The following is a 71,343-nucleotide window of genomic DNA, read 5'->3' as shown; positions in this document are numbered from 1 at the left end:
CTTGGTGTCATCTTCGACTCCACTCTCTCTTTCTCGCCTCACATCTCAGAAGTTGCCAAGAAGTCCCACTACAAGCTGCACCTCTTCATCTCTTCCCTTTCTCGCTTTCCCCCAGAAGCTCACTGTCTCCAGAGCCCTGGTTCTCTCAAGTCTGGACTACTGCAACAGCCTTTCTCAATCTGCCTTCCTCTATTCTCTGACCTCTGCAACTGATCCAGAACAGAACTGCAAGACGTACCCTTTGTCTCAAGCCCAGGGACTTTATCTCTCCAGCCCTGAAATCTCTCCACTGGCTTCTGGTGGCTGCAAGGATCAAGTTAAAGACCCTTTGCATTGTCCACAAGGCTTTCTGGGGCTGAGGCCCGCACTACATCCAACGCTCTCTTCCAAAATACCTTCCTTCTCAAGCCCTTCGCTCAGCTACCTCCAACTCTCTACGGGTTAGATGCTTTTCCAGACAGAGGGGGGTTGGGTAGAACTCTCTCCTCTGTAGGTGCCTCCTTTGGATGGCCTTCCTGCCCCTCTCAAGTTTGAGCCGGACCACCTGACGTTCCCGGCAGCAGCTAAAAACTTTTCTCTTCTCCTCTACTTTCTTTCTCTGCCTCCCCTGCTGAACTACCTGACCTACCTGTCCGCTGTACTGATTGGTTTGGTTGCTTGGCTACCCTCAGAGCCTCACTGGGTACCAGGCTCTTTCTTGATCAGTCACCCTTGCACTGCCTCCGGGCCTGCCACGCACTTAGGGGTTGTAACTGTAACCCTACAGTCCCTTGTTCTCCTTGCACTACCCAGAACCGCGCTGCCCTGGCTGAACTTACTCAGAGCATTGCTGCCCTGTTTTCCCCTCCGCTCTCCCTTGCACTCTCCCCTCCCTTTCCCCTTGCACTTCTCGTTCTCGCACTTGCACGATCTGAATGACACAAGGCCTAGTAAAATCGTTTGTCTTGTCCTCCCTATGTCTTCCTTGTCTTGTCTTGTCACGCCTAGAAACACTTTTGTACAGGCGCGTTATAAGTGACTTATCATATCACATCATATCATAACATTTGACATGCATTCAGATACAGTCCCAGTACCGCAAGGCCACTACAGTGGTAATGGGACCAGTGTAAATGCCTATAACATTGAATTGGGCAGTGTTTTTGCATGATCCATGTTTGAAATAAATATTTTGTCATTGTTATGTGAACCTATGGTTGAAAGGTTCTCGAAATGAAAAAGTGTTTTACATGAGTCTGTGCTTACTCTGCACCTCCCATACCTATATGCATTAAGCAAAATACCATGACGCAACATGGCATAACATAGGCATGCATTGCAAAATAACATATCAAAACAAAAGAGGTGATGGCTGGAAGGTTTAGAATTAATCTTAACCTCTGGCATCACTCTGGGCAACCCTCCAGCCCATCGTTCTTCGTCTGCCAGGCTATTACAGAAAGGGGAAATACCATTGGCAAATCAGGCTTGGTCCCACCCCAAAAGGAGCAGTCCAGCCCGAACTGCTAGGTCACATCCCTTCTGCACGAGACCACAAGCATCCCCAGACATGTTTCAGCCTTGTTGGGCATCATCAGCGAGGAGTAGCTTTGGTCTCTAGGCCCAGCAGGCACGGGACCCACATCTGGGCATACCCGTCCCACTTGGGGTGACTAAGCAGTTCGAGCTGCACTGCCCCTTTTGGGGTGGGACCAAGCCTCATTTGCATATGAGCTTTCCCCTTCTGTAATGGCTTGGCAGGCTGAAACAGGATGGACTGGAGGGTTGCACAGAACTATGCCCGTGGTTATGATTTGTTCAAAACCTTCCAGCCATCATCTTTTGTTTTTGCTTCAGCAAAATAACATAGCAATACATAACAACATAGCATAACAAAGCAAACTAGCTCACCATAACAGTATGTCACGACACAGCCACAGAGCATCATGGCAAAGCATAGCGCTCACTATAACAGTATGTCACGACACAGCCGCAGAGCATTGTGGCATAGCATATCAGCGCACATAGCATAATGTTATGATTTGTGAGGTGCTCATCTCCTAAGGAGAAGGCCAGGTGGTGCTCTGGGCTTGCTGCACCAGTGTGCAGTATTGTACAATTCTGGGTTTAAGTGAAAGTGTTGGGTTGTTGGCCATTCTCAGGCGCTCAGCTGCCATTGTATGGCCTTGAAGCACTGCGGAGATGATCTGAGATCCTGGACTGCCGCGGTCCGACCTAGCATTACATAATCAGCATTATATTGGGTGACCGCAGAGAAGTCTTGGACAGTTTAACATTAGCAGTATGGATGATTACTGCGTCCCGGGACTGGATGGGCTGTCTGTACTCCTATATTCTAGTTATGGTGATAGAATGTTTGAGGAAGCACAAAGAAGCTGAACTTAGCCAGCAGTTGAGTAATGCATGCGAGGGCAGTTATCCATTTATCCAAGCGCAGTTGTGGGGTGGCTCTACATAGGTAGGAAACGAAAGGCAAAATTACCCTCTCTTGCGGGGATGCCGGATTGGGCAGGCTGGGGGGGGGCAGCATAGGGGCATGGGAGGGGCTGTCAGTCAACGGAGAGCAGGAAGTGCCAGGTGGAGCTATTTCCCCACCATGAGGCCAAGCAGGTTTCGCAGGCTTGGGTCTGGCGGGGGAGTGCAGTGGTGCAAAATGCCCCATAAAAGGGGTGCAAGAGTGCAAAGGAGCACAGTTCTCTGCTCTACCCTGGGGGATTTCATGCTGCTGAGTTCCTGCCGTCTGGGCCCACGCTGTCAACCTGCTCACTTAGCCACAAATTATACTAAGATTGAACTGGGGGCTATCAGTGCCTTCACGCCCTTTGAACATTGCAGAACAAAAAAATAATAGAGAGATGGCACGGCTTGCCAGATGCAACGGGCGACTACGGATCATAGAGAATGGACTATTACGAGGACCAGAGACTTGTCATCATGGCAGGGTGCACCTGTCTCAATGGGGCACCAAAATCTATTACAGAACGTTTTGGCAGTAATGAGAACATGTATGCATGTTGGGAGGGGTCCAGAGACCGGTGGGTCCGCAACCCTGTGGCAGGTGGGGGAGGACCACAGGGACGTTGGAATCCTCTTCCAGGGGACTCCAAAGCTGGAATTATGGGAAGGGCAGGGCACAATATGCCCCCCTGTGGAATTCATGGAAAAATGCTGGGGGGTCCCGGTGGGGGAGAGGGTGAGAGGCCAGGGTCAGAAGGCAAGTTGGGTAACGAAGGGTCAGCCTCCTAGGATCGCCCTCCCACACAGAGAAGGGCATAATGGGGACGGGATAGGCCCTCACCCTCATGCGCCGCCCTGAAGGGCGATGGGCGTGGTACGCCTCGACCACTTGTCTGTGTTAGGAGATTTGTTGTTATTTTTGATGCATGGATTTTAAGTCACATTTTTTGGTTATAATGTGTGTTGGAAGGAATACAAATGTGGCATCCGAAAAGAAAAGGTGTCAAGTGTGTTTCTCATTCCCCAGCATATCCCCCTGCAGAGCCCAACAATTAAAACCAGCACTTACATATATTGAGCATTTAATTTTCAATGCAGTTCACAATGTACTAAACATCACATGACTTTGGGAGCGTAGCATTAACACGCAGCATAGCAAAACTTAGGGTGATATTGCATAATATGATAGAGCATAACTAAACTTGCAATGGCAAAACAACATAGCATACAGCACTATGGCATAGCATATGCACATACCACAGCATAGGAAAACCTACCAACATAGCCTAATCCTACTTCAAAAAATAATATAAGCAGCAATAGTAATAATGTCTTTCTATATATGGCTTCATGTTAGATTCCTTCATCCTTTAAGTGCTGTAATAGCGGGTATTCTTACTGTACCATTTGTACAAAGGTAAGAACCCTCCGACTGGAGGTGCGGCGGAGGCGGCAGCGGTGGAGGATCAATGGTGCCTGAGCTTCGCCCCCCGTGCCTGGGCTCCCCCCATTCACCCTTGCTAGGATCGCGCTCATTAAATACCATAATAATAATCTGTCTCCGCTGCAAGACGCTGGAACCTCCCCCCGGCAGCATCAGACTCGCCCCATCACTTCTACAGTTCAGGAGAGAGTTCAAGACCCTCCCCTTCAGGGAACGGCTCCTCCCTAACACCTTGGTCCACACACCCTGCACTCCCCACCCTACCTGAGGCTCGGTGATCTGCTCCCCACTGTCTTCCCCCATGCTGCCAATAGCCCACCCTCCCCTGATAGCTCCCTGCTCCTATTTTTCCTCTGCTTCCCTCACTGTGTTCTTCCCCCTATGATTGTAAAGCGCTCCATTGCTTCCCGAAGCTAGGTCTGCACTCAATAAATATTCTAATAATAAAGGACTCTGGCATTGGGCCTCTTATGGCCCCAACCCGAACTCTTACGTGGAGCCAGCTAGGTGCCAGCATGAGGGCTTGGCTCCCCTCGGTTTCGGTGCACCTGTGGGTTGTGCATGAGATGGATGATGCGGGAAAGTGCTCTGAACATAGTGCTGCATGCCAGTGCTGTGCATTCAAAGCATGCTTGGTGGCTGCTGCAGGCAGCCCCGCTGTTAATGGAGATCACCTACTAGTGATGTAAAGCGTGGCCCCAACATATTTTCAAAACCAAATGCAGGTGGGCGCATGTGATTTAGAGGAGTACATGTACCCCAAGCTGCACACGGGCTGCGTTAAATCAGCCTAACAATACACATATGTGTGTGTTATCTGAGTGTAACTGCGCAGGTTAGTGTGTGTTATACAAGTATTGCATGCATAGGACTGTGTGTGTGCGGTTTAGGGGTCAAAGTACACGTGTGACGAATGTGCTGCAGGATGGTAACTGCACAACCCTTGTGTGTCATAGGAATGTTGCTGCAATGTGTGTGCGCGAGAGAGGGGGAGACGTGGGAATGTTACTGCAGAGGTGTGTGTATGTGTGTGTGTGTGTGAGAGAGAGAGAGAGAGAGAGAGAGAGAGAGAGAGAGAGAGAGAGAGAGAGAGAGAGAGAGAGAGAAGGGTGAATTTGGGAGGATCGCGTTAGATGATTATTGATTGCAAATTCCGATTTATGATTGCGTTTTGTGTAGCATTACATGTATCCTTACCACTTCAATTAATTTGTCCAATCAAGGACAGAGTCAAGATGGCAGCCTGACCAGGTAAGACTGGGCATACAATTGTCTCGGGCACCAATGAAAAAGTGGCCCACCGTTGCAAATGGCAATTATTTTCTTTTGTGCCAGTCTGTTTGAGTAGTTTCCGAGGGAGAGGTTTTTCATCAAATGTGATGCAAATTGTGCATATTAAATCATTCAAGTTCTAATTCAGATATGTATTTAGGAAAAGTGAGAATGAACTGGGACTTGATACTGAGATCTTGGTGACAAACGCAGAAAAAGTTAAGGAGGTCCTCTACAAGAAGTAATGGGTCAGGACCATACACTCATTCCACGGTTATGCCTCTGTGAACCATCCGCCTCAAAAGCGCAGGCCCAGGGACATGACAGCAGCATACATATTACTCCTCCCGTTCTCTTATCATGCACCTTCTGTGGAAAAGGAGGTATTTGTGGGTTAATAGATTCATCGGACTTATCCTGTAGGCTTTGTAAAATTCAAGAGTCTGTCGAGTCTATTGGGAATTTGTTTACGGAATGCTCGGCCCTGCACCTGGAAAGAAAGAGTCCGTAGAGTCTGTTGGGCATTTGTTTATGGAATGCTCTGTCCTGTACCTGGAAAGAAAGAGTCTGTAGAGTATATTAGGCATTTGTTTATGCAATGCTCTGCCCTGTGCCTGGAAAGAAAGAGTCCATAGAACTATTGGGCATTTGTTTATGGAAAGCTCGTCCCTGCATCTGGAAATAAAGAGTACGTAGAGTCTATTGGGCATTTGTTTATCGAATACTCGACCCTGCATCTGGAAAGAAAGAGTCCATAGAGTCTATTGGGCATTTGTTTATGGAATGCTCGTCCCTGCATCTGGAAAGAAAGACTCTGTAGAGTCTATTGGGCATTTGTTTACCGAATTCTCAGCCCTGCATCTGGAAAGAAAGTCTGCAGAGTCTAATGGGCATTTGTTTATGGAATTCTCAGCCCTGCATCTGGAAAGAAAGAGTACGTAGAGTCTATTGGGCATTTGTTTATCGAATGCTCGACCCTGCATCTGGAAAGAAAGAGTCCATAGAGTCTATTGGGCATTTGTTTATGGAATGCTCGTCCCTGCATCTGGAAAGAAAGACTCTGTAGAGTCTATTGGGCATTTGTTTACCGAATTCTCAGCCCTGCATCTGGAAAGAAAGTCTGCAGAGTCTAATGGGCATTTGTTTATGGAATTCTCAGCCCTGCATCTGGAAAGAAAGAGTCCGTAGAGTCTATTGGGCATTTGTTTATGGAATGCTCGGCCCTGCACCTGGAAAGAAAGGGTCCGTAGAGTCTATCGGCCATTTGTTTATGGAATGCTCGGCCATGCGTCTGGAAAGAAGGATATTTAAAAAAATGTAAAGGGATCTTGTATAAGGCTAGACCTAAAAGAACTTTGGAAAAGACTCCTGAATTCTGTTACAAGGTCACAAGGCCTAGCGGTAGCAGCCTTTATAAAATATTGGACATTTTTACAAGTTGAAAGTGGCAGTTTATAAGATTGTAATTGTATCTTTTTGCATTAGGTTACGTTAATCATTGATGCGTGTAATAATTATGTGAAAGAAATACTTTGAAAGATTTTTTCTTTTTTATTATGCTTTCGTTTTAAACTGTTCTGTTTTACTTCGAGTTGTAAAGGTTTGTAACAAACCAAATACTAATAAAAAATAAAAATTATATTTATTCAGTAAGCCTAGTCAAAACTACTATCCGCATGGTGAAGTAACTTATCAAACTGGCCCAAAGTGGCCTACTCTGACCAAAATAAACGGACCCATACGAGCATTTAGCGTTTTTGTTTCGGACATTGTCCCTATAAGCCAATCCAAGCCTGAGTCTGACCTCATTTTAGGTGACAAGCTAGTGGAGTGTTTTCTTTTTAGTGGGGCTGAGTCCTCACAGAGACGAAAGGCTTACTGCATCTCCAGAAGAACAAAGCCCCAAGTCTGGCCCTGATGGGATTCGAACCTGTGTCCTGCAGCATAAACAGAGACGTCTGGGGCGAGCATTGAACTCTCTGGCCTGTCTCGCAACCTTGTCACAAAAATGCCTTTGGAGTGGGGGCTGGCCTTAGCTTGTGTGCACGTGGCGCGTTTGGCTCCGGGTCCAGGGGACAGCCGCAGACAGACTCTAAGATGATATTATTTTAAGATGGAGCAACGCATCTTCTGAGACACCGAAAGCCCGGCTTCTCAGGCCAGGCAAGACAAACACATCTAACCTCCCAGGCTCAGATCTCCTCGCTGTCATTCTTCGGGGATGAAGACATTTCAGCGAAGAATAATATTTTTTCAGGTGCTGCGGAGGCTGTTCTGTAAAAGCTGCCAGTGCCTAGGGGGGTGGGGGGGGGATTGAAGGGGGGTGGAGGCAGCTTCAGGCCAGGAGTTCTGCCAGGGAATCCGGTCTGTGCACCGACACAGCCTGGCATGGAAAAAGACTCAAGGGCGCTGGCTGACAGTGCCTGCGTGCTGCTGGAACTGCGTGTACAGACCCACTAAGGGCACTCGAGTCATGCTCCCAAGGGTCACTACTGCGGCATTAAACGTATCTAAGGTGTGCCGCTAAATGCCGGTCCTGGCGCCTTCCAGGGTTGCATTCTGTCGGAGAGATTACAGTAGAGAAGTCCTAAGGGGATGCGCACTGTCCCATTGAGAGTATAGCAGCTGTCTTGAGTAGTGCCAGTGCTGTTGCTTTTTCAGTACTATTGTAAAGTACATGGGCCCGATTCATGGAATTTTTTGCCGGGTTCAAAGTGACTTTGCACTGCTGAAAAGTGACTTTGCACTGCCAGCACAAACCCTGATTTATGCAACTGTGCAAAGTGTATTTTTGCAGTACAAAATGTAGCTTGCACCGCCTTTGCACGGCACAAATACACGTTGTACTGTTCCATGAATCAGGGTTTGTGTCGGCAGTGCAACGTCACTTTTCCAGCAGTGCAAAGTCACTTTGAACCATGCAAATAATTCCATTAATTGGGCACGTAAGGTTTAACATAGAATTTCCCCAATGAATGTATAGGGGCTGCACTGGGGATTGCTGTTGATTGTTATGCGTTGCAGACCTGTTGTGAAGTATCAGTACTCTCATTTAAGAACAGCAAGTGTAGGTAATGAAAGTATAGCGGCCATACTTGGAAGTGCTGGGATAACCTATCTGAAGTATGGCCACCCTTGCTGGAAAATGCTGGTACTGCCCCATTGGGCTTAAGTAAATCACTGCCATCTGTCTGTTAGTAGTCGACAGTCGTTTTGAGAATCGAAGGCACTGCCTTGAGGTTGAGAACTACTGGTAATACCCGCATCAAAGACATAATCGTCCTAATGAAAATGATTGGCACTATTGGTTTACAAATACTTTAATCATAGACAGCAGTTGGCAGTACAGTTATAAATAAAGTACAGTAGCCCTGCTGAGCGGGGCTGGAACTATCCCCCAAAAAATGAAGCTTGGCCAAAAATTGCTGGTGATCAATGTTGCAAGTTGTTCAGAATATATGTTTTTGCATTTTATTTAGCTGACAAGAAGTAATTGGACCAGAAACTCTGTACATTAGCAAGTATGGGTGTCTGGGCAGGTCAAATGCAGGGTGCCACACTGTAACTGTTTATTGAGAGGTCATCCTCAACACAGGGAGCTCCTTCCCTCCCCAAGCTAAGTGTCACACAATAAATGGTCAATGTCAGTAGTTTTTATTCAGCACTATCTCCAAATGATCTAATATCAATTGGATCCCTCCCCCTGAGCTACCAGTGAGCCAAGAACAAGACCGGTGTACAGGAAGTATATTTATATTTATTTGAATTAGATGTTACGAAACTCGCACTGAAATGTCAAACACCACTTTATCCATGGCACAACACAATAAACCTCTCTCAACATGAATAAATCCCACAAAGTGAGTTGAAAAAAACACAAATCACAATTCTTTAAGTTCTACAAATTTCACTTCAAGGAATAATTAGCGCTGGCCAGTGAACATAATTTACAAATGTAGTGCTGTGCCATTTTGATTTTCCTGCGCGCTTAAAATGCAAGCAGTTTGGTTTTTCAGATTTGTACAAATGCATATGGCAACTATGATTTCACCCCCACTTTGTGTTTAAAATAAATACAGGGTGCTTTTAGCAGTTTGTTTTTAGACCTCGCCCTTACTTTGGTCTGTGTTGAGGAAAAATTGGAATGAGTTGAGAATTTTGGATTTCAGACCCCACACCACTTAAAGGGCTGTGTTAGCAGTTTCATTTTTTTTTTTAGTTTAGGTATAAAGATACCCTCTTCCTAAAGAAGTCGGGGCCAACAGGACAAATAGGATTACCCAATTAAATTACAGTCTATAGTTTTCAGCCACACCTGAAATGAGCTTTAATTTGAAATTTCCCGCAGGGGGAATTAATTAAATTAATATTTTTAGTTAAATAGGCTAAGGATCTGCACAGATTTTCCCCCTTCCCCCACCGCCCACTGAAAAGGGAAAGGATTTAAGGCCAGTTGATTTCCCCGACCTTTTGGTTATAAAAGGCTTAAGTTTATTTACAATGAAAACCTCTGTTTAAAGTTCCTGGCAGCCTATTGAATGTCAGGAACCTTTTTGAAAGATAGGGAAGGGGTCTGGTAACTCCATTCTCAAGGATGGCCTCCCGCTCTTCACCATAGGACCCAGTCAGCTTTAAAGCCTTCCTAGAAATAGACAGCTCCACCTCTGCAAAATCTCCTTTTGGTGTTTCCTGGCAGCTGTCAGATGATAATTATCAGCAGCTCTCCCCGATAGAAAATTTCAGCAGCTCTGTCCCTTCCTCATAGTGCATTCCACTTTATATAGCAGCAATGACACCATCAAGTTTACAGTCTTCAGGGCAGTACCCTGCAAGTGTCTCACAAATAGGATTGGAAAGTTACCCTTCTCTCTCCTCCCAACTCCAGCCCACCTCTAAGTATTGGCTTAGGTGTCTGAAGTTTGCCATATGGCAGCTTCTTTTTACAATCCTCATTTGTTCTCATGTCCAATTTTTGGCAAAAACTAATTATGTGGCAAAACTTCATAATTTTACTAATAACTGCCATTATGTGTATATTTTCTGATTCAGCTAATCCCAGGGAATTTAAAAAAAAGACAACCTCCAGGTCTGCACCATTTTGCATGGCTGTGTGGCAATGTTCTGCTGTTTTTTTACAAAAAGCATAATCATTAGGAACATGCAACTTATTTCCCATATTCCTAATTTCACCCTCCACAGGTTTACCGACTGCCAAATTTGGAACATTTTCAGATCAGCCAGGAACCCATTATAGATGGCCATTACAGTTCCCTGAGTCTTAGGTGGATGAATTTTGCATCACCAAAATCGCCTGGAAATTACCAAAAAATGGTGCATACATATAATCAGTATGACTTATAGTTGCTCAGAAAAAGGCTTTAGTTATAATAGTCCGTTTAAATTAATAATACATCTTCATGATGGACACATGGTAACTCTCCTGCCTCTAGGCCATTTGTTCTCACTTGGCCAGCCTGTAACCAGGGTTTGTATTAGTCTCTTTGTGTTTAAGCTTGCTCTTGGAAGTTGGGTTTTCAGTCTCCTTTAATTGTAGCCCCCATTTTCACACCTCCTTCTTACATTCTGGTCATGCATCAGCCAAAGGAAATTGTCCTGCAGAGACACCAAGTGTAAAGGACACTTGGTTTCCACACCTTTCAGGCAAGCCACATTGTAGTGTTGTAAACCACTGGGATGCAAGCCAGGCTTTCAGTTTGGAAGTTCTTTATGACAATTGTCCCACAGCAAGCAAAGGGTGTCTGCCTTGGGTCTAAGGATTTTTTTCATGGAAACAAAGTGGCCTTTTCTTTTCAAACGTTTGCTGGTATTCTGCATGCAAAACATAATATACATTACTTTTTTGTCAACACACACCATGTCTTTTCCTTGATATGTTTATATCTGCTGGGGAACATGTTCCTCATGTCCTGCTTTCACTTGCAAACACACATGCAAAGCTGTTTTTGTGTCAGTGTTTAAAAATCCTTTTTTTATGTGAAAGGGACCTTTGATTATCTTCTACCTTTGTGAATTAAAATGCTGCTTTTCCTTTTGTACGTACAGGTATGCCTTTTCACTTGGCCTTTCCTTGTGTTACTTGCAGAAACCCCACAGTCTGCCTTAATAGGCCCATTTCTGGTGTGAAGGTTTTATTATAAATGCTGGCAGGTCAGTTTCCCAGTGGGCCCTTCAGTTTGAGTGGTTCAGGGCCTTTGATTACACCACACAATACATCGGTAAGACCCTTCTACCTGGAGGGGCGGCTGGGTTGAGTGGGCAGTGTTGGCAATGTGTGGGGAAGCTTTGGTTGCTGTGTCGGCCCACACCATGCTCAGGGTCCCCTGTCCCTGCCCCGCTCCTTTCGGCAGACCTCTATGCACATGGCGCCAGGCAGGAAGCAGCTGGTTCCACTGGTTGTGGGCGTGGTGGGGGGCTGGGCTGGAAATCTTTTTGTGGGTTTAGCATGAGGAGGAGGGGAGCCAGCAGCAGTCAAATCACCATGTAAGGGTGGCACGAGAAGGGGGCGTGCATCAGCATCCCCCTCCTCCTCAGCGTACCCACTGCCAGTCCTGCTCCATGCCTGCCGGAACGCCAATGTTTTTTTGTTGTTTGGATTCCTACCTGCTCCTGCTGCTTGCCACTGCTGAGTGACACCCGCTACAACACCGAAGAAGTACGGGACCTCCATGCTTGTGGTTCTCCAGGTCAGGAGCTGTGCAGCGGACGTTTTGTAGAGTCCCTGGCCTGTGGTGGCACAATACAGGTAAGAGGGAGGTCTGGGCAGGTGGTGCTGTTGTCATCGTGGCAGAGGGGGCGGCGGGAGCAGTGATAGGAAGGGTTGGCCTGCGGACGGATGGAGTTCGGGAGCGGCAGGTCTGGGAATGGTAGAGTATGGCCGGCAGAGCTCAAGGGAGGGGAGTTGCAATTTTCTTTACTGTGCTGGGCAGGGCTGGGCCTTTTTGTCTCTGCATCTTGCGGGGCTCTTGAGAGGGACCTTGTAATTTAATTGCTGTACACAAGTGCAAGGCAGTCCTGCTCCCTGTGGCAGGTGGTGAAGGACCATGTGGCAGTGATTTGTTGCTTCCGGGGGTCCCAGTGCCCAGGATAGGCCAGTGGTGAGGTATGGCTGCCTCTCACTGGGGTGTTGGGGGTCAGGCCGGTAGGGGTCTTGAGGACCAGGGGGTGGGATCAGGAGGCAGTCAGTATATGTATGAGGTATGGGGCCTTCAGATACTGCCACCAAAGAGGGCATGGCAGGGAGGCCAGGGTGAAGCCTCACCACCATGCACCGCCCAGGGGGCAGAACGGACCACCTGTCATGATAAAGGTAAACAACGTTGAGATGCTTGTGTTATTTCGGGTTGTACTATTGACGGGTCACATTTGTGGGTTGTGTTTTGCTCTGTGTAAATGAATGTGGCCAGAAGTTTCCAATAATTGGTGCCCTATTTTCTTCCTCCTTTGCGGCTGCCACCTGCTGTAAGACGCCTTCGACTGGACGGACGGCTAGGTTGGGCGAGCGGTGAGGGCGGAGTGAAGCAGCGTGTCACTGTGGCGGACCTGCACTGTGGTCCGAGTCCCAGGCCCCTCCGCCACCCCTTTTGCCGTGCATCTGTGGCGCAGGGCGCCAGACAGGAAGTGGCTGATTGCGCCGGGTGTGAGCAGAATTTGGGGGCAGGCCGGACATCTTTTGCAGCTTGGCAGGGCAGGGAGAGGATCCAGTGGTGGGAAAGCTGCCATCGGGGGAGAGCATCGGCTTTCTCCTCCTCGATGTACCGACACTGCTCCTGGGACGCTGTTTTCCATCCCATGGAGGGAGTGGGGCCAGATGGTGGAGGACCATGTGGACAGTGATTTGCTCATTTGGAGGGCCTTGGTGCCCTTGATAGGCCAGTGGTGAGGGCTGCCTCTCCCTGGTGGATTTCGAGCCGGTAGGAGTCTAGAGGCATGGGGGGTTGGGATCCAGAAGCAGCCGGTATAGATACGATGTATGGCGCCTCCTAGTACCACCCACAAAGAGGGCATGTCGGGGAGGCCAGGACAAGGCCTCAACGCCATGCACTGCCCAGGGGGTGAAATGGACCACCTGCCATGAAAAATGTAAATAATGCGGAGATATTTACGTTATTTTTGGTTGTACTATTGACGGGACACATTTGTGTTTTGCTGTGTGTAAATAAATGCGGCCAGAAGTTTTCAAAAAATTGCGTCATATTTTCTTGCGCCTTTGGGTGCTGTCACCTGATCAGCCCACTTTGATGCAAAGTAGCTGGGGCACATGCAGATTCAGAAAGCTGGCATTGGGACATCAAGAGGGGACGGCGCTGACCAGACATGATCAACACGTACCAAGATTGGCAGCATGTGTTATTGGCAGCATGTGTTATTGGCAGCATGTGTTATTGGCAGCATGTGTTATTGGCGTATGGTACAAGAAGTGCTGAAACTGTCCATTTAAATATTACATGAGTGCTGTTGAGAAGTGCTCGTGGTGTTCCCTGAATAACATGCAGCGCCCCTGAGAATGGAGCTGAAATGCTGACCTGCCCATAAACACGGGGAGACGTTTTGTTCTGAGCTTCTTCCATGTAATGTGTCACGTGTGTGTGTCCTTTCCCCTGTTTTCCCATGCTATTATTTATAAGCATCCCAGTTTATCCCCTCTCTGCTTGCATTGAGCACACACTCACTCCCCATGCTCTCTTCCATAGACCCTTTCGCAATCTCAGACTTCTTGCTCCTTGGTCCTGGCCCCCAGCCCAGCACCGCGGCCCACCCCCCCCCCCCTTACCAGCGTGGAGCTCTGTGGCTTGGGGGCACTTGAAACAAGGACTGCCACTTATTCACCAACTAGTTCATTGGGTATTATGGGAGAAGAGACGACCAAAACACGCCCATGTGTAGCCAAGCCAGGCAGGTTGATGGGTGCACTAGCAATGGAATTCTGAGGGGACTCGGGCAATGCAAGTCTACGGGGACTCAGGCAATGCAAGTCTACGGGGACTCAGGCAATGCAAGTCTATGGGGACTTGGGCAATGCAAGTCTACGGGGACTCGGGCAATGCAAGTCTACGGGGACTCGGGCAATGCAAGTCTATGGGGACTCAGGCAATGCAAATCTACAGGGACTCAGGCAATGCAAGTCTACGGGGACTTGGGCAATGCAAGTCTATGGGCACTCAGGCAATGCAAATCTACGGGGAATCAGGCTATGCAAGTCTATGGGGACTAGGGAAATACAAGTCTACGGGGTAATTGAAGTCTACGGTGATTCAGGCCATGCAAGTCTACAGGGACAAGGGCCATGTAAGTCTATGGGTACTCGGGCACTGCAAGTCTACAGGGACTTAGGCAAGGAAAGCGTACAGGGACTCAGGCAATGCAAGTCTACAGGAACTCGGGCAATGCAAGTCTACGGGAAATCGGGCAATGCAAGTCTACGGGGACTCAGGCAATGCAAATCTACAGGGACTCAGGCAATGCAAGTCTATGGGGACTTGGGCAATGCAAGTCTATGGGCACTCAGGCAATGCAAATCTACGGGGAATCAGGCTATGCAAGTCTATGGGGACTAGGGAAATACAAGTCTACGGGGTAATTCAAGTCTACGGTGATTCAGGCCATGCAAGTCTACAGGGACAAGGGCCATGTAAGTCTATGGGTACTCGGGCACTGCAAGTCTACAGGGACTTAGGCAAGGAAAGCGTACAGGGACTCAGGCAATGCAAGTCTACAGGGACTCGGGCAATGCAAGTCTACGGGAACTCGGGCAATGCAAGTCTACAGGGACTCAGGCAATGCAAATCTACAGGGACTCAGGCAATGCAAGTCTGTGTGGTCTCAGGCAATGCAAGTTCATAGGGACTTGGGCAATGCAAGTCTATATGGACTCGGGCAATGCAAGTCTACGGAGACTCGGGCAATACAAGTCTACAGGGAATCGGGCAATGCAAGTCTACGGTGACTCAGGCCATGCAAGTCTACAGGGAATAGGGCCATGTAAGCCTACAGGGACTCAGGCAATGCAAGTCTACAGGGACTCAGGCAATGCAAATCTACAGGGACTCAGGCAATGCAAGTCTATGGGGACTTGGGCAATGCAAGTCTATGGGCACTCAGGCAATGCAAATCTACGGGGAATCAGGCTATGCAAGTCTATGGGGACTAGGGAAATACAAGTCTACGGGGTAATTCAAGTCTACGGTGATTCAGGCCATGCAAGTCTACAGGGACAAGGGCCATGTAAGTCTATGGGTACTCGGGCACTGCAAGTCTACAGGGAATTAGGCAAGGAAAGCGTACAGGGACTCAGGCAATGCAAGTCTACAGGGACTCGGGCAATGCAAGTCTACGGGAACTCGGGCAATGCAAGTCTACGGGGACTCAGGCAATGCAAATCTACAGGGACTCAGGCAATGCAAGTCTGTGTGGTCTCAGGCAATGCAAGTCTATAGGGACTTGGGCAATGCAAGTCTACAGGGACTCTGGCAATGCAAGTCTACGGAGACTCGGGCAATACAAGTCTACAGGGACTCGGGCAATGAAGTCTACGGTGACTCAGGCCATGCAAGTCTACAGGGAATAGGGCCATGTAAGCCTACAGGGACTCAGGCAATGCAAATCTACAGGGACTCAGGCAATGCAAGTCTATGGGAACTTAGGCAATGCAAGTCTATGGGCACTCAGGCATTGCAAATCTACGGGGACTCAGGCTATGCAAGTCTATGGGGACTAGGGAAATATAAGTCTACGGGGTAATTCAAGTCTATAGTGATTCAAGCCATGCAAGTCTACAGGGACTTAGGCAATGCAAGTCTACACGGACTCAGGCAATGCAAATCTACAGGGACTCAGGCAATGCAAGTCTATGGGGACTTGGGCAATGCAAGTCTATGGGCACTCAGGCAATGCAAATCTACGGGGAATCAGGCTATGCAAGTCTATGGGGACTAGGGAAATACAAGTCTACGGGGTAATTCAAGTCTACGGTGATTCAGGCCATGCAAGTCTACAGGGACAAGGGCCATGTAAGTCTATGGGTACTCGGGCACTGCAAGTCTACAGGGACTCGGGCAATGCAAGTCTACGGGAACTCGGGCAATGCAAGTCTACGGGGACTACAGGGTCTCAGGCAATGCAAGTCTGTGTGGTCTCAGGCAATGCAAGTCTATAGTGACTTGGGCAATGCAAGTCTACAGGGACTCGGGCAATGCAAGTCTACGGAGACTCGGGCAATACAAGTCTACAGGGACTCTGGCAATGCAAGTCTACAGGGACTCAGGCAATGCAAATCTACAGGGACTCAGGCAATGCAAGTCTATGGGGACTCAGGCAATGCAAATCTACAGGGACTCAGGCAATGCAAGTCTATGGGGACTTGGGCAATGCAAGTCTATGGGCACTCAGGCAATGCAAATCTACGGGGAATCAGGCTATGCAAGTCTATGTGGACTAGGGAAATACAAGTCTATGGGGTAATTCAAGCCTACGGTGATTCAGGCCATGCAAGTCTACAGGGACAAGGGCCATGTAAGTCTATGGGTACTCGGGCACTGCAAGAATACAGGGACTTAGGCAAGGAAAGCGTACAGGGACTCAGGCAATGTAAGTCTACAGGGACTCGGGCAATGCAAGTCTACGGGAACTCGGGCAATGCAAGTCTACGGGGACTCAGGCAATGCAAATCTACAGGGACTCAGGCAATGCAAGTCTGTGTGGTCTCAGGCAATGCAAGTCTATAGGGACTTGGGCAATGCAAGTCTACAGGGACTCGGGCAATGCAAGTCTACGGAGACTCGGGCAATACAAGTCTACAGGGACTCGGGCAATGCAAGTCTACGGAGACTCGGGCAATACAAATCTACAGGGACTCGGGCAATGCAAGTCTACAGGGACTCCGGCAATGCAAGTCTACAGGGACTCAGGCAATTCAAATCTACAGGGACTCAGGCAATGCAAGTCTATGGGGAATTGGGCAATGCAAGTCTATGGGCACTCAGGTAATGCAAATCTACGGGGACTCAGGCTATGCAAGTCTATAGGGACTAGGGAAATATAAGTCTACGGGGTAATTCAAGTCTATGGTGATTCAAGCCATGCAAGTCTACAGGGACTTAGGCAATGAAAGCGTAGAGGGACTTGGGCAATGCAAGTCTACGGGGCAATGCACGTCTACGGTGACTCGGGCCATGAAAGTCCACGGGCACTGGGCCAATGAAAGTCTACGGGGACTAGGGCCAAGTAAGAGTAGGGGACTCAGGCAATGCAAGTCTATGGCGACGCAGGTCATGCAAGTCTATGGGGACTCAGGCAATGCAAGTCTATGGGTACTAGGGCCATGCAAGTCTACGGGGACTCGGGCACTGCAAGTCTACGGGAACTCGGGCAAAGTAATGCTGACTGATGTATTTTGATGATATATGTATAGAATGAACTTGATTATTATTCATATTTCGCATGAAAAGCTGAGCATCTCAACTACAACACCGTTTTTATTTTACGCATGTAAATATCAATGGGGCTGTAGCCCTGTTTGACATGACATGTCTTGATATTAAAAAACGGTTCAGCCTGTCTCTCTGGCACAAGCAATGAATGCACAGGGCGGATACTTGGAAGGTGCGGGGTGTTCGAGTCCACCATCGGATGCCAAAGTCCAAAAAATCATCTATTTATAAATGTTCGTGATTGAAAATGCCGTGACTGTCACCCTCCCGTTTTCCAAAACCGGGAACGGGCTTTTTAAAACACTGAAACTCTCCTCGCGCGCCATGAACAGCCAGAGATCATGTATGGGTGCAAATGATGGGAGGGTCTTTTGAAAATATAGGCAGGGGGTGAAGAGCAAAGAAAGTTCCCAGCCCCTAATGTAGGTCAGGGGTTGCCCGAGCTCTGGAGTCAACACAAACAGTGCGGAGTGGGTTACTAGTGTCGGGGAGGAGCCAGCAGCCCCAGAGGCCTGAGGGGGGAGAGGCCGGTCGCTCAGCCCACGGAAGGAGGAGCGCACAGTCCACAAAAGCGAGGAGGCCCCTCCCAGGCGCACACAAACAAGCCTCGTCAGCCTGCGGATCAGTGCGTGCCGTGCCCGCTCTCTCTCTCTCTCTCGCAAGGATTAACTAACTCTCCCTGGACCCACACGCATCCTACGGACCGGCTCTTTCAGGGGTTCCCCCTCGGACTCTGCCTTCACCAAGGACCAGCTGTCCCCGAACCCAAACTTTCCCAAGGACCAGCTCTCCCTGGAGCAGCAGATACACGGACCCGCTGTCACTGCACCGAAGCTCCCCCTCACCCCCGGAACACTAGCCCCCACAGGGCATGGAGCTCCTGGGAATGGCTGTCCTCTTGGTCTGCGCCTGGGGAGTAAGGGCCGACAGGCACTTCGTCTTCTGGAACAGCTCCAACTCAAAGTAAGTTCTCGGGTTGTGATCCCAGTGGGCCTCGGGAGGGCGGGCTGGCTAATCACCCCGTGGACCAGGGAAACCCCTCTGCTAGTGTTATGCTCTCTCGTGGGCCACCACTTCGTGCTTACAAAAGTCTCTGCGCTTGGGGTGTTTAGGAAGTGTAAAGCGCCTGGAAGCTGCCTGCTGCGACTTTGGTGTTTTTGTCATTCTTTAAAGAAAGTCAGATCAAGCAGTAAACACGGGCACCAGTCCTTGTTCACGTCACACGCCCCGCTGCAAACTCCTGTCTGGTCGGAGCGAAAGCTCTCAACGGCAGGGCACAGCTGCCTGGCCGCAGGGGGGCAGTCAGTGCCGCTACCCACTGGGCGTGAAAGCACCGAGAGAGATCAAACGGGGAAGGGGGGACATGCCTGTCTTGGCTGCTCCCACGTGGAGGAAATCGTGCCTCCTTTTGTAGGGTGACCTTTTACCTGTTTCCAGATTTTCCCAGAGGAACAAAGTGAATTGTTTCGCATCACTACTTGATTAAGGGGGGGGTGGCTTTGGAATGTAAATCAGTATGTATAAGCCATCATTTGGTATGTTACTATGCTTTGGTCGCCGGCGCCAAGTCACCACTGTAGTAGTTTCAAAGCGCTTAGCTCGCTGTCGTTCTGTGCATACTCTCAGAGCTGGTGAACTTCCGTGTAAATCAGGGAGAGGGTTGTTTTGAAAGGAGCAGCAGTTGGTTGTAGTTTGTAGGTGCGTGGGAACGAGGACGCATTTGGGTGGAAGGCCCGGTAAGAGCCGCAGTGTGTAAGGAGAGGCTGCAGGCTCTGTGCGAGGCCCAGTGGTAGCTGCAGTGTACGATAGAAGGCTGCAGTGTCTGTGCAAGGCCCAGGGGAGGCCTGTAGTGTGCAAGAGAAGGTTGCAGAGTCTGTGCAAGTCCTATGAAGAGCAGCTGCAGCGTTTTAAAGAAAGGTGGCAGGGTCTGTGCAGGGCCTGGTAAGAGCTGCAGTGCATAAGGGAGAGTTGCAGGGTTTTTGCAAGGCCTGGTAAGAGCTGCAGTGCATAAGGCAGAGTTGCAGGGTTTTTGCAAGGCCTGGTAAGAGCTGCAGTTCATAAGGGAGAGTTGCAGGGTTTTTGCAAGGCCTGGTAAGAGCTGCAGTGCATAAGGGAGAGTTGCAGGGTTTTTTAAAGGCCTGGTAAGAGCTGCAGTGCATAAGGGGGAGTTGCAGGGTTTTTGAAAGGCCTGGTAAGAGCTGCAGTGCATAAGGGGGAGTTGCAGGGTTTTTGCAAGGCCCGGTAAGAGGTGCAGTGCATAAAGTTGCCGTGTGTTTGCAAGGCCCAGGGGGAACTGCAGTGTGCAATAAAAGGTTACAGTGTCTGTGCAAGACCCGGGGGAGCTGCAGTGTGCAAGAAAAGGTTGTTGGGTCTGTGCAATCCCTGGGGGAGCTGCAGTGTGCAAGAGAAGGTTGCAGTGTATGTGCAAGGCCCACTCGGAGCTGCACACTCTGCAGTGTGCAATAGAAGGTTGCAGAGTCTGTCCCAGGGGGAGTGGCTGCAGTGCGCATTGGGTCGCAGGTTCTGTGCAATCCCTAGGATGTAGGATGAGCTGCAGTGTGTAAGCAGGGTCGGACTGGCCTATAGGGCAATAGGCCCATGGCCGAACCAAAAGCACAAAATGCTGGTGTGGGCCAGATTTTTCGGTCAAAGTGGGCCACTTTTTTTGGGCTATTTGGGACAGTTTGATGAGTTAATTAACTCTTAGGCTAGTGATTTAGACCTGGGTTGCTAAATAAAGAGTCATTAACATGCTGAAATTGCATCACACTTTATAAAAATAATCCCGTTTGTTACTATTCAAACAGTGTTGCAAAAGGAATTAATAGCCATTTGCAACTGTGGGCCATTTTTTCATTGTTGCTCGAGCCAATTTATGGCCCAGTCCGACCCTGTGTGTAAGGGTGGGTTGCAGGTCTTTGCAAGGCCGAAAAAGAGCTGTGGTGCCTTTGAAAGCCCCGGTAAGCCCTGCAATGCACAAGGGACAGTCGCAGGGTCTTTGCAAGGCCTGGTAAGAGCTGCAGTGCATAAGGGAGAGTTGCAGGGTTTTTGCAAGGCCTGGCAAGAGCTGCAGTGCATAAGGGAGAGTTGCAGGGTCTTTGCAAGGCCTGGTAAGAGCTGCAGTGCATAAGGGAGAGTTGCAGGGTTTTTGCAAGGCCTGGCAAGAGCTGCAGTGCATAAGGGAGAGTTGCAGGGTTTTTGCAAGGCCTGGTAAGAGCTGCAGTGCATAAAGGACAGTTGTCGGGTCTTTGCAAGGCCCAGGGGGAACTGCAGTGTGCAATAGAAGGTTGCAGAGTCTGTGCAAGACCCAGGGGGAGCGGCTGCAGTGCACAGTGGGTAGCAGGTTCTGTGCCATCCCTAGGATGAGCTGCATTGTGTAAGGGTGGGTTGCAGGGTCTTTGCAAGGCCCGGTAAGAGCTGCAGTATGTGGTGGGGGGAGTGGGGGTCCATGCTCTGTGCAAGGCTCAGGAGGAGTTGCCGGGTTTGTGCAAGGCCTAGGAGCCTCGCGTGACGGATCGCTGACTCAGCCCCTGGGCCTCGGGTTGCGCAATTGCTGCTCGCTTAGGTGTGTGTGTTGGTGGTGAGTGGTGAGCCAGTGTGGGTGGGAGTGTCTCGCTCCGGGAAACTTCCTGGCATTGTAAGCGGGGAAGGGGCACATCACATCCGGGTGATCCGGCCAGATCAACATTCGGGTATGGAAGTGGGCGATAGGGTGACTTGCTGTTGGCCTATGACCCTACAGTCTAGATCACCTTTGGCCACAGATCGGAGTCTAAAATAGGCCAGGATGGCAGACCCGGGGTCACTCGCATGCGAGTGACCCCGCCCCCGCCCCACCTACAGTCACGCAGCAACAGCCTGCCATAAACCCTCCAGATTTCGCAATAACTCTCGCTGCGAGTTGCATTTGCTGGTTACAATGTTCACACTATCAATACTCGCTCTCCCGGGCCCAAAAACCACAGCGATTGCTCCGAAGCAACGGCCAAGCTGCTGCATCTGCGCCGGCGGGACATTGTTTTCTTGTGGCCTGCCAGGATTGTGTTGTTGTTTCGTACTTTATCCGTTTTCTGCCCACTCTTAGCACAACGAGGGTCAAACGTTCTGGGGTCCGCCCCCCACTGGCAGCGCAGCAGCTGGTCTCGCCCCCAAATCCGTAGTTGCCCACTCTGGTGAGATCTATTGGGGGTCAGAGGGGATTAGAGGTCGGAGCGCCCTGGACAAAGCGCTCGCAGTGCCGTGCAGCAGGGCATTCGTGGCGCAGAGCTGGCGGGGCTCATGAATTAAACGTGGGTTCAACTCCTTTGAAGCGTGTTATTAAGCTGCAAGTTAAACACTGCGGGGCGTGGGGGTGCTGAGAGATGGGGTGGCTAAGCTCTTTCTGACCCTTCTGGACACCCAGAACTGTGTGTGCAGAGGTGGCAGCTGTGTCCCGCTGCCCTGTGTGCAAGTTAAATTGGTTAAGCCTAGTGGAGTCCCTGGGGGGGAGGGGGTTAAAAGCAAGATGAAAAACTACAAGTGGCAAAATGCCCCAGCTCCCGCCACCCGCCACCGATAATTAAATCAGAAGCGATGGCAGACAAACACCTCTGTGTGCTCTCGTCGGCGGGTTAAAAAAGACATGTTGAACGAGTGCAGCTTTTCAAAGCGTTCTTAGATTCTTGGCTGGGGGGAGGGGGGGGCTCTGTGCTGCTTATCTGGGGTTTTGGGGGGGCGGAGATATGATGGCCGGCACGCAGCCCCGCGACGCTCCGACTCCCAACGTGTCGCCAAGCACCCAAAATTGGGGGCAGGAGCCCGAAAAGAGCACGTTATTTACCCGCATTCAGGCTCGAAAACGCAAAATGCTGGTGTGGGCCTGTTTTTGGGGTCAAAGTAGGGCACTTTTTTGGCTCATGAGCAGGGGTGTTGCTAGGCATGGAAAAGATCAGGGGCTAAGCTAATGTCGGGACTGGCGGGATTCGGGGCTAGCTATATCCTTTTGGTTGTAGCTTCCTTAGCTTCTATCCGGGGCTACAACCAAAAGACCCGGGGCTATAGCCCCTTTAGCCCCCCCCTAGCAACGCCTCTGCTCATGAGGGCCAGTTTGAGTTACATGACTTTGTGGCTAGTAGTTTTGACCAGTGTTGCTGAATAAATAATTGCACAATTTTCGTCACAATTTATCCAAACAGCCCCCCCACCTTACTAATCAGTCTGTTACAAAAGGAATTAATTTTCCTTTGCAACAGTGGGCCACTTTTTCATTCGTTCCCGAGCCAATGTTCTGTCCCAGTCCGACGCTGCCCGTGTTCCTAGTATTTAGACTGAGGAAGCGTTAATAAATATACGTTTTTCTTTTGATTAAAAAAAACATATGTGTATCAATACAATGGCTGTGGGGTACTTTAGTTTATTTGTACGCGCCCGTCACCACGGCTTTGCCATCTTTCCTAGAATCCCAAAGTAACCCTTAAAAACGTGAATGGAGACTATCCCAGAAAGTCCCCCTGGTGTTGGAAGCCCGGAGCTCCAAGTAGAAAGCGCCTGTCTGGGGGCCCGCTAGAGGGCGCTATGCACCGCGCATTGCAATTATTGGGGGACGCTGGCGTTACCGAGCACACAGAAGAAGGGACCCGTGCTTTAGCCTCAAATTATCTAGACTATGGCGTTTTCGCCGATTTGTCACCAACCCCCACCTCCCAGGGCCGCGGCCTCGCCCACTATCGGCGCGGCCGCCATCTCCCTTGTCAGTGTAATGACCCATGCAGCGATGGCTTTCTCCCGCAGGCCAGTCACGCTGCCCGGCTTCCTATGCTTAGAACGGGTGGTTGAGTGTGCAGAACACGGCCTCACTCCGTCGCCTGGGCCGGACCTGTTTCAAGGTCTCCTTTCTATCTGAACTTGGTTGCCTCGCTCTCTTTCCTGTGCCCTAACCCATATACCCTTCTTACACTAACCCTACCCATGACTCTTGTGTTTGTGGCTATCCGCTCTCCTCACTTTGCCATTTCCCCATTGCTGCCCACGCGGTTCGTATCCTGCTTCTCATACGGGAGCGATTGGAAGTTGACAAAAGTTGTAGCACTGCACAATACACCCCTACATTAAAAAAAAAATGCCCCGGAGCAGATGTTTCCTCTAGGCGCCCGTCTCCTGGCTGCTTGGTGGCCCGCCTCAGGAGCGGGCAGCTATGCGCCAGGAGGAGGGGGGCGTCGCATAGCAGAGAGCTGGCACGAGGGAAGGGCTGGGGCTGGCAACGCCGCCACTGCTCGCTCTCTCGCGCCTTTTACTCCCCTGTCCGCGGAGCACTTGGGATGGCAGGCAGCCTTGTAACTAGAGAGGGGGTGACAGGACGGCGAGGCAAGATGACCCCGGCGTGCAGTTCTCCTCTTCATGGAGTAAGCCGAGACTGGAGGCCCGGCCCGGGCGGGCCTTGTGTTCTCACTTTCTACTGATGGTAATTGCGCCACACAAGGGCGAGCCTCTTTCTCCCAGAGTAGCAGTCTAGAGTGCTCAGCTGTCACTCTACCGCGTGGAGGAAGGGCTTCTTACCCCACCCCCACACCCCGTCTGCAATTATCCGTTCACACCTAACCTTTAAAAACACTCAAGTATGGGTGCCGCTCTGGCGAGCACTCGTTATTTTTCTCTTTTTCCAGTAAGGGGGTGTCTTACTCGTATAGCTAATATTTTTAGAAACACAAAGATGACTCTATATTGTGGATAACACCCTTATTTATTTATTTGCATTTGTAACGCGCACAGCGGCCCTGGGGCGTCGCGGTTCCAGAATATTCACTTAGGCATAGTAAACATTATTGGGTACAGTAATACAAGGTTGCGGCTTAAGCCTTAGTCTGTTACATGGTGTCAACAACAAGCGCACAGTTTACTTGAACGGATTAGTTTTCAGTGCTTTTCTAAAGGCCTTGAGGGAGGGCTCTTTTCTTAGTTTGAGAGGTAGCGAGTTCCATGCTAGAGCTCCGAAACTGGACCCCCGCCCAACTTTGACTCTCTTGAATGCAGGGACTGTGAGTTGGTGTGAGTATATTTCACGAGCAGGTCTGAGGGATTGGACTGGTGTATACTTTCTGCTAGGTATTTGGGGGCCGATTGGGACAGGCATCGAACGTAGTTTTCCAGTAGTCAAGCGGGCTGGTCACACTACCGACTTCTCAGAGAAAGATGCCTAAAGAAACACGGACTTACTCCTGGAAAGTGAAAAGTAAGCCAGGAGTAAGTCTGAGTTACTAGCAGCCCTTTATTGTGACGGTGGCATTCCCCCTCCTAGGGATAATATAGAGTTGCCCCTGGTTACTTCTTTGTGAAATTGCCCCCGCCTTCTTCATACGCCTAACATTGGGGAAAGGCCAGCAAGAGGCGACCCAGCACACGGTCCCCTTGCCCACTGCAAGGGGTACGGAGTAGGAGCCACGTTTCGGTTGGAACAGGAATATAGAGTTTGGAGTCCCGGCATCGCAATTCACACACCCGTGATCCTGGGCATCCCGTGTTCCTCGGAGACACGTCTGCCAGATTTGGAGGTCGTTAAAACGGGCCGGCTACCCGTAGTCTCCTCCATAGGAATGCACTAGTGAACGCACTTAACCTCTTGTTTGCTGCAGCCCGCGTGTCATGAGCCCTGATAGATTGTGCAAGGCCACCTGCTCCCATCCCAGGCTTCCTTTTTGCATTGTTGTGACTCTGGGGTCAAGCTGTGGAGGAATTGGGGGCTGAGGTCTGTGCTGTTCGACAAGCCCAGGCCCAGAGTTCACGGCTGCACGGACGCTTGTTTTTTCCTGTGACGGTGGCGGCAGCGGGGCCTGCAAAGGAAGCCGCTTCCCCGGCCTTTCCTTTCTCAAGGCTGAACCCTGCAGGAGGGGGGGGGCAATTGCTGATGACAGGTCTTCTCTCCTCGCATTGTCTTCCCCCTTTTAGGTACGTTTTTATTACTGAGGGGAAGCGGGTGGGGGGCGGCGGTTACTGTCCGACCAAGACCGTGGCGCCCACGTTGTCCTAACACAGGAAATGTCAAGTGCTCTCAAAGGTCCTAATGCTCTGTTCACAACCGGCTGCGCTTTCTCGGTTGTGTGTTTTGTGTCAATGGATGTACTTGGCGCTCGAATGCCAGCTCGCGGGCTATTGCGTGGAACAAGGTGCGTGGTTTATGTTCTCGCTTCCAAACTCGCCGCAAAGCTGGAAACAAAAGGTTGGTTCTTGCAAAACCAGCAAACGTTAACGGAGACTCCGACATGTGCGCAGTTTATCGTCCTGCACACACAACACGTGGGGCTTTGTACGACCACTGTATAAGGAAGGCCTGCCTCACATAACTACGGCGGCTCCAAGACTGGCAGCGCCGCTTCCAATCAAATGCCAGATGTCCAGCCCTGAAAAGGCCGGCTTACCATCCTCAGCATGCCACTGTCTCATGAGCTATGTGTGTTTAGTATGTTTATATAGCGCTTTACTCCAAAACGCTCTACAGCACAGCTATGCTGTTTAGACCTATTTGTGTGACCCCTCAGACACCCCCCCCCCGACCCTGGAACTGCCATGGCACTGAGCACAGCCTGCTTCCCAGAATCTGCCCCCACCCTGGGGCTGCCATGGCACTGAGCACAGCCTGCTTCCCAGAATCTGCCCCCACCCTGGGGCTGCCATGGCACTGAGCACAGCCTGCTTCCCAGAATCTGCCCCCACCCTGGGGCTGCCATGGCACTTAGCACAGGATGCACCCCAGGATCTGCCTGAGGGGGGCACAGTGTAAATCCACGGATCCACCATTGAGGCCGAGAGCAAATCCCGTGTATCCATCATGGGGGTGAGCACAGTGTGAATCATCCATAAGCTTCCCATGGAGGTGTGCAGTGTGTGAATCCATAAGCTTCCCATGGACGTGAGAAACAGTGTGAATCCATAAGCTTCCAATGGAGGTGAGCGGTGTGTGAATCCATAAGCTTCCCATGGACGTGAGAACAGTGTGAATCCATAAGCTTCCCATGGACGTGAGAACAGTGTGAATCCATAAGTTTCCCACGGAGGTGAGAAACAGTGTGAATCCATAAGCTTCCGATGGAGGTGAGCGGTGTGTGAATCCTGCCTTGGATGTGAGCACAGTGTGAATTCCGCCATGAGGCTGAGCAGTGAGCTCCCCTTGGGTCTGCCATGGAAGTGACCAGTGATCTCTGGCCCATGGGGATTGGGGTTGGGGAGGGAGATCATCCGGGCCCACCCTTACGTTGTACACGGTGCAGATTCAGGGACCCGGCATGGAACGTGGGCAGGGCATTTACTACACAGAAACCTTTATGATCATGGACTTCGGTTCGTGCTTGGCACCCTGTGACACTAGCCCCTCGGCTAAACGTCCTATGCCTGTATGGGGCACCTTGTGCGCTGTGACAGTGGCTGCCACCCACGCTGCACCCTGAGAGAGAAGGCAGGGGGTGTCAGCTAGATTGAGCAGCACAAATAGCTGCTAGACCCGAGAACCCCAACTTCCAGAGCACCCTCGACCTCCGATCTAGCCCCCCCCCCTCTCGGTCCAGAATGTGTGCATTGTTATCTTAGTGTGTGTGTGTGTTATTGTTGGGGCGCAGAGCCGCACTTTCTCAGCGCAGGCGTCGGAGAACGCGTCCTGGGATCAGGGGCGCGCGGTGCCTGGGAGAGGCGTTTGAGCCCGTACGTTTCTGACAGTTGTTTTGGTTTCTCCAAGCACCGAATAGACGCGATGACTGATGCATACCCCCACTCGCCCCTCAGCACTGCTTATCTCTCATCACAATTAGGACTATCGGGTTGCTCTCGAGGCAGTGACTTTGGCAGGCCGGGCTGCTTCGGGCTTCTCGGGCATGTGTCACGCGCACACATAAGCTCCCGAGTATTACAGTTCAAAAGTGGAAATACCAGTTTCGAACTTAACGCGTTCTTCCTCGCGCCTGCGCAGCCCCGCTTTTCGCTCTGTAGACTTTGGCGAAGGGGGCGCGCACCCCTCTCTGGCCTTCACAGCCCCGACATGGCGCATTGAATGTTCGGGTGCATTTCACGGGACTGACCATATAACGGGGGAGGGGGGGGCTTCTATCGCCAGGAGTCATTTACTCTGGCGTAACTCTCTTTCTCTTAAATGGAACATGTCCCATATAGATGGCAATCTCCATCTGTGCTCTACGCATCTAAATCTTCTTCTAGCTTCTCCTTTTCTTCCTCCTCTTTCTGCCCCCCCCCCTCTGCTGTGCCGGGTTCTTCTTTAGATCTTATTCTCACCTCTTCTCTTCTACATGTCTGGTGTCTGCTCTTCCGCTCTATCTCTGATCACCGTATTGTTTCTTTTTCTATTTTTCTGCCACCTTTTGCTTCCTCTTTCTCCCCCGCGCCGCTACAACGCTGTATGGTAGCGTCACCATGGTTTCCGAATACTGCTATATGGCAGTTTTCTCTTATCACAAATGATGAAACTTCTCGTGTTATCTCGAGCTCTTCCTACTGCATCTCCGCTTGACGCTATCGCATCAGTGCTTTATCCTAAAGTATATCCTTCTCTTGTCTCTTCTATAACTTCTTTCTTTAATATGTGTCTCGACTTCTGTGTTTCCTGCCTCTGTCTGGAAAAAGCTTCCTCTGATCTTTCGCTTGCTTCTAATTTTCATCCTATTTCTCTTGTGCCTTTATCTTTCTAACCCCCTTGAACTTCTTGTTTATTCTCAGGTCTCTACTTTGTTTCAGGTAATTCTATTCTTCCTCTCGCTCAGTTGGGGTTCCGGCTTTTTCATTCTACTGAGACACCTCGTCTTTCTGTTACTAATTCTTTTCTTTCAGCACCTTATTCTAAACATGAATCTTTGCTTATTCTGTTGGACTTGTCTGCAGCTTTTGACACGGTTCATCGTTCCCTCTTATCCTCTTCTCTTTCTTCCTTCATTCCTTTGATTTTCAGGGTCTGTCCTTTTTTGGTTTCCGGTCCCATGGATCCCAAAGGACATTTTTTGGGTCCCATGGGCTGGATCTACTTCTGACACTATCCCTCTTGTTCATGGTGTTCCTCAATGCTCTGTCGTGGGACCATTTCTGTTTCCTCCCTATACTTCTCCCTTGGCACTAATCATTTCATCCTTTGGTCTTTCTCACCGTTTCTATGCAGAAGACACTGCACTTTTGCTATCGGTTTCTTTCCCTTCTGAAATTGACGCTAAACTTTCTGTATGTCTCCTAGCCATTCATCCCTGGATGAAGGAACACTTTTGGTATTACATTCTGCCAAAACAGAAGTACTCTTTTCCCTGCACACACTATTGCTTCTCCTCCTTGCTTTTATTTATTTTCCTCCATATTTTCTTCTTATTTCTTCCTGGGCTCGTAACTTAGGACTCTACTTTGATTCAGATCTGTCTTTTGCCCATCATATCTCTTTATCTTCTCATGCTTGTCGTTATCATTTATACAATATCCGCAAAGCCCATCCTTCTTAACTTTTGATGCAACAAAACTTCTGATTACATTCATTTTTTCTCGACTTTTCTCTTGCTCAGTCTCTCTGGTCTTCTGTTCTCTCGTCTTGCTCAGCTGAATGCTTCCAGAGTCTTCTCTATCTTCTCCCACATGAATCGATTGTTTCTTCTATTCCTACTCTTGGCTGGCTTTTCATTCTCGACTTAAATTTAATTTTCTATGTCTAGTCTTTAAATCTCTTCATAATCTTGCACCTATTTACCTTTCCTCGCTGGTCTCTTTCTATATCCTTACTCTTTCTCTTCGTGCTCAGTCACAATTTCTTCTTGTAGTCCCTTGTCCTCCTTGTGCTAGTTCTCATATTCATTCGTTTACTTTAGCTCCTTTTCATTGAAATTCTCTCCCACTGTCCGTTCAATCTCATCTTACTCTTTATTTCGTTCCTCACTGAAGACCTATTTATTGCAAACTGATGTACAAAGCTGTTCTATTCTTGCCTGTATCTTCATTTTATTGTACTTTTTTATGAACCTCTGTATAGCGCTTTGGCTAAAAGCGCTTTATAAATCCCAAATAAAACACATGCACAAAAATATTCTGAAGCATTATGTTCTTGTCTGCAACAGTGTCCCTGAATGACACTGCCCTCCATATTGATAACCAGTGCAAGTGTGTGGAAAATTCCATAATGGAAAGGGAAAAGTTACTCACTGGTGGCACTTGACGGGTGTACAGTTGGGAGTTTTAACCACCAGTTCAGAAATGGGAACGTGGAATTTAGTCCAAAGAAATATTATTGTTTTTTTCTCTATAAATATATATTCACCATCACTTGTAAAATGTGAAATGGTGTTTTTATTTTATTTTTACCTTGAACGATATAGGCAACTTACTTGCAGTTGAAAAATGTTATATTTAACGCGAAAACTATAAACCAAGCCCCTACGGTAGAGTTTGCCATCACACTGCTGCTTACGTTGCAAAGCATCAACCTCACTGCCAATGAGCCCACAGAGAACGCTTTCTTTAAGACAGTGGCGTCAGGGGTTACATCACCTGACTGCGGGTGGCACTACAAGGCCTTACAGCTGGTGTCATCAGATGTGTTGCTAGGAGTGGGCAGAGGGGGCTATAGCCCCAGTTCTTTTGGTTGTAGCCCCAGATAAATGCTCAGGTGCAACAATCACAAGGCTAGCTAGCCCTGAATCCCGACAGTCCCGACATTAGCGTAGCCCGGATCTTTTACAGGCGTAGCAACACTACTGGGTGGCAAAGACCAAAGCACAGGGCCTATTGGCTGATGACATCATAGTGAATGCTGTCAAGGACATGCCAGAGCACGCCTGTCTCACAGCCGATGACATCATAGCGCACACAGTCTCGCAGCTGACGTCATTACCGAGCACACTGTGACGCCGTCGTCTTTTTTCTCTTTCTACTGTAAAAGCCATTGAAGAAGACGCTGGAGCGTCCACAGTCGTGTCACAAGGCCGCACTCTTGCTGTGTGTGCTCAATTCAGGGTAAGGCGCACTCCTCCCTTACTGCTTGACTCTGATGGTGTGCTAAGGTCACCTGTAAACTCGCTCTCGGGCCCCACGGGCCCGCTGGGCACATTTAATTAAAGGGGTCAGTGTGGTGACCTGCCTGGGCTGCGGCGCAGGTAGCTCGCTGCCCAAGGGCCGGTGCAGCAGCCCTCCCGTTCGCCGCGCATGCGCCTCTGTGTGCGGCGCATGTTCCCTGTTGCTCTCTCTGTATAGAGTTTAAAACTAATAATGATTAACCCAGGCCTCTTGTGTTATCCCGGAGAGGGCGGTGAATGAGCGACAAGCAGTGGGCAGCCCCCACCCCTCCCCTCTCTCTTTGGAACAGCGCAGACCAGCGGCGTTCCCATGTGGCCAATAAATGGGATGTAATCAAAGGTGCCCTCGGCGGCGCCAGATGATGCTGAAATATGCCACGCAGTCTGGGAGCATTTTTAATGCCCCTTCAGGTCCAATTGAGTCAATAGGTAAAACACAAGTATGGGCCTCTATTATTCAAACTATTCATCCATAATAATAATCCAAGATGTGTATATAGCTCACCATGCCGGCTCCCCCTGTTTCTATGCGCCCACTATTTTTTAAAAAACGTGCCTCCATTCTTCCGCCCCTTGCAGTGTGTGCAAAGCGATTTGAGCTCTGTAGTGTACTGTTTACAAAGCGCTTTGGGGCCACGTCAACTCCTATGTACATTTTACGCAGCACTTTGAAGTCTCTCTGTGAGGTGGCTTCCTATCCATCGTGTCGGGCCTCTTCCCGAGAGCTGGATTGGCTCAGCCACGGCCTGTCCCTTTAAATGTGAGCGAAAAACACAATCTCACCTAATTAAAAACCTGTAGAGTGCATTTAAGCACCTCACTAACCCAGATCAAAGGCCAGCCCGCTCCTCCCACCAGCCGCCAAGAATCTAATTAAATAGACGAAGGCCCGAGCAGGCAGGCAGGCACAGGCCGCATCGCCTTCTGAGCCGCGTGGGCCCAAGCTGCAGGGTTTTCGGATCGAGCAAATTCTATGGGGCCCGGGAATGATGGCTGGACTGCTTTACACTCTGCACTAAGTCTGAGGGGGGGGGCGGGGCTGGGTTATTGCTGCTTTGAATGGTGTTTAGGAAGGCTGGTGGGTGGTTTCAGCCTCGGTCTTGTTTTGGAGTAGACAGGAATTGTGCAGCTGTTTTGTGTAGGGTTTGGGAGGCTTGGCAGGGTGGTTTTAGGCTGGGGGGGTTGCGCTGCTGTTATTGGTAAGGGTTTATGGGGGTGGTTTTAGGCTGGGTTTTTGGGGCTTTCAATTATGTTTTGGGTTGAGCGTCTGATGTTTGGCATGACTGTTTTAGTTTGGTTCTTGGGGTTTGCACTGCTTTTTTAGGGGAGGTTTTAGGCCAGGTCTTTGTGGATTGCACTGCTGTTTTGTGTTGGGTTTGGGAGGGTAGTATTAGGCCGTTTTTTTGGGGCTTGCACTGCTGTTATTGGTAAGGGTTTATGGGGGTTAGCGGGGAGGTTTTAGCCCTGGTCTTTGTGGTTTGTTCTGCTATTTTGTGAAGGGTTTGGGAGGGTTGGCAGGGTGGTTTTAGGCCGGGTCTTTGGGGGTTGCACTGCTGTTTTGTGAAGGGTTTGGGAGGGTTGGCAGGGTGGTTTTAGGCAGGGTCTTTGGGGGTTGCACTGCTGTTTTGTGAAGGGTTTGGGAGGGTTGGCAGGGTGTTTTTAGGTCGGGTCTTTGGGGGTTGCAGTGCTGTTTTGTGTTGAGTTTGGGAGGGTGGTTTTAGGCTGGTTCTTTGGGGCTTGCACCGCTGTTATTGATAAGGGTGTATGGGGGTTAGCAGGGTGGTTTTAGGCTGGGTCTTTGAGGGTTGCACTGCTGTTTTGTGTAGGGTTTAGGGGCATTGGCAGGGATGTTTTAGGCCGGGCCTTTGGGGGTTGCACTACTTTTTTGTGTGTAGTGTAGGACTGTGGTTTTAGGCCTAGTCTTTGGGGCTTCCACTGCTGTTATTGGTAGGGTGTATGAGGGTTAGCTGTGTGATTTTTATGCTGGGTCTTTTTGGTTTCCACAGCTGGTTTATGTAGGGTTTAGGGGGGTTGGCAAGGTGTTTTTAGGCCGGTTAGGCCGGTTATTTGGGGTTTGTACTGCTTTTTTGGGCAGGGGTAGGAGCATTGGCATGGAGGTGTTTGGCTGGGTCTTTTTGGATTGCACTGCTGTTTTGTGTAGGATATGGGAGAGTTGGCAGGGTCGTTTTAGGCTGGGTCTTTTTGGTTTGCACTGCTGTTTTGTGTAGGGTTTGGGAGGGTTGGCAGGGTGGTTTTAGGCCGGTCTTTGGGGTTTGTACTGCTTTTTTGGGTAGGGTTTGGGAGCGCTGGCGGGGGGGAGGAGAGTTTAGGCTGGGGCTTTTTGGCTTCCACTGCTGGTTTGTGTAGGGTTTAGGGGGTTGGCAAGGCGGTTTTAGGCCGGGTCTTTTTGGTTTGCACTGCTGGTTTGGGTGGGTTGGAAGGGTGGTTTTAGGCCGGTCTTTGAGCTTTGCAGTGCTCTTTTGGGCAAGGTTTAAGGGGGGTCAGCAGGGTGGTTTTAACTTGGGTCTAGGGGTTTTCCATTGTTGTTTTGTGTAGGGTTTGGGAGGGTTGGCAGGGTGGTTTTAGCCTGGGTCTTGGAGGGGCGGGGGGTTTGCACTGTTTTGTTTAGGGTTTGGGAGGGTTGATAGGGTGGTTTTAGGCTGGGTCTTGGGGGTTTGCACTCCTTTTTTGTGTGCATAGTGTTTGAAAGGGTTAGCAGGGTGGTTTTAGTGCAGGTGTTTGGGGTTTGTGCTGCTCTTTTGGGTAAGGTGTAGGTGGGTTAGCAGTGTGGTTTAAGACTGATCTTGGGTGTTTGCGCTGCTGTTTTGTGTAGGGTTGAGAAGTGTTGGCAGGGTGGTTTTAACCTCGCTATAGGGGTTTTGCACTGTTGTTTTTGTCTAGGGTTTGGGAGGGTTGGCAGGGTGGTTTTAGGTTGGGCCTTGGGGGTGTGTACTGCTTTTTTCTGGTATCTTTTTTCTGGTATCAGTAGTTGGGGCTTGCACTGCTGTTTTGTTATTGTGATTTGTACCAGGCACTGCTGCCATTTCCATGGTCGCCACGCGCTCCGCTCGGGTGGATCTGCAAAGGAAAAGGGGTTGGGAAGGGTTAGTTTGTGGGATTGAGAGGGAAAAGCACAAGTGAGCTTTGATGTGCTGGTGCCTGCAGTTCGGAAACATGTTTTTAGTTTGCCACTGTTATGCGGTTTTGGTGGGTGGTTGTATGTGGGTGTTCTATTTGCATCTTGGGTGTTGGTAGAGTGCTTGTTTGTAATTTGCATTTTTTTGTGGTGAAGGTATGTGTCTTGTTTCTTCAGTGTTGGGTGTTGAGTATTACATAGGTTTTTTTAGTGTACGGTTTGGCATTGTGGTTTTAGAGTGGTTCTTGGGGTTTGTGCTATGTTGTGTTGGGTTTAGGAGGGTTGGCTGTGGCTTTAGGGTGTGCACTGCTGTGATGTGTTGGGTTTAGGGGGGTTGGCTGGGGCTTTGGGGTTTGCCCTGCTGTGCTATGTTGTGTTGGGTTTAGGAGGGTTGGCTGGGGCTTTGAGGTTTGCATTGTTGTGTTGGGTTTAGGAGGGTTGGCTGTGGCTTTAGGGTGTGCACTGCTGTGATGTGTTGGGTTTAGGGGGGTTGGCTGGGGCTTTGGGGTTTGCCCTGCTGTGCTATGTTGTGTTGGGTTTAGGAGGGTTGGCTGGGGCTTTGAGGTTTGCATTGCTGTGTTGGGTTTAGGAGGGTTGGCTGTGGCTTTAGGGTGTGCACTGCTGTGATGTGTTGGGTTTAGGGGGGTTGGCTGGGGCTTTGGGGTTTGCATTGCTGTGTTGGGTTTAGGGGGGTTGGCTGGGGCTTTGGGGGTTGCACTGCTGTGTTGGGTTTAGGGGGGTTGGCTGGGGCTTTGGGGTGTGCACTGCTGTGATGTGTTGGGTTTAAGGGGGTTGGCTGGGGCTTTGCCCTGCTGTGCTATGTTGTGTTGGGTTTAGGAGGGTTGGCTGGGGCTTTGAGGTTTGCATTGCTGTGTTGGGTTTAGGGGGGTTGGCTGGGGCTTTGGGGTGTGCACTGCTGTGATGTGTTGGGTTTGGGGGGGTTGGCTGGGGATTTGGGGTTTGCTGTGCTATGTTGTGTTGGGTTTAGGAGGGTTGGCTGTGGCTTTAGAGTGTGCACTGCTTGCCGGGACTTGGGTGTTCACATTGATACATATGGTAGGATTTGGCATGATTGACTACGCGGTTTTAGAGATGGTGTTTGGTCGTTTCATTGTTTAGGAGGGTTGATGGGGTGTTTATACGGGTGGGACTACACTGCTGCTTTGTACATGGTTTGGGGGTGTTGTGCTGTTTTGGCGGATTTGGGTTGGGGGAGATGTTCCCTGCGTCTTAGAGAGAAAGACTATACTGCTTTAGGGTTTGAGGCCCCAGGCCGCTTTGAAGAGCGTTTGGGGGTGCAGAACTGACTTGGGTGGTTTGGATATTTTGAGTTTTTAATCGCCCCTTCAATTCAGCCCCTCTCTGAGAGCGACCCAGCAAAGGGTTAAAGAGACAGAGGGGGACTGCGTTCTAGCGTTTGGAATTGTACTTAAAACCCCAAACCTTGACGCTTTTAAGCGGGATTTAAAGGGTGTTAAAAAAAAACAATGAAAACATAGATATGTCCTTGGCACATGGAGCCGGCTTTTTCCCGAATGTCCAAAATTGCCTCGATCGGCGGCTTTCTTTGCCCAGAAGTTGGCCAGGTCTCTGAGTCACTACCCCGCGGTTGGCAGAGGAGAGGGGAAAGCACTGAAAGTGGCCAGCCATGAATGATTAACCGCGCAGGGTGTAGCGCCTCCCTGCGCCGGCAGAGGAGAAGGGGGTGCGCGTAAGTGGCCAGCACTGGCCGCACCATGAATAATTAACCACGCAGGGCAGAGCGCCTCCCCGCGGGTGGCCGAGGAGAAGGGGAAAGCGCTGAAGTCGCCAACACAGGCCACACGATGGATGGTTGAACGCGCAGGCCGTAGCGCCTCCCCGCGGGTGACAGAGGAGAGAGGAAAACGCTGAAAGTGGCCAGCCATTAATGATTAACCGCGCGGGGTGTAGCGCCTCCCTGCGGCGGCAGAGGAGAAGGGAAAGCACTGAAAGTGGTCAGCACAGGCCACACGATGGATGGTTGACAGCGCAGGCCGTAGCGCCTCCCCGCGGGTGACAGGAAAGCGCTGGAAGTGGCCAGCACAGGCCGCAGCATGAATGATTAACCGCGCAGGGCAGCCGATCGCCAATATTAGCTCAGCATTTGCGGTGCCGCCAAAGGTCTGTGTGTTACTGCTCGCCACCGCTGGCAGAGCTCCAAGGTTTCCCGCCGCAGCTGGTAGAGGAGGGCACAGAGTCGGGGGTTGGGGCGAAGTGCAGCTTCTGCCACTGTGCTGTTGGTCTGGCGTGCAACGTGGCTAGCATTAGAATAACCCAGGCAACTCCGTGGCCTGACTTCGACCCCCCTGCCCAATTAGAACTATTTTAAATGCCCACTGCCTTAACGCACCACTGGCCAAGCCTGCCGCTTGGCTTGGCACTGCAGAGGCGCCATTACTTACTTGGCTTGGTAACCCTAAGACTGGTGGCCTTAAACGTCAGGAAACACCCAGGTGTGTTCCACCCTCTACGCGAATATTTCCCCTGACATCAATCAGTGTGTTTCTCGAATCTACACCGGCCCATACATACGCGGCTCCCTGGGTGTGTTTGTAGATCGCAGAGGCGTCACAAAAGCCAGGGGTTACTATACCCCAACCAACCCTGCTCCTCCAGCAGCATCTGTGCCCGTCTGCCAGGGGTGCCTCAATCGGGTACTGTGTGCAGTGGGCGTGTGAAGGGCTGGTCCGAATTCGCTGCGGCCCAGCACCGCGAGTCCGAACTCGCCCGAGCCGGTCAAAGCTGGGTGAATGGCCCGGCACTCCTTCCGAAATCAAAGGGGGCGCAAACGCACAAGCCGGGAGAATGGCTCCTTTGTGGGGTGGGGGCTACGTGTCTGTAAATATCATAAATGCCTATCTTTAGAGGGCAATCGACCCCAGACAGCTCGGGTCCCAGCAGATCGTGTGTCCCCCCTCGGGCCCCCATCTGGGGGAGTCATCAGCCACAGTTGATCTGGTGTGTGCTGCTTCGTGGCTCTGTCCCGAGAGGTCAAACGCTACAAGGCCCGCCTTTACTAGCGACCGAATGCAGCCAAGCGTGAAGCTTTTTCATCGAACGCAGAAGGATGAAAAGTTGAGTTAAGTCTCGTACCCGAGACTTTCCCCCGACCCGGCACTGAACCCACTGAGCTATAATGTGGAATGAGGAAATTTAAAGCAAACTTTAAAAAAAGAAAAGGTCCGGGTTTACACATTAATGTGACGCAACTCTGAAAGGTCGATTTTTCGCCCAAGTAGGCCGCGCTCTCCGCCCCCTGGGGGTGAGCGCATTAAGCACTCAGGGAGCAGAGATCCGCACTAAGAGGCAGGGCCTCCGGGCTCGAGTGCGATCCTGCCCCGCCTCGCGCCGGGAGGCCCGGGCTTTCTTCCTCGCTCCTCCCGTCCCACGTGCTCTGAAGTGGTTCTAAAGTCAACAGAGCAGGAACGTTCGGAGCACAGTCTGTGCTTGTCTGCAGATAAGTGCTGGATTAGCCCCATGAAGCAGGGTCCCTGGCAGTTCCCCGAGGTAGGATTAACGCCGGGCAATCAAATAAATAAGAAATAACAAAGGTGTTTTCTTTTCTGTCGCCACTAGGCCTACCGCCCCCAGCCCAGCTATTCCATGCCGATAAAAGCCGAGATTTCTACATTTGCAATATAACGCTTCCTGCTGGGTTTGCCGATTTTCAAACCACCCCATTCTAGTTGAGAATCGATACTCGGGAGATCGGATCTGCCACAAATCACACCGTATGTTAAGCACGGCGCCAGGATTGCAGCCCACAATTCTTGCTTCCGACACCGATGCCTCGAGTAATACATCCCCCATCATCAAGGCAGTACGCTTCATATGATCTCTCCAATAGGGCCTCCTAACTGCCACGTTCTCGAGTTTCTTCCCATAACGAGCTTCCTCCAAGTTTCTCAATGGCACAAGCTTGCGCAATTTCCCGCGGTTTTCCTTTTCACAAGCTTCCCAATCCCAAGTATCTGCCTTGCGCATGTTTTCACCAGGGCTAAAGCTTCCTCTTATCACAAAGTCACGTCCTTTGGATTCTGCAGAGCCCAAGTTTCTCCCTAGTTTATATACGCATTCTCCTTATTCAGTCTCCATAGGCCAAGCTCCTCCAGCAGAACCCTTCTCTTTAGCCCAAGTTGCCCCCTAACATACGCTTTCTCCATAGCCTGATGCTCCTCATCACAAGCTTTCTCCGTAGCCTGATGCACCCCATCACAAGCTTTCTCCGTAGCCTGATGCTCCTCATCACAAGCTTTCTCCGTAGCCTGATTCTCCTCATCATAAGCTTTCTCGTAGCCTGATTCTCCTCATCACAAGCTTTCTCCGTAGCCTGATGCTCCTCATCACAAGCTTTCTCCGTAGCTTGATGCTCCTCACCACAAGCTTTCTCCGTAGCCTGATGCTCCTCACCACAAGCTTTCTCCGTAGCCTGATGCACCCCATCACAAGCTTTCTCCGTAGCCTGATGCTCCTCATCACAAGCTTTCTCCGTAGCCTGATTCTCCTCATCATAAGCTTTCTCGTAGCCTGATTCTCCTCATCACAAGCTTTCTCCGTAGCCTGATGCTCCTCATCACAAGCTTTCTCCGTAGCCTGATGCTCCTCATCACAAGCTTTCTCCGTAGCCTGATGCTCCTCATCACAAGCTTTCTCGTAGCCTGATTCTCCTCATCACAAGCTTTCTCCGTAGCCTGATGCTCCTCATCACAAGCTTTCTCCGTAGCCTGATGCTCCTCATCACAAGCTTTCTCTGTAGCCTGATTCTCCTCTCAATAAGCTTCCTGCATAGTGTGTTGCTCCTTACAAACTTTCTCCCTGCTCCAATTTCCTCCCTAGTCCAATCTTCATACAGCAAGTCTTTCCTTGGCACAAGGTTTCACCATAGCCAAATTCGTCTTACAAGCTTTCTCCTCGGCCCATGTTTTTCACTTGTGTCTTTCTTCCTGGAACTATGTTTTCCCCGGCACACGCTTTCTCCATGGCCTCATTCTCCTTACAAGCTTTCTCTGGCCCACCTTTCTCCCTAGTACAAGCATTCTTCGTAGAGCAAGTGTTCCCTAGCACACACTTTCGCTTGCCACAAGCTTTCTTCATAGCCTGATTCTGCTTTACACAAGCTTCCTCCATAGTCGTTGTTGTTTCGTACACACTTTATCCCTGTGCAAGTTCTTTCCTAGCGCAATCTTTCTTTGTGGCGCACGTTTTTTCCTAGCATAAGCTTTCCCCATTACCAAATTCTCCTTAAAAGCTTTCTCCCATGCCTTTCCTACCAAAATGTTCCCATCATGTTTCTTCCGCTACTCTTCACGGACACACTCACTCACTCAACACCCAGCACATAAGTATCCATATTGCTAATTTTAAACTTTACTAAACTTCCCTGATATATGCAGTGGTCAGTTATCTAATGCACCGCTTCATGATGTCTTTCTACCTCAATCCTCGAGCCTCCAGATTGGCAGATTTCCTGTGGCTCAGCTTTTGGAAGCCATATCAATGACATTTGAGCGCTTTGCAGATGCCATGTAATAGGCTGAGAGGCATTAATGGAAAAGAGCACATTAATCCTGCAAGGGGCGCGTGCCGAGAACGATACTGCGCGAGGCTGTGCGCAGAATAGAAAATGCTTGCCCCTCGTATTCATGGAAGTTTGCACAGAAAATATCTGTATACGCAAGTCGCGGAGGGAACTCCCACAAAACGCCCCCATGCAAAGCAAAAAACAGCCAGTACAGCTACTTTTGCGTGCTCCCCCAGGTGTGGATACACGCAGCCTTCCGCTGGGGTCCCCTGTAACTGTTAGCGGCATCCCAACAACATGCGTACGATGTATCATCAGAACTCCGGTGAAACTGCGGAAAATCTGTGTGCAAACCCCTGTAAACTGTTCCTGCTGCACACTAAACGGTGTACATGCATACCGAAATCCGATCGGATCCCCAGCTGCATAGACATACCCTTAAATCTAACACGCAAACATACCTCCACGCTGCAATTGCTAGGCGCAAGTGTACTTGCGCCTGCCTTCGGGTGGCGGAAACATGGAGGGATTTGCGCGGGCATAATATTGCGAGTGGGAGGTTGCGTGGTCACATCCATGAATACGATTTGTCGTTCGCATTTGTGAGCGTGCTATGGCCCGTCACTCGTAACGCCCACTTTTCCCATTGTTTTTCCTCATGTTCCGCCCCTACTCCGCCCAGGCCTCGCCCACGCTCTGTGTGGTGTCTCGCGCAAGGCACTCAAGCGCTCGCAGAGACGTGCCGAACCTGCGCGAAGTCCACGCAAGTTAGGAAAAGTGCCGGCTTCGCACACAGAATGGTGCGCAAATCCCCAATTTTCCACGCAAATAATTCCAGGAATCGGTCCCTTAGTTTCTCTTAGACTCAGTTTTTGTGTAGTCGGGAGTTTTCTTGCTTGCCCAGCTTCTCATTCTCCAAGTCTTATTTCTACCAACTGAAGGCTTTCTCGCGGTCCTAAGTGTTAGCTCTAGCCCGAGTTTCACCTCGTTACATGGTTTCCCCCTGGGCTAAACTTGCGCCCTAGCCAGAGTTTCTGCCTGTCACGGGAATTCTCCCTAGCCAAGCTTTCAGCCTTACGTTTTCAAGGTTTTTTCTGGCCCACAAGCTGTCGTTTCCCACTGCCCCGTGTTTTGTTGTCATTAGGGCTCCTTGCTGATGGAAAAACCCCTAATGGGATTAGGGTTCATTTCTTTTCACCCAAAGCTTTTCAGCATTGCCCCCTTTGAAAGTCTTTCTTTTCAAAGACCGCGAACTCGCCTCCCCTTTTAACAAGCGCCCGCGAGCCGGTGTTTCTGTTTCTGCCACCTCGCCAACACATTCCCCCTAATTAGGGAGACATCGCACAGCGTTTTAGCCAGGAACCCAATCCGTCGCCAGCTTCTCATCTTTCCAGCGGGGAGGCGGGGCGCTGCCTGGCCGCGCTGTCATTTTGAAGGCAGGGTTTTTAATTAGGGGGTGCGATTTCAGGGGCTGTTGACCTTATGGCAGGAACAGCATGGCGCGGAGACGGGCAGTCTGGCCAGGCTGGGGTTAATGGGAGCTGGGGGAACTCGCAACGCCCCAGGGGGATCCTAAAGCGGGCACCGACTGAGACCTTCGGCCAAAAAATGGCGCCTTCTCCGCCATGGCAAGACAAGGAGGGTGGGCGTGGTGTTACGCTCGCCATTTGCAACCCCAAACTGTTCACATTTCAGGGGAGACGAGAGCGATGTGAAAAGACACAGAGGTGCTGTATAGAGAAAAGCGCTTAGACGCTATGAACCATGGCTGTAGGCGCTATACAAATACAAGAGAACATAGCTGTCATAACATTAGTAGACGCTACACAGGAATCCCTTTTTAAATCCCTGCGCTCTAGGTACAGAGGTCAAAGGCGACTTGAGGGGTTGGGGGGAGGGGGGGTGTACAGAGTATGCACTCAAACTATCATGGCGTACAGCCAAACATCAAGGGTATACTGTGGCGTGTGTGGCAAGCAGCACACCTCCTAAGTACGTGGCACTCTGCTTCGAGGCCTGTCATGGGCGGGGCCTCCTCCCTGGCCTGCGGAAAGGTTTTGGCTTTAACCTTCACGTGCCTAGCCCATGCTGAATGCCCGGTCCGGCCATACCCGCGTTGCCACATAGGAGACTTGTCCGGCATTTCCCCATAGGCCCGGCCATCGCCTCGGGAAGCTGGCCCGCCACTCGTGGCGTATTTATCAAGCACCGGAGAAGGCGCGGCCTCCGCCCCTGGTCACGCCGCCGGCCCTGGGCGCAGGGAACGGAATGTGTCCAGATACGCAGGGGCGGCTGCCAGTCCCAGCTCCGGCATTTGCCCGGCTTGAAGCCCGCTCCCTCTAACCCATCCCCCCTACAGGAAGCCGTCGTCTCTGATGAAATCTCGAGGATAGGTTGCAAAACCGAGCCCGCACGTTCTTCAAGTGGGGAGATAAGAAAGCGTGAAGCAGCCTCCCTGAGTGCGGAGGTATTTGGCAACCATTTGCCACCCATTTTTACTGTCTACATCTAGGTTCTGATAGGTTGTGGGGGCGTACCCTTAAGGCCCCCTACACTATAGGCCGCATTTCCGCCTTACACCACACCTACACCCTGTTACTTTTGACGGTTAGGAGGCACAGTGAGCTATAACAAGCTAGACTTCTTGGCTTGGGAAATTACTATAGGTGAGAGATGGGATAGGAAGGTGCAACACAGCCTGTGGGTGTTTGGCTTTTTACCCACCACCTATAGCCAATCCCAGCCACTACACAAATCCTTGGACTCTGTTTATTCTAGATCTGTGCTTTTTAAAGGGGTGCCCATGTTATTTCCAAGCACTCTTCTGAAAGGTTATGGCTTAGATGTAGCTGTAAACCAAGCGCTTGACTTGTGTATGTCCTGGCATATGCTCTTGCACTGAATTTTGTTAAAACAGGCACTGGCAATTCTGTGCTCTTGTATAGGCATTAGATAGGCACTACAGTAACATTCCCTGGTATTAACACCATTTTCCAGCTGTTGCCATGTTATGGCCAGGTAATGCGATTATGGCAGAGCCTGCAAAACGTCTATCCCAGCCCGAACAACTGCCAAAACTGTTAGCTTTGCCAATGCTTACATTAAAATAGAAGGCAACTGAGGTGCAATATTTTTTAAATATAAAATGCCTTTCTTCATACATGCTAGGTTCCTGTTTAGTGCAATCCCCCCTGCTCAGACCTCCCCAGGATTGGCTGCCCTGGAATACCAGTCTCCTGTGCTGCCTACTGGGGCGGGTCACTATGTTCTGTGGAATGTTTCAGCTGCTGTGTAGTGTTCTGCTCAGGGGTCATGCAGCCTCTAGGGTCCTCGAGGGGGCACTCTTCCATGATGCACACGATCCCAGTTCTAAAGCCACCTTTCTCCTTTGTTCATCAGGTTCCTGTGGGACGACTACACAGTGGAGGTGCGCCTCAACGACTACCTGGACATCATCTGCCCACACTACGAGGACGGCAGTGTACCCTCGCACTCCGTGGAGCGCTACACCCTCTACCTGGTTGACTACGAGGAGTACACCAACTGCAAGCCCCGCTCCAAGGACCAAGTGCGCTGGGAGTGTAACAAGCCCTTTGCCTTGCATGGTCCAGAGAAGTTCTCCGAGAAGTTCCAGAGGTTCACGCCCTTCACCCTGGGAAAGGAGTTCAAGGAGGGGCACAGCTACTACTACATCTGTAAGTCTGAGCCCCTACCGTGGCTGTGAACGTGTGTGAGGGGCATGGGAGCACTGAAGAAGAGTGGAAGGGTGTGGTGTGAAGGTTAGCAGAGGGGCTATTCTACTCCCACGTATGACCGATCATCTACCTTGGCCCGTGAACTGTCAGGCGGACCAGGATATGCTGGGTCAGGAAGCATGCACAGGTACTCTCTGAGGCCCTTAGCCAGGGCAGGACTGCTTGGGACAATTAATACATGCGTAGGGGCTGTCTGGGGACCTTTGCAAGGGCAGGAGTGCTTGGGACAATGAAGACATATGCAGATTATGTCTGGGTGGCCTTTGGAAGGTTACCAGAGATGTTTCAGGGTTCTGTCTGATCCGGGTCTGTAAATTAGGCCTGCTCTATGCGTGAGCTTGACCGTATATTGCGCCTGCTTTTGGGCTGCCTTTCAGGCTGGCATTGGAGTGGAGGTAGGCTCTTTGACCTCCATGATGACCACCACACACACGGTGGCTCAGTGAGTTAGACGAGTCATGTAGGGTGGCTCAGTGAGTTGGGTCAGCACCATAGTTTGTCTTGTTTGAGTTAGACGAGTCATGTAGGGTGGCTCAGTGAGTTAGGTCAGTAGCATAGGTGGTCTCGCTTGAGTTAGACGAGTCATGTAGGGTGGCTCAGCGAGTTGGGTCAGCACATAGGTGGTTTTGCTTGAGTTAGACGAGTCATGTAGGGTGGCTCAGCGAGTTGGGTCAGCACATAGGTGGTTTTGCTTGAGTTAGACGAGTCATGTAGGGTGGCTCAGTGAGTTGGGTCAGCATCATAGGTGGTTTTGCTTGAGTTAGACGAGTCATGTACGGTGGCTCAGTGAGTTGGGTCAGCACCATAGGTGGTTTTGCTTGAGTTAGACGAGTCATGTAGGGTGGCTCAGCGAGTTGGGTCAGCACATAGGTGGTTTTGTTTGAGTTAGACGAGTCATGTAGGGTGGCTCAGTGAGTTGGGTCAGCACATAGGTGGTTTTGCTTGAGTTAGACGAGTCATGTAGGGTGGCTCAGTGAGTTAGGTCAGTAGCATAGGTGGTCTCGCTTGAGTTAGACGAGTCATGTAGGGTGGCTCAGCGAGTTGGGTCAGCACATAGGTGGTTTTGCTTGAGTTAGACGAGTCATGTAGGGTGGCTCAGCGAGTTTGGTCAGCACATAGGTGGTTTTGCTTGAGTTAGACGAGTCATGTAGGGTGGCTCAGCGAGTTGGGTCAGCACATAGGTGGTTTTGCTTGAGTTAGACGAGTCATGTAGGGTGGCTCAGCGAGTTGGGTCAGCACCATAGGTTGTCTTGTTTGAGTAAGACGAGTCATGTAGGGTGGCTCAGTGAGTTGGGTCAGCAGCATAGGTGGTTTTGCATGAGTTAGACGAGTCATGTAGGGTGGCTCAGTGAGTTGGGTCAGTAGCATAGGTGGTCTCGCTTGAGTTAGACGAGTCATGTAGGGTGGCTCAGTGAGTTGGGTCAGCACCATAGGTGGTTTTGCTTGAGTTAGACGAGTCATGTAAGGTGGCTCAGTGAGTTGGGTCAGCACCATAGGTGGTTTTGCTTGAGTTAGACTAGTCATGTAGGGTGGCTCAGTGAGTTGGGTCAGCACCATAGGTGGTTTTGCTTGAGTTAGACTAGTCATGTAGGGTGGCTCAGTGAGTTGGGTCAGTAGCATAGGTGGTTTTGCATGAGTTAGACTTGTCGTGTAGACTGGCTCAGTGAGTTAGCTCTGGTCCTGTGAGCTAGGCTGCATCTCTAGGTTTTAGGACGGGTGTTTGATTAAGGATGTCACTGTAACCTAATCCAACTCTTAAGCATGGCACTTTCAGTTAGGCAGGCCCCATAGGTCAACTCTGTGAATGAAGGTGGCCTGGTGATTTAGACCTGTGCTCAAGACTGCGTGCGTGATTTGGGCCAACACTAGAGGCTGGTTCTGTGAGTTAGTTCAAAGCTGTTAATTCCCTTTTCACTGTGGCTCTGCTTTGTAAATTAGCGAGGTCGGTCAGTGAGTCAGGCTGGTTCTGTGAATTGGGCTTGCTTTTGGATTCAGGCAGCCGCTGTAGGACAGTTTTGGGGGTTGTGTTTTCAGTGCAATTTGCCTCTGTATTCAGTAGAGCTCTATGAATTAGTCGACTCTATGATTTAGCCAAACCAGAGGCGCAGAGGGGAGGATGCAGTCCCACTTAGAGGCCAAAGAAATAACCCACATGAGATGTGCTCGTATATTTGTGGATACAGGGTTTTCGCTCGATCCCTGACTTCAGCACAACCGAGCCTCAGTCACGGGTTTGTCGTTTGCCGACTCAGCCCTTTTTTGTAATCCTTTGGCTGCTGGGGCTCGTCGGCGAGCCCTGACCTGCACTTTTGCGGCGTCTTGAGAAACCTCCGTTTAGCTGCATGGCTGACTGGACGCCTCTGCTGCGAGGACGGGTGGAGTATCCAGAGTAAGGGGGGGGGGGGGCTAGGGATGTATGAAACCTATATTGGCGGCATGAGGCACATACACATGGATCATTTTCATCAGAGGGGTGGGGTCGTATAGTTTCTCTTAATTAGATGTGCAATAGATGTATGGATTCTCTTTATTGGATGGGCGAGGGATGTAGGGATTCTCTATTGGATGGGCGAGGGGTGTAGGGATTCTCTATTAGATGGGCGAGGGACGTATGGATTCTCTGTGTTAGATGGGCGAGGGATGGAGATGTTAAAGGGTGGGTGGATGGATGGATGCATTCTTATTTGAGGAGTGACGGACACACGGGTCCTCTTTATGGGAGGGAGAGTGACGTATGAATTCCCTGTATTGCTTCTTGCTATCTGATGGGACGAGGGACATTACCCACCTTGCAACACACCTCGTCGTAAGTCTCTTAACAGCTAGGATGCCTACCCACAGCAGAACACAGATTCTCCAGTCTGCATCGCACCACTACCTTAGCAACAGCAACCCTGCGCTCCTCCCACCAATCACTCCTTAATTTGAGGAGATCTCCGTTAAATGCCCTTTTGTTTTTTCTTTATGAGACGGGTCTTGGTATTCAATTTATTTGCAGAGGTGAGAGATGCATGGATTCTCAGTTGGGAGGTGTGTGTATGGAATCCTGGGTGTCTAGGCCAGCATTAGTAACAAGCCCTCCATTTGTTTTACAGCTAAGCCCATCCACCATCGTGGGGAGTACTGCCTGAAACTGAGGGTATCCGTCGCCGGCAAGACCAGTAAGTACACTTTGCACAGGAAAAGTAGCATTGAAAATGCTATTGCTCTGAAAATGCTTTGCCTTTCTCCCTACAAGGGCAGGCACTGGATTTTTCTAATGTTCCGTTTCCCTCTCCTGTTTTTCTGCAGCTCAAGCGCCCGCTGTGAACGCTCATACCCCCAGGGCAAGAATGCAGTCAGGTATGTGAACACATGAACCAGCAAGCCACTTTTCAAAAGACCCCCAACTCAATCCCCTGTTCCTGCTTCCCTCTTCCGACTTCCATTATGGAACAGGGGGGATACTTTTTGGGAAGCGGGTCTGGGAATGTTCACTTTGCACTATGTTAAACATGGGAGTGCTCATCACTTTGACCCATAGAGAGATACCCTATCTCCGCCGAGCCCAAAGTCTCTTGTATAGGACTAGGTCTAGCCCATGGGGGATAGAGCTCCTCTAGATTGGATCCTGCCCAAACCCTTGGGGGCCAGAGTTCCTCTCAATGAAACTCTGCTCCAGACTTGAAGGTAGTAGAGCTCTTCTGGTCTGTCCTGCCCGACATTCTGGAAGACAGCACTCCTAAGGTTGTGCCTGTCCCGAAAGGAGTTGTCCAAGTTGCATGTCTTGGGCATTGGACCTTCGCTATATTGTCCCTGCTTCAGATGTTTTAAGCAAGACCCCAAATGGGATGGGTGGGATCCAGCTCTAACCACTGGAAGACAGTAAGTGTTGGATACTGGTGCAGACTTAAATAGACCGAGCTCCTATGGATGGTCCCTGCTCTAGATCTTGGAAGAATGCACGAATATGGTTTTGGCTTTGCTCCACCCACTTGACAATGGAGCTCCTCTGGGTGGGCCCTGTTCCAAGTCATGGATGAAAGTCTCTACCTAGGACCAGCTGGAACCCCCGGGAGCGAAATCTTCTCCGGGTGCACTGTGATGCAAACCTTGGAGGGGTGCGGGGGGGGTCTGAACTATATCAGAAATCCAACTCCTCACACTTTGGATTCTTATTTTGGGCAGTAGTAGCGGTGCAGTGATCTCTGCCATCCGGTGTAGAAATAAAGCCGTTCTTTTTCGCGCAAGTGGTAGATTTGACTACAGAATCAATTCTCTTCTCATTTGCTGGTGTCTTTGGCAGTACCATTTAACAGACTCTCACCACCTTTACGTAAAACGGCAGTTTGGTTCTTCCTTTGACAGCAAGGATAGGTGTCCATCATCTCTTTGTGCCTTAATTTAATGCCAAATAATTCTGTTTTTAGCCACTGATTTCCTCAAAATAAACATTCTCCTTTTCCTTCCTTCACCAGACCAACCAGCTGGGGATCTGCCAGGCATCCTGAGGAGTGTGGCCGGAAACAGCGCAGGCCAGAGGATCGCCTCCTTCTGTGTACTCTCCTTACTTCTTCCTCTGCTAGTGCTGGTTGGGTGCTGAGGTGCCCTGACCTTGGCAAAGGACAGCCATTTTGTGAATCTTGCTGATGCCTGACAGGACTGGTCAGCAGAAAAGACTTTGGTCCAAACGGCGGTACACGCCCGGTGTCCCTCTGTACACAAATGTCTGTTGTGCGGACACTCATCCATGTGTACGTCGTCTACTACAAGGTGTTTAGGAATTTCACAAGCAGCCCACACGCACAAGTTGTGTCAAAAATGTGAAGGCCTTAAACGGTTATCAGTATTAATGCTAAAGTTATCAAAAAATGAGCTTCGTGACCAAAAAACAAAAACATCCAAATGCAAAAAATGTGGGCAAATGTGCCTGTCGGACTTGTAGACTTGATATTGCCAAAGGGAACCAGAACATGTGCACTTTCAATGGGTCGTTTTCAAGAACCAACGGACTCGTACTACAGGCAGCGTTGGCGCCGACACAGAGGTGTCGCTTCCCCTCTTGGAAGGAGCGAGGGGCACGTCGTGCCAAAACGGTCGACGTTTTTTGCGGAGAGCACATATGAAGACAATATCTGCCATGGTTCATGGCAGGCAACTGCAGGGTGCACAACTGGAAACTGCAGTGAGACGTACTGCAGAAGCCGAAACGTATGTAGCAGTATTCTTTCTACAGCAAGTCCGTGGCCGATGCAGGTCATCGGTGTGGCACGGACAGCGAGCACAAAAACAGCGCAAGACTGAAAACTCTGTACAGTGTATATAGGAAAAGTGTTTATAAGATATATTTATAGAGATATATGCCACTCGCAACTACTGTCCAAGGATAAATGCTGCGCCGTGCACCAAGGAGGACGAAAGACTCCCTTCTGACCATCCCAATACAGATGTGGTTTTTGGTGACATGTATGCATCAGTGAATCAATATAATTCCCTTACCAACACGATCATTGCAAATACCTACCAGTGGTTCAGTGACAAGCAGCGGGTTGCAGGAAAACCTCACTATCTGTTGAGAGGGCTCTCATGGGTCCTCTTGTCCATACCAGCACATAGGGCAAAGCCAGCAGTCGCCCAGTCTGTAGCAGTGAAGTAAATCCCGCCATGGCAGGGATCTGCAACCTCTGACTCTTCAGATGTTTTGGACTATGATTACCATCAGGTATACCCAGCATAGTCAGTGATAAGTGATCATGGGAGTTGTAGTCTAAAGTATCTGGAGAGATGAGGTTGCAGTGCAGATAGCCTCTCAATGACCAGAAGTCGACCTTTGACCACAAATGCCCCCTCCAATCAAAAAGAATCTGTCACATTTCTATTGTGCCCCCAAAGTCATGGCCAAAAGATACTGATTTGGGCTAGTCCAGGTGTTATGTTAAAAATAGCTGCCTTTAAAAAAAAAAAACACCAGGCAGGACAGATCTTGTAATTGAGAAGTAACTTGTCTAATTTGTGATTGCATCTTAACAAAACATTTACGCAGTGTATCTCGTGGTTCCAAGCTCCAGCTGGCCACCAGCGAGAACACCTTATTTCACACGCTGGCACCATTGCTCCAAAAGGTGCTTGCAGGCTTCACAAGACGTTGTTTTTTGTGGGGCCTTGACCGTACAGTGCCCATATAATAACACCCAGTTCCAGAAGTTGGGAAGTACTGCAATCACTCATGGACTTGGGAGGTAGTCAAAAGAAACCACTCTACCCAGTTTTCCTGTCTCTTTCCCTACCCTCGCACAAAGAAAATCATTGTTTAGACTTTTAAGTTGTGGAACAAAATCATTCCATAAAAATCCCTGAAATGCTAAGGGTATAGTTTAATTTGAAGTATTTTCTCCCCACTCTGCAATAAATGATAACCTGACCGCTCTTTAGCTGTGACTCCTAAAAAAAAGCAGCGATGACCGACAGATATTGTTTTGTGCCATGTATCCATGGAACAAATACGTAGATGGAGCTATCCTGTGGGAAATTGGGGGAGCTGCTGCCCAACGTCTGCTTCCTGTTTATTACTGGGGTCTGAGGTTAACACCTGCTGCATGAAAGTAGAAGAAATACTAAAATAGCGATGAAAGGAAGGGGAGGTACTACCGTGACTCAAGAACACTAGCCTCACAAAGCACGGCTCCTGTGGATCAGAGACGATAAACTTCCTGCACTTACATCCACAACCTTCCTGTCCCCAAATCCACTGCATGAAGGTGTCAGTCTAGCTTGCCATCTTTTACTGTCTTTCCTTACCCAGGTTTTTCGCTCTTTGGTATTTTTGTTTTTTTAAGTTGTATTAGTTTTTTTTAAATTTAGGTTTTGTAAAACTATATTTAGCTAGAAGTGTCAAGCTTTCATGTTCTGCAGGGATGTCCACAGACAACGCTAAACATTTTCTGATTTTTCCAATGATGTTAGTCTGGACCGAGAACCGCCATCCAGATTTATGATATCACAAAGGACTCTTAAGAGAAGTTCACGCAAGTCAACCGAGTCATATTAATTTTACAAACAAAACTGTTGTACAAAAAACAAGACTGAAACGTGAACAAAAACGCTAAAGAAGTAATTGAAATACTGGGTAAAGGGTATCTTTGAAATAGATAATTAGACTGACCATTACTCCCAATCCATGGGCTCATTAATGACAGGACGCTTTTCTGCACCGAAACCCGTCACAACCGTGAACCATTGATTTTGAGGCACTGCAATGGGAAACTACACTTTTTCTACCAATACAAGAGCAACATTTTCAACATATCTATAGCTGTTACCATATAGAATAACATAGTGCATATGAAAGCACATTTTTATTAGCATTTTGGTAATCAACAATGTTTTTCAACCAATCACTAGATTTAATTACCTACTTGGCCAATTAAAATAAGTTGCTCCCACTGTCACTGAACAGAAATGGCCCTACGGTCGTTCTTTTATCCACTTGCTCTGACAATAGTTAAGATAAGTAGGGAATTGCCTAGTCCCACACTACTTTTCACTCGGGCAATTCAGCCTACGTCTTGTTCGCCGCAGAGTGCGCCTGGCTTTCTATCACTGTAAGATAAAAAATGTAAATGTGTATATTAAATAAGCTGCTCTCGCCGTGTCAGACTTTTATAAAACTGGACTTTTTTATAGTGAATGTTCTTTAATAAAAACAAAAACAAATTAAAATCTTCTAGCTTCTCTATGATTTTATTGTGCTGGTTCTTTCATATTTCTTCTCCAGTTTCCACTGCATACATCTATTAATGCTCAGAGGGTTATCTTGGCCTAAGTGGTATTTATAAACGTCGTGCAATGGATTGGGTAGAGGCACTCGCCTTACCGTAGTGCAACCCCGTCTGCTACCCTTGCCGGGGAGAATCAGTCTTTAACCACCACTGACATAGAGGCGGACTGGCCTAATGGGAAATCCGATGGGGTTTTGTTTTAATTTTATTTATTGAACGTTTGTAAGGCACCTATACATCAGAAAGTGTTTCCAGGCATCACAAGGCAAGGGGGGAACAGAGGCGGATAAACAACAATAAACGGTCCTACTAGGCCTTGTGACATTTGGAAGTGCAGCAAAGCCGGTGCAGGGGGGCTCAGGGTGAGGGGGAAGGTATGGGAGGGAGAGGGATGCAGGAGGAAGAGGGCCCCAGGGGCGGGGTAAGTGCAGAGGGAAGGGATATGGGTAACTATTACAAGGAGGCGGGGGTGGACCAGACTCGGTAGTCTAGTCAGGGAAGGGTTGCCGAAGGCAAGTGCTGGAAGGGGGTACTGAGACAGACTGGTCGGGGGAGGGCCTGGCCCCGGTATTACTCGGAGGGGACCAGGCCCCCAGTTGCAGCAGCAGGGGGCATTAGCAAGGAAGGGGGAGAGGGAAAGAGGAGGAGAAAAAGGTCTTAAGAAGCTTCTGGTACTTGAGGAGCTACGGCTCAAGTCTGAGGGGTGCGTGGAGGTCATTCCAGAGGGACGCTACTTGTCGAAGAAAGAGATTGACCCCGACCCACACTCTGCTTGGAGAAGTGTCTGACTTGCAGGGGGTTAGAGCTAGAGCACCGAAGGACTCTAGCAGGGGCTTATTTAGAGAGAGAAAGTTGGATGTAGCACAGTCACATGCCCCAGAAAGCCTTGTGGATGATGCAGAAGGTTTTGAACTTGATCCTCGCAGCAACCCGGAGCCAGTGGAGATTTTAGGGCTGGAGAGATGTGGTCCCTGGGTTTGAGGCCAAGGAAAAGTCTCACAGCCATATTCTGGATAAGTTGAAGAGGGCGGTGGGAGGAGAGAGGCAGATTGAGTAAGAGGCTGTTGTAGTAATCCAGCCTGGAGAGACCCAGAACTCTAGAGACATTGAGTTTCTGGGGGAAGGTGAGGAAAGGGAGAATGCCTCTGAGGAGGTGCAGTTGATAGAGAGCCTTCTTGGCGATTTCAGCAATATGTTGTGAGAAGGAGAGAGAGAGTCTAAGATTACACCCAGGTTTTTTTGCCTCCCAAGCGGTCGAGGGGAAGGAGCCTAAGGAGGGCGGCCAGAGGGTAGGGGGAATGAAGGGTGGGTTCCAATGAGAAGGATCAGTCTTACTGGCATTAAGCCAGAGATCATTAGGAGCGCACCATGCCTGAATAGCAGTCAGGCAATCTGAAATGAGAGGAGGTGGAAATCAAGTAGGCAAGAGAGGCAAGGTAAATGTTGAAAAGCTCCAGTGAGAGGATAGAGCCCTGAGGGACGTTGCAAGTAGAGTGTGAGGTAGAGGGGCGAAAAGGGCCTAGTTGAACCTGGGAGAGCCGATTCGAAAGGAAAGTGGTCCACCAAGCCAGTCTACAGTCGGTGATGCCCAGAGTATCACAGAGACAAAGAGAGTGGCATGGTTGACAATGTAGATGGCAGAGGACAGATCAAAGAGGATGAGAACAGGAGGAGAGTTTGAGTCGAGGTTTGAGAGCAAATCTTCACAGGCGTTGAGGAGAGCAGTTTCCATGCCTCTGGCTGCTCTGGTGCCAGACTGGTGGTCATGGAGACAGCGAACAGATTCAGTGTGGTAGATTAGTTAGGAGATGACCAACTTCTCCAAATGTTTGCCCAAGAAGGGGCTAGGGGAGATAGGGCGGTAATAAGCCAGACAGGAAGGGTCAGCAGATGGCTTTGTTTGGAGGGGGTGCACAGCGGAGTGATTGAGAGGTGATGGGATGGAGCCAGTGGCAAACGAGCGATTGCAGAACTCGGCCAAAGAGTGAGAGAGGGCAGCAATATTGTCCCTGATAGTTCTAGACGAGCAGGGGAGCACCTGTTTGGAGGAGACATTAAAGCAAACAGTCTTGGTGACCTCATCCGGTGCTATGGGTGAGCTTGAGAATGGAGAGTAGAAGGATGGAGAGAGAGGGGCCAAGGGAGTCCTAAGTGCAGGGGGAGGAAAGAGGGGAGTAGAGGAGAGGGGGCAGGATGCCCTGAGTTTTGGTTGTAAAGTGGGAGGCCAGAGCCATGCAGAGGGCCTGAGAAGGAAGACAAGAAGTGGAGAGTGCAGTAGGATTGGCAAGTTCCTTACAGATTTTGAAAAGTTCAGCCGTGCTGTTGGAGGCCCCAGAGATGCAGGCTTGAATATGGGCCCGCTTCTTGGACCGGATGGAGAGTTGGTAAAGCCTTTGGAGCAGGCGACAAGCCAGTTTGTCAAAAGATGTGCAAGAAGTCAACCATTTCAGTTCCGTAACTCTGCACTTGCTTTTGTGTGTGTGAGGCTAGGTCAGAATCATACCAACTGTTGCACTTGGAGGCAGGCTTAATGCAGATCCTCATGGCAGGGGCAAGGATGTCGAGGGTGTTGGAGATGGAGAAGTGAAGGTTAGAAAGGGCTGAGTCAGAGTGAGAGTCAATAGCAGGGGCGAAGGGGGGAACAAAAGATGCAGCAAACGCAGCTACTGATACTCGCTTCATTGGTCGGATGATGGAGAAGGAGGCTGGCAGTGTGGTTAGAGGTTTTGCCTGGGAACCAATGAGCTCCATATGAGAGGAGGGACGCAAATGATCAGTCCAAGAGAGGGGTGTACTGAGAGGCTTAGAGAGAGGTTAGCTGAGATGAGCACATCAAGAGTGTGAGTTGGACCAGAGGGAAGAATGGTGAGGGAGAAAGGGTCACAGAGGTTGCCGAAGGGTAGGGCTGCGTCAGGAGAGTCCAGATGAATATTGAAGTCTCAGATGAAGAGAATCTCAGAGGTAGAAGTCAGGCGAAAAGAGGTGAGGTCAGCCTACTCCAATAGGAAGAGGGAGGACAGACCGGAGGTTGTGTAGATGGTAGCGAGAGTGGTCGACAGGGTAGGAGAGATGCACAGTTTACAGACAAAGCATTCAAAGGAGGAGTAGGATTGAATGGGTGATAGAGGCACGGATCCTTTCAGGGAAGACAAAGGCCACTCTGCCTCCAGACCGGGTAGGCCTGGACTTGGAGAGGATCTTATAGCCCTCAGGAAGAAGAGTGTCCACAGCAGTGACAGAGCTGGCATTGAACCACATCTCAGTGAGTGCGAGTATGTTAAGGTCAAAGTCTTCAAGGAGGTGACAGATATCAGAGGCGTGTTTGACAGCAGAGCGAGAATTGAGGGTAGCTAAGTGAAGCTGGTTGCCACCTCTAAAGGTTTTCCGAGTAGGGGTACAGGAGTGAGGTGTATCACCACCACAGGGGGCAAGGTGGCAGGGGGGTGGATGGTGGAGGAGTGGCAGGGGCGGCAGGACATTAATGAGAGATGGAAGACACCTGTGAAGAAGCAGAAGGTTGGGCTGTCAGCCCTGGGCCATGACAGTGGCATTCTGATAACACAACAAGATAATGCTGCAAAGCAAGAAACAAAGCACTCAGCGCCTTGCCTAGTGTGCTGAATTGGTGGAGTGCCTTTCAGTAATTGGGTATTTTTCTTGTGTCAAATCCCACCCCTAATTACAACCATATTCATGCATGGTGAAATATATAGAAAAACAAGATGACCACATGTACCACAACATTTCCAGTGTATAATTTATACTGTTTTAATGCTGTGAAAAGTTGCAAACAAAGATTACCATGTGTTGAATAACAGAATAAAAAAAACACAACAATTATACATCGAATCGTAAACATGGAGAGGGGAGATGAAACAATTATTTACATCATTCATCAAACATATGGTTACACATAACCAAGGTTAAAGAACAGTTTCATAGTGACAGTTTAATGTATTCTAATTTGAACAACAATCTAAACAAATCAAATAGAGGTTGGAAATCCCTCAAATATCTAGCATTAGTATACAATTTATTTCAAAATGAGTCTAAAGGGTTTTTTTTAGAATTTTTTTTTGGGAGATCTTCTCATAAAACTCATATAAGGGAAACCCCCACTGGGTAAATTGTATACTAATGCTAGATATTTGAGGGATTTCCAACCTCTATTTGATTTGTTTAGATTGTTGTTCAAATTAGAATACTTGAAACTGTCACTATGAAACTGTTTCATTTATCCTTTCCTTTCCCTTTTTTTAAATCAGAGGAGCTTTTCCTCTCATGCTCTTTCCCCTTATTCTGAGCACTGGGTTTTTCGTTTGTTCACACTTGCACTTATCAGCATCCGTTTCCTTTATTCTTTAACCTTGGTTATGTGTAACCATATGCTTGATGAATGATGTAAATAATTGTTTCATCTCCCCTCTCCATGTTTACGATTCGATGTATAATTGTTGTGTTTTTTTAATTCTGTTATTCAACACATGGTAACCTTTGTTTGCAACTTTTTACAGCATTAAAACAGTATAAATTATACACTGGAAATGTTGTGGTACATGTGGTCATCTTGTTTTTCTATATATTTCACCATGCATGAATATGGTTGTAATTAGGGGTGGGATTTGACACAAGAAAAATACCCAATTACTGAAAGGCACTCCACCAATTCAGCACACTAGGCAAGGCGCTGAGTGCTTTGTTTCTTGCTTTGCAGCATTATCTTGTTGTGTTATTTAGTACTCCTTGTGCCCAGCTGCTGTTCATATACTCCCCAAAGGGCACGCCAACTCCTTTTCATGTTAGGAGTGGCATTCTGATAGACATTAATGATGCACCTAGAATGTTAAATATTAAAGGGATTTGTACCGTGCACCGTCACCAACGGAATTCGTCCCCAGGCGCTCAGGCGGATCTGTAAACGATGAAGGTGGGATGGGTTAGTACGGTGAAGAAGGGAGTAGGATAGTGAGAGGAGTGGTGTTTTGTTGGCAGCTTCAACTCGGTATACACCGTGTGCTGAGCTTTGGTGCGGGTATCGGATCGGAGTCAGTCCGCGTGTGCTGTTGTTCCGGATTATGTGTTGTTGCAGTGTTGTGAAGTGCATGCAGCTTGTTGTGCGAGAGATGGTTGTGTGAGTTTTTTGAGTGAGAAAAGTATGCAGAGTTTGAGCTTATATTGGTTAGTGGGTTACCTGACCTTTACCATGCTAACATTCACAGTTCTGTCTGAGTGTGGCACTTGCCGGCCCTCACATTCCCATCCAGACGCGGCGCAGGCCAACGCTCAGGACCCCATCCAGGTGTGGTCATGCCAACACTCATACTCCCACCCAGATGCGGCGCAGGCTAGTGTCTGGAGACCCGTCCAGGTGTGGGCATGCGAACATTCACAACTCCGTCTGAGCGCCACGCAGGCTGGTGTTCACAACTCTAGGTGTGGCCCATGTTAGCATTCACGTTTTTCTAGGTGCAGGCATGTTATCCTTCAATCGATCCTATCCAGATGCGACGCAGGCCAGCATCTATCTAGATGCGTCTGACGGTCTGGATATGTTTGTCCGGTACGTGCGAGTCGGAGAGTCAATTGGGCTTTCGTGCGGGTCTAGGTATGTGGTCAGTCTCTGCAGCCTTCCTTTGTGGCTATTTTCCATGATGTCTTATGCTCTCTGTCGAGTGGTTGGTTCTTTGGTTTGAGTGTTTGTCCAATTTGAGAGTGGTCGAGGTTGGAGTTATTTTCGTCATTGTTTTAATGTCTGGGCATTCTAGTGCATCTCCGTTGTGGTTATGCTTTGAAGAGCCATGATTTGAGGAGTTTCCTGAATGCTAGGTGGTTTGTTGTATTCCGTATATTCTTAAGTAGGTCATTCGAGGTTTTAGGTGCCTGTTGAGAGAAAGATGATCCTCCGAGTTTTTTTCTGTAGTAGGGTTTTGGTTCCAGGCGTATGTCGGTGCTTGATCTTAGTGTTCTTGTCGGTTGGTGTAGGCGTAGTTTGTCGCTTAGGAATTCTGCGCCTTGTTTGTGTATTGCTCTGTGCGTGATGCACATGGCCTTGAACTTTATTCGCTGTTTCAGTGGTAGCCAGTGTAGTATTTTTAGCGCGGGTGTGATGTTTTCTCTTCTGGGTAGCTTGAGGAGGAGTCTGGCTGCTGCATTTTGTATCCGTTGCAGTTTTTTTAGAAGTCGTTCGGGCATGCCTAGGTATAGGCTATTGGCATAGTCCACTCTGAACATGATCAGAGCGATGATCGTAAGTGTTTTGTTGGCGAATGACAGGAACGGTAGGATCCTTTTTGCTGCTCGCAGGAGGAAGAAACATTTCTTGATTACTGAGTTTACTTGTGGCTCCAGAGTGAGGTTGTTATCCATCAAGACCCCTAGGTTTTTTAGTTGATGATGGTTCTGGTGTGGTGCCGAGCTCTCTTGGCCAGGGGATGTAGTTGATGTCTCCTCCCTTTTTTGAAACAATCATTATCTCTGTTTTGCCTGGGTTGATTTTGAGATGGTTGAGGTTCATCCAGTTGAATATGTCACAAAGGCAATTCACTAGTGTGGTGTTTTCTTCTCGGGTGTCTTGTATGATGAAGATTATTTGAGTATCGTCGGCGTAGTTGTAGCATGTGAGGCCGTGTTTTTTGATGAGTTTGATTAATAGGTACATGTAGATGTTGAATAGAAGCGGGGAGAAGGATAATCCTTGTGGTACTCCGCACGTGGAGACTCTGGGTTTGGATTTACAAGGTTTCATCCATATTGTTTCTGTTCTGTTTGTTAGGATGGATTTGATCCATAGTAGGGCAGAGTCTGTTATCCCTAGTCCTTCTAATCTCTTTATGAGGATGGCGTGGTTGACATTGTCGAAGGCTGCAGACAGATCAAGGAGAATCAGGGCGGTGCTGTTGTCTGAGTCTGCGTTTGTTTTTAGGTTGTCCCATATTGAGAGGAGAGCCCATTCTGTTCCTCTCATAGGTCTGAAGCCAACTTGTGCCTGGTCTAGTAGGCAATGCTCTTCTATGAATTTTTGGGTTATTTGGTAGACGTACTGAAGTGGGAGAATGGAAGACCAGGCTCCCGTCCTTCACCTCTCGCGCTTGGCCTAGAGGGTCACGACCCAGACACCCGCCACGAGAAGAGTTTGTCCATTTACCAGACGACCAGAGACCCTGGTACAGGAACATACGGATGTGTCCACCTGCCTGCCCAGCAGCCCGCACTGGCCATGCCGACACCTGCGGCATGGACCAACTAGACTAAAATCTACACGTCGTTAGAGATGCCATGACGACCTAGACAACGGGAAGCACATCTATACAAATATACACACTGGACATTCCCACACCAACCTACACGAAGAATATACTCAGTGCTATGACGTAGGCGACAGGCATATTCACGGACGTGCATCTTTATTATTTTTACATAGGCTTTCAGAATGCAGAAACGCAAGACGCGTCATGAACTCATCTACTAGCTTGCTCACGCTTCTCTTGAAACCAGTTACCACCATGAGAAGTATAATGAAGACACGATACTGGTCATGAAACTATATGCTCCTATAACCTAAAGCACCTGTGCACCAAACGGACCACTTATGCACCAGGCCAAGTAGGCCTCAAACAAAAGCTCCCGTGGACATTAACAAAGCAAGAGTCAGGTTGCTGATCCTGCAGAATGAGCTCGACGAAACAACCAGCCAAGGTCGCAATGTTGCAAACCCACAGTCCAAGAACAAATCATCAAAGGCACGATGTTGCAACCTCGTACTCCGCGCACCAACGTTAAAGTCACACCGGCAAATTAAACCAGACGCGCAGTAGAAAAACAATATTAATTGTGCAGAATTCTGCCTCTTTCACGGTCCCTCCCCACGTGACCAAGCCGAATCTGACGAGATGCCAAACCCAGGAGAACAGAGGCGTCTGGATCCCTCGCTACGAGACACCGGCAGATACACTTGAAAGGCTCGATGGACATCTGCGACAGTGGGAGCGGTCAGCCTTCCAGCTATGAATAAGTCCTCACATTGTCTGCACGTACCCATAGTGAAACATTGTTGCACCTTGCAGGTACACCGAGAGCTGGGAACAGCGGTGGTCCCAGGCTGGGAAGCTCACGGGCGCACCAATCAGAACATGGGGCTCTCATCACTGACGCCAGTAATATTAGCCAATCCTCAGGAGTCTTCATGTAACAATTCTCATGTATCTAATTGTAGGGACAACCCAGATATACCACCTGACTACCCTTTGTCCACTAACATCGTTCTCTATATGTGTGCTATACTAACCCTACCACTCGAACACCCAATTAAGAGTGGCGATAGGTTTTTTGTTAACTTTCTGAAGTGACGCAAGTAGCGCGTCATAATACAGTAAAAAGGGCCTGCGAGCCCCACGATTGTGTGTGTGTCAGGACGGACGCGTACGCTCCTTGACCCATCCCTGCCGTTTTGTCTAATAAACAGCAGAGTCACCTTGCTCCTTGTGTGTGTCTCATACTCTATCTCATCTGGGATCTACACGGGAGGAGTTGGGGCCTCCCTGCCTGGAGGTCTGCGGACGGCCCGGCCGACCCCGGCAGAATTTCCCCCCGACAAGTTGGAGGCACGGACGGGGTCTGTTTAAGATCGACTTTTATTTTTACTTTTTCCAGGCACTCCCGTTGCGAGGAGGCCCGGCGGCTTGGCCCCCTCTGCCGTTGCCCCCTTCTGAGGACTACAGGACCATCGCGGAGCTGCGAGAAGACCGGACAGCGCAATCCGGATATTGGCCCTCGGGAGCCGGTTGAGAAGTATCCCGCCCGCGGTTGGCGAGTGTCCAGACGTGGTCCAGACGAGGGGAGGTGGCGAGCCGCTTGGAGGGGTGCACGCAGTCGAGCGGCCCTGCATCGAGAGAACTTGGTGAGCATGACACGCACAACGAGCAATGTGAAATTGTGAGGGAGGGGGAGGAAGTAAATAAGGGAGGAGGGAGGTGTTGTACAGATGCGCGGCGAAGGTCTAACAACTTAGTGTTGCTAATGGAATGAATGGTAGCGAAACGAGTGCGAGAGCAGTCGGCTACGTCACGCGAAAGAGGGGGGCGGAGCACGAAAACATCACGTGTGACCGCTCGTAGACACTGATTGGCCTAAGTTGCGACTACGTGTAAGGGTGGGTGTGTGTGGTTTCCTACGATTTGGCATTTATTGATCAATGAGTAGACGAGGTTCCCTATTGTTCGAGCAAGAAACTCGATAGGTAGATGACGTTTCCCTGTAGGCGGTAGCTAGTTGCCTAGTTGCCCAATACGGAAGATAATTGGCTGGTTAAGCCCTCCTGTTGAGGGGCGTATCACACGCGAGGCGACGCAGCATGCGCAGTCCGATTATATTATTGATTTGATTACCTTGTTCCAGGAGAGACAGGAAGACAGCTGTAGGGTTAGCGGGGGTAGATTGCAAGTGTATTTTGAACTTAAAAAACATAATAAGAATGTACCAGTAGCTCGAAGAGATCGGTGATGTCACCAGTAGGGATTTAATAGGATATCGCGAGCACAAGGAACTTTGGGTTTGAGAGTGGTGGGGAAGAGAAACATGATAAGGGAGCGGATACGGAGATAAACGATAGACGAGTGGATCGGAAGAGGAGAAGGGGAGAGCGGCGTGGTTGTGCACGGAGAACGCCGGCCACGGCAAGTGTAAAAGGGGGAGGAGAATGGGGAAACAGGACGACTGTATAAGATCGTCGTAAGGGGTACGAAGCCGCAGGGGGCTGCGTGCGCTTCGGCCGCAGGGGGCCATAGGGGAAGGAACATATAATAAAATATAAAATCATACATATATATATTTGTTTTTTTTATTTTTTTTGCATAATTTGTCAAAGGATTGTCGTAAGTCCCCACACTTACGGGGCCAGGTAAACAATATAAGGTTGCATATTGTAAACTGCTAGTGAAGGGAAGGGTAACAAGTGGAGCACCACTATGTCATACGGGACAGGGTCGGGAGGGTGGGGGAACACCCTCACTACCCCACTACAACACATATGCACCACACTGCCACCCCATAGGGAGAAATTAATTAAGTACAGCATAGAGTGGACCCAGGGGACGGATAACAAAATGTTAACACCATGGCCGCCTAATGGTAGTTTCGATCCATATGCCCAACATTCACTGCTAAACCATCTGCACAATACATACAAGGGGAAGAAGTTGGCAAGCCATGTGGAGGTGTTTAACTTATGGAGGATGTTCCAGGGGTCTCGACCAGGACCAAATGGAATGTTCACTATGGGGGAAACACAGGAAGAAAAGGAGATTAAGAAAGAAGGAACGGATGGGGAAAAGGGGTGTGAAAGCACAAAGAATACAGGGAACGGAGGACAGGGAGGAGAAAGGATTGATAAATCAGACGACATAAAAAAGGAACCGAGCAATGAGATACCCATAACACCGGGAGTGAAAACAGAGGGAGGAGGGTTGTACCCTTTAAGAGAATTAGGAGAAATAGAAGGACAGTTAAGGGCGGCTGAAGGATACTCAAACCCGGCATACAGCCCTCCACCATATGTGGCTCATAGGAAGATGACAGTGGGGGAGGGGAGGATTGGAGAAGAGCAGACTGTAGAGATAGGAAATGATGAGTGGGTAGCTGCACAGATATTATTAAAATTACGAGGTTCACTAACTGGAGAAGAGAGGGAGGTAGTAAAGAGAACAGACGAGGATAGTACAAGAGAGAGTGAAATGAGGGGGGAGGAGCTATTATGGCAAAAGGAAGAGATTTTGGAGGAAAGATTAGCAAAGCTAAGGGATGAGCAGAATGAATTGATCAAACAGCTTGAGAGGGAGGAAAGAGAGAGAGTGAGGAAAAGGAAAGAAGGTAAGGACGAATTGGAAAAATTAAGGGAACGAAGTGAGGAGCAAAGGAGAGAAGCTGAAAGGGTAAAAGCAGCAGCAGACAGGGTGTCAAGAGTAGTGCTGAGAGAAAAGAAGAAGGAAGAAGAAGAAAAGGAAAAGGAAATGGCAATATGGAGGAGGAGGGTACTATCAGAGACAGCTAAGAAATATGAAGAGGGGAAAGTAATAGAAAGAGAAAGGGTGAAATGGGAAAGGAAGAAAGAGGATGAAAGAATATTGGAACAGATGAGCAACGAAGTGATGGAGGAATTAAAAAGGAAAAGGGAGGAAAATAGTAGGGAGATGGAGGAAAGGAGTGAAGGGGAAAGAGAAGGGAGGAGTAGGGAGAGTGAACAATGGGGGGATGTATATAGAAGTAGAGAAGTAGCAACAACATCAGCACCAGGGGGAGCAGTTGGTAACAAAGGAAGAGGAGAAATGGACCTAATAGATTTAGAAACAGTAACAGTAAAAGGGAAAAAGGCAGAGTGGGGGATACCATTTATGACTGATTTTTGCAGTGAGGAGGAAGAAGGAGTCGAGAGGGGAGGAAGAAAGAGTGAAAGGGAAAGCTTAGATAAGCTGTACCTCACTCGAACAAACATAGACTCGCCATGGATCAGTAGGAGAAGGGAGGAGCTGGAGAGAAGTGAGGAGGGGGTGCAACAACTAGTGGAAAAACAAACCCATGAAGCCACACCATCGCCATCTCCATCACGCCCTCCCCCATCGCACCCTACATGTTCAACCGCCACACGCTCGCTGCGCACAATAAAGCTCGCGCCCTTCATGGACGAATTGACTCCCTATGCATGTCGCCTTAGAGACCTCCCTAGCCGCAGGCAAGACAGACAAATAAACATGCCCACATTAAACACAGGAAATGACGAAAAAAGGCGAAAGGACGGAGAAGGAGGTAGAAGCAGGGGTAATAAGGACGAACTTGAAGAGGTAAAGGAAACGGGAGAAGAGGAGGGGTGTGAGGACTCGATATTATGGAACGTAAAGGGTGACACAAGACACAACTTAATGCCACTGTTGGAGAGAGGAGGGGTTAGACCACAGTATGTACCTTGGAAGCATACGGATAAAGAAAATATAAAATGTAGGCTCCCATCATTAAGTGGAGGTGCGGGTAAATGGATATATGAAATGGAAAAACACACCGCAGGACAGAAACTAGCAGTAGGAGATGTGAAGGGCCTGTTAATATCAATATTAGGGGATAGAGCGGATGACATTTGGAAGAGAGCGGGATTCCATGGGGTAACAATAACGAACACATCGCATGATGGGGCGCCATTTGCAAACTGCAGACATGCGCTATGGCAGGCACTGAGAGTACAGTACCCAGACACATCAGACATAGGAGCAATTACTTCCCGTAAAATGCGTGAGAATGAGGATCCTGTTGATTATATCCAGGATATTCAAGAGAAGTGGCGCATGGAAACTAGAGAACAATGGGACAAAACACCAGCCATATTTTATCATATACTAGTACAAGGGCTCCCAGAAGGAGTTCAGAAACAACTAAAGAAAGTAGTGGGAATGGAAGCAAAACCATGGCCAGAAATACAGCTGACTATAGTACATCACTGCAGGACATGGCAAGGAAAAATGAAACAAAAGGAAGAGGACAGGAAAACAGAAGAGGCCAAACTAGTACAGAAAAAACTTACTAAATACACAATGGAAGGGGCACTAATAACTACGCCCACACCAATGGCCCAAAGCCCCACACAAGTAGTGGCTGCACAAGATCCAGCTCAAATAGCACCTCCACAAAGTGTAATACAGCAAGTGCCGCCACTGCAATTACACGCACCAAACATGGGAGGAGGGTACCCAATACAAGGAGCTGGGTATTATAGTTATAACAGGGGGAGAGGAGGATTTATGAGAGGGAGAGGATACGGATATAATACCCAACAGCAGGTGGGGGGACTTAGAAATTCCTACCCCACAGGGCAACCAGTATACCAGGACAACACAGGGAGCTTCCCATGGCAGAGCAGGGAACCACCCGTGTGTTGGAGTTGTGGATTATTAGGACACATGTCACGTACGTGTAGGGTTAGGCCAGGAACACCAGCATGGAATGAACAGGCACAACCTAGGACCTCACAAGAACAGCAGGGCATACAACAACAGCAGATGTTACAACAAGGAAGTGACCAACAACAACAAATAACACAACAACAGCCACTGCCACAACAACAAGTAGCGCTAACACAACAACCCCAAACTCAACAAATGCAATTGGGTAGGGTGACGGTCTTGGGACACAACCCTTACACAGGGAATGGCCAATCATTGTACCCCCAATAGGACAGCCCACAGATGGCCTTGGTGTGTCCCATCCTGTCGGTAACACCTAATAGTGCGGAGGAGCCACGCATAGAGGTAACGATAGGTGACAAAAAATTATCATTCCTTGTTGACACCGGGGCAACTCGGTCTTGCATAAGGGAAGGTAAATTTAAGATGTCAGGCGAAGCCATGAACACCCAAGGATTTTCTGGGGCTAAAGGGTTGGTTCCTTTTACTGATAACGTTCCCTTATCTATCGGAGATTATGATCTGTCAGTTCCACTTTTGTATTATAGTGCCTCACCAGTAAATATACTGGGGAGGGACATAATGAACAGGTTGAATATGACGATCTCCTTTACAGAGGATGGCACAATTTGCTCTACTCCAGGGATTAACATGCTCGCAGCACGACAGATTATGCAAGAATACTGTGGGCAGACAGCGACCAGGGCGGAACCAGTAGATGGCGAGCTATTCCAGTATGGAACAGACATGGCATTTGCATGGATGCCAGGGATAGAAGGGAAAATATGGAGGAGGCCGGCAGCCTATCTGTTCCGACCAGAAACAACTGTTAATGAACCAGAAGGAAAGGTGTTTGTAATGGACATTGAGAGCATTATTGCAACAGCTGATTATATTGCTGTGCACGCCCAAGATAAAGAAGGAAGAGCATGGAGGGCAGTGATAGCACTAGCAGAAGGATGTAGGCTGACCCAGGTGTCAGATGAAGAGCTGTTCTCAGAAGAAAAGGAGGAAGATGAAATGGTGTTCATGATGAGTGTAGAAATATGGCTAAGAGTGGCTCATAAACAAGTAGCACAGAAAATTGCAATGGCACTTGAGGCACCCGCATGCACCCCAGTCCCATTCTTTAAGGAGGATATGTCAAAGGTGCCCAAATCATTATGGACTATTAGCCCTTATGACGTGGGATGCATAAAAAGCATAGGGGGTGTAAGGATAAAATTGAAAAAAGGTGCCATACTACCAAGAGTGAAGCAGTACCCACTGTCAAAAGAGGCAGATGAGGGCATATATGAAACCATAACGGCCCTTATAAACAATGGCATATTGGTCCCCTCAGAATCACCATGTAACACGGCTGTGTACCCAGTGCGCAAGGCTAAAGGGGGGTCTTGGCGCTTCATACAGGACCTCAGGCCCTTGAACAACATAGTAGAAGCAGAGTATCCAGTAACAGCAAACCCGGCCACAATATTGTGTGGCATTCCAGCAGAAGCATCACGATTTACAGTAATTGACCTTAAAAATGCATTTTTCTCAATACCATTACACCCAGACTCACAAGATTTGACAAGCTTCACTTACCGAAATACAAAGTGGAAACATACCAGATTACCACAGGGGTATTGTGAATCACCCTCGATTTTCAATAGAGTAATACAGATGGATTTGGGTAACGTTGAGGTGGAAAGCACAGTGTTACAGTATGTGGATGACATAATAATTTGCAGTACGAACAAAAGTAAATGTAGAGAGGACTCCTTAAAAATGTTGACGATATTGGCTGAAAAGGGGTACAAGGTAGACATGGAAAAGATACAATACTGTCAGGAACAGGTACTTTACATTGGCCAACTGATATCCCAACATGGAAGAAAGATTGCACCACAAAGAGCACAGGCCATTTCAAGCACTCCCATGCCACAGACTGTGAGAGAACTGCAGCAATTTCTGGGGCTGTGCAACTACTGTAGAGCATGGGTATTTGATTACAGTTCATACATAGGACCCCTGCTTGAGGGTTTGAGGGAAACTAATAAAGGGGAGAAAAAGTTGGGGTGGACTATGGAAATGAGGGAGGCCTTTGACGAATTGAAAGACGCGATATCAACTGCTCCAGTACTGGCATCCCCAGACTATGAGCGACGCTTTTTTATATTTTCACATTGCGACTCAGCAGTGATGAAAGCAGTATTGGCCCAAAAAACGAGCATGGGCTATAAACCAGTAGCATTTTACAGCGGTCACTTAGACCCTGTGATGTTAGGCCACTTCCCTTGCGAACAAGGTCTCGCTGCAGCTGCTTTTGCAGTGGAAAAAGCATCAGCAATAACCATGGGGTGTCCAACTACACTGTTTGTGGAACATGCACTATTTGCAATATTGAATAAACCCAAGTCCACACTAACGACACAGAGGGCATCAGGTTATGAGATCATTTTGTCTAGGGCTGAACTAGCAATTGTTAGATGTAGCACGGTTAACCCTGCAAGGTTCCTAGCAGAAGTAATTGAGGAGGGAGATTACGCCCACGACTGTACCCAAATAACTGAAATATACTCATGTACTAGAAAAGTTGAAGAAAACTGTCAAGGTGCAGGCCTTGGGATCACTTAAAAGGGGGTCTGGAGTGAGTTGTGGACGTGGTCCACACGTGGACAAACACGAAAAACTCCAGCGCAAAGGGATATTGCCTTATCGAAGGCTTCTGTGCCCTCTCTGCAGGAACAAAGGCCTACAGACTTCAACTCCCAGCAGGCTCTGGGCCAGAAACTACAAAACCCCACCCACGTCGGGTGGAGCACATCCACGCATGCGCGCGCGCACGTTAGCACGGGGCTTGTGCTCGAACTCCCGAACGAAGAGGACGTGTTCACTGCAGCTCCGAGGAAGGGGATACACGCGAGGGGCCACGCCCCAGCCAGCCATCACTCGGGCCCCTCACACGCCTGAGATAAGTGCAGCAAGCGCAGGGGAGCAGCTACAGCAAGAGCTGGGAAAGACGCGCTGGGGCAGCAAAGCCGCGATCAGGGGCGTACAGTCAGGATTCTCTCACGCGCAGCAGGGCACACGCAAGGGGGCATCGCCCAGACTCCTCAGTCCCTTGTTCTGCAAAAGATAAGTCCCGTGCAAAACCCAAGCTGAGACTCGCGCAAGACTGGCACCGAAGCGCAGCGATCCCACGAGCAGTGCATATTATTTGCATGCATAATTAACCTGTGCATTAGCTAAGGGAATCGCTATTGGGAGCACAGCGGCGTGGCTTGTACAGAAGTCGCACTGCGCCACATGCGGCTAGCGGCATGTTTATTATTTAATCTTCGTGTGAATAATAACACGTGGATCAGCATTGCGGGGCCACGTGCGGCTTAACCGCATATTCGGGTGAAACTCACTCACGGGGGCATATGAGTTAGAACGTGGGGGTGCATGAAGGAATGTCGTTGACCCACTGATGCATCTGTTGTGTGTGTGAAGAAACACTCACAAGGTAGTAACTCATAACTCTCTTTGCAGCATTTATCTGCTCCGGAGACCGGACCTGAGAGTGCGCAGGCAGGAGGCCAGCACTCAAAAACAGAGATAAGTCCTTTTGCTCTAATTGCCTCGTTGATGACAGTCTGTAATGTGGGCATGTAATGTATCTGTAAGGTTGGAATGCATGTTTAATTGTTAGTTTGTATTTACCCTATCATCCCCCAGTCCTGTCCACCTTCCCTCTCCTAACCCTTGTTCCGGTTATCCTGAAAAAACAGTTCCTGTCCAACCATCGATTCCCTAACCCTCTTTCCCCGCCGGGGTCTCGGAGGTCTGTGTAAGCTGTGACTTGCAGGCACTCGGACCGCGGAGGGGGTGGTTGGTTCGTGCCACTCCTGCGCTTGAAGGTTGGAGCCTGACAGAAGCACAAGCCCAAGTGTAACAGGCGACCGAGTGGTGCGAACCAGCCTGTCATGGAGGAGCTTACCAAGGTCTTGCAGGGCCTCCAGGCTGAGCTTGCTGCCACCCGACAGGATTACGCTGTGTTAGCAACGCAAGTGCGCAGCTTAGCAGCACAAGCAGCCCCCCTCCCTACAGAGCCTATGCGCCCTACGCCCGTACAAGTCCAGGTCTCTCCTGAGCCGGTAGTACCCTTAGCTCCACCTGAGAGGTATGCTGGAGATCCCCAGAAATACCAGACCTTTATGACCCAATGCCAGTTGCACTTCCTTACGAAACCAGCAGCTTTTCGAACCATCCAAGCCCGGACTGCTTTAGTAATTTCTTATCTAACCGGGGACGCGGCTGCTTGGGCAAACCCTTTGGTGCATAGGGATGATGGAGTGTTGTACGATTGGGATGAATTCCAGCTGGAATTCGGCAAGATCTTCAACCGGAAGGCAGCTGCCACGTGTAGGGACAGGGAATTGCTTACCTTACGTCAAGGTAGCAAGGAACTGGTGACTTATGTCACACAGTTTAATAGGTTGGTCGCTGAAGCTGAGTGGCCAAGAGAAAAGCAAATGTCCCTCTTTTACCTAGGGTTGCGTGATGAGTTAAAAGATCTCATAGCCCAGGTAGATCCACAGCCCCTGGATTGTCCGTCAATGATTGACCTCGCGTTAAGACTGGACCATAGGCAAGCTGAACGTCGCGGGGACAAGAAGCGGGGGGACCCACGTCCCATAGCTAGGTTGGACCGTTTTGGGACTTCCCGTCCTCCCTCATCTTCTGTGGAGAGAGTGACAGGAGACGAGCCTATGCAGATAGGAGCGGTTCGCGGTCCTCTCACTAAACAGGAGAGGGAGCGTAGACGCAAGGAAGGACTATGTCTGTACTGTGGTATCTCGGGGCACTTCGTAAAAGAGTGCCCTAATAAACCTAAGCCGCAGGGAAACGCCTTGGCTCGGCAGTAGTAGGGGTGGTACAGTCGAGCCAGGTCGTGGAGATTGCCCCAGCAGTTGGTTTCAGCAATTATGCTCCGCATGTCACGTTGTCTGGTGTGTTAGGTTTCCTGCATCAGGAGGTTACGGTTACATTGTTTTTGGATTCAGGAGCCACCGGCAATTTCGTTGATGTCACGTATGCTAACAAGCTGGGGCTACCTTTGTGTAGTAAATCTACTCCGGAATCCGTTAGGACTGTCGATGGTACTGTATTATGTTCTGGACCTGTCATCCAAAGCACGCAAGTGGTAACCCTACGTTGTCAGCAAAATCATTTGGAAGACATCCAATTTGATTTAATTGCAGCACCACAATTCGGGATTATTTTAGGCCTTCCTTGGTTTTACAAACACAATCCCCAGATACTGTGGTCAGAAAACAAGGTGAACTTTTCATCTGAATTCTGCCTCGCACAGTGCTTACAAGCTGAAAAGACACCATGTATAGCCACAATGGAACCCTCAGACATAAGTGCTTTACCTGCCGAGTACGCGGAATATGCCGATGTGTTTAACAAACAAGCGGCTGAAACCCTGCCACCTCATCGGTCATTTGATTGCCGAATCGATCTAGAGCCAGGAGCAGTCTTACCCTGTAGTAGGGTGTATGCGCTCACGGAAGATGAGACGAAACATCTAAAAGAATACATAGACACTAACCTACGAAGTGGGTTTATTAGACACTCCAATTCTCCAGTTTCCTCACCCTTGTTCTTCATACCGAAAAAGACCGGAGACTTAAGAACGTGCATTGATTATCGCGGAATAAATCGTATCACCATCAAAAATCGGTATCCATTACCATTAATTCCGGTCTTACTGGATCAAGTGCGGAAGGCGACCATATACACTAAGCTGGATCTTCGAGGGGCATATCACCTGGTACGGGTGCGGGCTGGGGACGAATGGAAGACAGCGTTCCGGACTAAGTTTGGCCTGTACGAGTATCAGGTGATGCCGTTTGGTCTGTGCAACGCCCCAGCTGCCTTCCAGCATTTCCTAGATGAAGTGCTACGTGAATTTTTGGATATCTTTGCGGTGGTATACATCGATGATATCTTAATTTACTCACAAGATAAAGACGAACATGTCAAACATGTCAAGGCAGTACTCCAGCGTTTACGAGAACATGGTTTGTTCGCTAAGCTGGAGAAGTGTGAATTTCACTCTTCTAGGGTGGAATTTCTGGGGTATTTTTTGACCCCGTCTGGGGTGCAAATGGATCAACGAAAAGTGCAAGCGATCTTAGACTGGCCAGCACCGAAATCGGTGAAGGAAGTGCAATCCTTTCTGGGCTTCGCTAACTTCTATCGACGGTTTATCCGGAATTTCTCGGAGTTGGTGACCCCCATTACCTCCTTGCTAAAAAAAGGACGTTCTTATGTATGGAACGAAGCCGCAGACTTAGGCTTTCAAAAGTTGAAAGAGGCTTTCACGTCTGCCCCGGTGCTAAGGCATCCCGATCTAGCTCATCCCTTCGTGGTTGAGACAGATGCCTCCAGCTACGCCATTGGTGCAGTTCTTTCGCAACGCGAGGTGCAGACGGGAATGCTCCATCCTGTTGCCTACTATTCTCGCAAATTACTCCCTGTCGAAGCTAATTATACCATAGCAGATCAGGAATTGCTAGCGGTAAAAGCGGCCTTTGAGGAATGGAGACATTACCTCATGGGGGCTCATCATACCGTGACAGTGATTACTGATCATCGGAACCTACAGTTCATTAAAACAGCTAAAACACTTAGTCCACGCCAGCTACGTTGGGCATTATTCTTCGCAGATTATGATTTTCTGATTACTTATCGGCCTGGAGCTGACAACAAAAAAGCGGATATCTTATCACGATACCCTGATTCTGATGATAAGGAATGTATGGAAAATCGGCCTATTGTGCCTCCTCCGCGAATTATCGGGGTAGTCGGTCGGCCCAACATATTTGAAGATGTGCAAACAGCCATGACTACACAAGAGTTACAAGACTGGTGTGGAAAGGGTTCACATCACTCTCTGGTGAATGGACTTCCCTACTATGCAAAGGCATTGTACCTGCCCACAGAAGAGCTCAGAAAGGAGGTTATGCAATGGTGCCATGATGCCACTACCGCAGGTCATCCAGGTATAGCCAAAACCCAGCGGAATGTTGCTAGGCATTTTTGGTGGCCTACACTGCTACGGGATGTGCGCAAATATGTGACAGAATGCGACGTTTGTGGAAGACAGAAGTCCAGCCATCAAAAACCGGCGGGATTACTACAACCCTTGCCAACTCCCCCCACCCCATGGCACACTGTGACCATGGATTTAATTGTGGACTTGCCACCTGTCCAAAAATACACTTCCATTCTGGTAGTGGTTGATTCACTCTCAAAAATGGGTCATTTTATTCCATGTAAAGGGGTACCCACAGCTGGGGAATTGGCGGAACTATTCTTACAAAATATAGTGCGACTGCATGGACTCCCAACACGTGTAATTACTGATCGTGGTCCACAGTTCACCTCCCGCTTCTGGCGCGCCTTTTGCCAATTAATCGGAATGGAAGTAAGTTTGTCCTCGGGATATCACCCAGAAACCGATGGACAAACTGAGAGATTAAATCAGGGCCTGGAACAGTACTTACGCTGCTATACGGCAGACACTGAAACTTCGTGGGTTC

General features: G+C 49.4%; 1 protein-coding gene across 1 annotated transcript; it reads left to right on the top strand.

Annotated features, from left to right (window-relative positions):
• The first annotated feature begins 18,213 nt into the window (after nucleotides 1–18,213).
• On the top strand, nucleotides 18,214–50,763 carry EFNA1 (ephrin A1). The gene is made up of 5 exons (XM_069650150.1): nucleotides 18,214–18,582; nucleotides 42,710–43,005; nucleotides 46,161–46,226; nucleotides 46,357–46,407; nucleotides 47,523–50,763. Exons 1-5 carry the CDS (start codon nucleotides 18,491–18,493, stop codon nucleotides 47,645–47,647), a joined length of 630 nt encoding a protein of 209 aa, XP_069506251.1. The 5' UTR covers nucleotides 18,214–18,490; the 3' UTR covers nucleotides 47,648–50,763.
• The last annotated feature ends 20,580 nt before the right edge of the window (nucleotides 50,764–71,343 follow it).

This window comes from Ambystoma mexicanum, chromosome 1p, assembly GCF_040938575.1.
Source record: "Ambystoma mexicanum isolate Mex_15411 chromosome 1p, UKY_AmexF1_1, whole genome shotgun sequence".
Taxonomy (NCBI): Eukaryota; Metazoa; Chordata; class Amphibia; order Caudata; family Ambystomatidae; genus Ambystoma; species Ambystoma mexicanum.
Note: the sequence above shows the minus strand (reverse complement) of the source record. Positions and strands in the feature narration are given on the sequence as shown.

Coding starts and splice junctions, on each gene's coding strand:
- EFNA1 (XM_069650150.1), top strand. CDS start 18,491: ATGGAGCTCCTGGGAATGGCTGTCCTCTTGGTCTGCGCCTGGGGAGTA. Junction 18,583..42,709: donor TGGAACAGCTCCAACTCAAA/GTAAGTTCTCGG, acceptor TTTGTTCATCAG/GTTCCTGTGGGACGACTACA. Junction 43,006..46,160: donor GCACAGCTACTACTACATCT/GTAAGTCTGAGC, acceptor TTTGTTTTACAG/CTAAGCCCATCCACCATCGT.